Raw genomic sequence first — 72,089 nt, 5'->3', positions numbered from 1 at the left:
ACTTGAGGGAGGAGGGGGGGAGGAATCTGGGGTTTAACTGATAGGAGATTTAAAGGGCGATGCCAACTGTTTGGGGTTGAAACTGGCAAGAGTCCATATTTAGTATTCTGGAATTTGACCATTTATCCCATAAAGTATAAAAAAGATCAGAAAATGAACAGATAATTTAATGTTTTACCTACAATTGAACCTCTATTTTCCTTTTATAAGATTAACTTCAATGTCTCATAAGTAACAATTTTCTTCGTATTGTTTCAGCAGTATACATTTTATGTTCAGTCCAATCTCAGTCCAACAATAGAAGGCCTTTAAGTATAAACTCTACTGTATAGAGGGCTTATATAAACAAACAAGGCTATGTGCAGTTTGTTTTATTTCATTTTTACCCTTTGACACATAGTGCTTAGTCCTATATATATTATTCCCATATATAGGGTGCAACTATAGTGTGCAACGCAACTGTTTTGAGGGTTGTCAAATTATTCAAGAAGTGAGTCACTATCAGGTTATTACAGTCAGTTACAATGATTACCTAAACTGATATGTATATTGATGTAAAAAAAATAATTACAAGACAGCATACAGTATTTGAGAGTGCTTGTTAGAGTCTGGATCAGGTCATCATGTGAAGCAGTAAATGAAAGTGATATCTAAAGCTTTGAAAATGTTTCCACCTACACAAGCCTACACAAAACCTATTTTATGGCTACCTGTCCAAAACACAAGCATTAGAGATTTGTAAATAAGAAAAAATACAATGCTTTGGCCTCCCATAATCCCATAATCCTAAAACTTATCAAACTGAGTATGTTTGGATATGCGGGGTTTGTTAATTGTTGGATACATTCATTTGAAGTTTGAGCATCACTGAGTTCAGAGGTCACAAGGTCAACACGGGTGAGAGTGTTTTATAGAGATGTGAGATTATCACTGTCAGAGCTTCTAGTGCCACTGTTACCACCCAATCACAACGCAACAGCTAGCTAAAGGGATTAGCTGTGCATTTCACTTTTCCACACACACACACACACACACACACACACACACACACACACACACACACACACACACACACACACACACACACACACACACACACACACACACACACACACACACACACACACACACACACACACACACACACACCCCTGGCAGGAGTCTCAGAGCTTCATCGATGTGTCACACAGATTTAGAGATTAATCAAACAGAAAAGCGACAGAAGGAGAGAGGGAGGAAGAAAGGAGGGAGGGAGCAGGGCCAAGTGCAAGGCCCCCGGCAAGGCAGTTTGAGGGGCCCCGGGAGGACCCCGACATCGGCCCTCTGGGGCCCTCGAAGAGCCTGCTGGATCACACACTCTACAAATATTGGGATTGGACTCCAGCGAGGCAATGTGTGTTTTTTTGTTGTGTGTGTGTGTGTGCGTGTGTGTGTGTGTGTAAACCCCTGAAGCAGATGGTCGGGGATGTTCGTTTAAGGCAGACGATTGATTTTAGGAAACAGATATCCAGCCTCGTTAAGCAGAAAGCACCTCTGGGACCTGGTGAGGGAGGGAGGGAGGGATGGAGAGACAGAGTGTGCTTGTCTAACCTCTGCCACTGCCAACTGTAGAGAGATGGAGGGAGAGAGAAAATGAGGAAAGAATAAGCGCATGAGAGAGGAGAGGAAAACTGCACCTATTGAACTTCATTACTGCTGCAGGGAAAGAGAGGGAGGAGGAAAGAGAAGGAGGAGAGCGGGGGGTAAAAGAGGAGAGGATAATGGGGTTAATGCCGGCAGACAAGCAGCAGTGGTGTTGGGGTTAATAACACACACACTCAGTCTCTCTGGGGACGGAAGTAGGTGGGAAGCCTGTATTTGATCTGCCGGTAATACATTAAATGTGTATGAGCACACACTCGTGTAGTCAGTGAGAGTGTGTGTGTGTGTGTGTGTGTGTGTGTGTGTGTGTGTGTGTGTGTGTGTGTGTGTGTGTGTGGAGTGACTGTGTATGTGTGTGTGTGTTTACAGGCCGCAGTTTGAGGCTGTACTTTCTTACATAAGTAAATCACAGAGCAGATGGAAATCAGAAATCATTTAATACACTTTACCTCAATGTAGTTCAGGCTAATCCAATTATGTAACATTGACATAACACCATTATAAAATGACTCTCCTGTTGCCAGAAATAATAAACCATGTCACTTCCTTTACAGGGTAAGGGAAGTGTTATTCTATATTTTTCTTATCACTGACAAAGAAAGGAGCAAAACCAACAATGTGTGTGTCCATTTCTCAACACTTAATCCCTGCGGCACTCAGCCTCGAGCTCATTGGTTTCTACTGAGAATGTAAATCTATAAAAACATGTCACAGATATAGTATCATTTAAAAAAGGCTGGGCACTGTAGTTTTTTATAAAACGTTGCTTAAACACAAGGACACAGTGCATTTGTATGGGGCTATTCATAGCCGTGGAGTAATACACATTTGGTGCTTTATGGTTTTAAAAGGCCGCTGGATTGGAACTATTTGAGGGTTAAAACATTTCTGAGAGGACATCTTTATATAAAAGCCAACATTGAGACGGTATGTGTTCCAACATAATCAGCAAGGAAAGACTGAAAAGAATCACGAGTCGAGCGATAGAAAAAAAATCAGGAATCTCAGGCCTCTCAGGATGGATGGGTTAAGGTTAAAGAAATGTAGAAATGGAATTAAAACACAATGGATTTGAGAGTACTTATTGTCTGATGATGAAGAAAATAAGATACGAGCTCTCTTCATTATTTCTTCCTTGTGTCTCATTCAAACTGTAGTTTTTGGAGAAGCACAATTAAATTAAGTTCTGCAGGAGTTCAGGAAAACTCGAATGCTATGAAATTGCATATAAAGTCCAACAAATAGTCATAATTCAAAAGACTTTGAACATTGATTGTAGCGTATCAAACTCATGTTGGTATGGTTACAATGTAGAAGGTACATTTGACAACTTTCCATGTAGTCTTATTATACATACTGAAACGAATCATATCCAATAGTTTGTTTACTTGGTATAAAAACTGAAAATAAAAATGATACACTGAATTGTTACAATAGCTGTGACAGTGTTTGGATTTGGTCGGAATACTTTTTGGACTTGATGTTAATGAAAAGACCTGTACAAGCTGTCCAAAACATTAGATGCACATTTGACTGTATACATATTATTTTTTTTAAAAGCCAGATTTAGACAAAAAATGGTGACAAGAATTTTTATATTTTGCCGTTGTTCTTTATCTTCACAGTGAGAATACTACTACATGTATATTAATTGCCATATTAATTCCCAGCAGCAGAGGCCGTGCCTTAACCTTTAGGCTGAGCGGCGATGTTGGCAGGATAGCGTTTGACACTGTTCTCCACACTCTCCTCTAAAGGTCTCCATCCTCTCGTCTGGTGTTATACATTATTACAGATTTCCCTCTCTGTATTAATCAGGGATGTTACGAACAGAAGATTTTTTTTCCCTCCATGCACGCAAAGGTGCGACCTGTTAGTGTAAAACATAGCCTCCCCGCCACCCTTTAATTGGCTAAACTAATAGCCTTTCATCAATACTACCTTAAAAATGCTTGTCACCGCTGCTATTTCTCTCTCAGTGTCTATTTTTCAGACTCCCCTCCTCCCCCCTTTCCTCTTTTTTTGTTCCTTTATTCCATCAAATCGTGGTCAGTGCGGAGCTCCACTGAGGCCACACTGCAGCCAAGTCTTTGTGCTTCAGTATTAAGAAATTAGGATGGAGACTTCACAGAGAGGCTGCGAGGAGAGGTCTCATTAGTCCACAGATCACAAAGAGGAAGATTATCAGTCTGCACACAACAGTTAGAGATTTAAATGACATTAAAGGACATTAAATGGAGTGGCTGTCATTTTGAAATGATACCTCTATCTGAGGAGAAAGACAAAATCCAGCGAGGAGCTTTTCACCTCTTCAATACGATACAGTGCTGCTATGTGATACCAACATCACAGAGGCATATTACGGCCATAGAAAATCTGTTTTCATAATTCAAAAGAAAATATGTCTTGATTTTTTTAGTATTCGCTTTGTTGCCATATGAATAGATCATGTTCAAAATAATTGAATTATAATTTCACGTTAATAATGACTAAAATATTTAAAAGAAAACACAAATTGTTTGATCAAACAGGATGCTTTTATACTTGAAAATGAGAATTCCCGTCTCTCAGACATCAGACGGTCTTTTAAGATATGTGTTTCTGTGTGTGTTTGAGTATAAGAAAAAAAAAACAGTTTGTTTTCCTCTCTGTACGTTCCCTTGCATTCTCCCCATTTATGCACCAAACACAAATTCACATTCAGCCGCACTGAAAGGCATCACGGCGCTCCTTGCCATCCACATGTAATTTCTAATGAATACATTTTTTTTTTTCCTCTCTCCGTCTGTGCCTGTTTTAGGCCACAATCATTTGTCATTTCAGGAGCCCTTTTCATACATTTGCTGTAGAGAAACGCTCCATTATCCAAGCTGACTATCTTTTCTCCTGTCTGGAGTGTCTGCACGAAACAGACCAGCAGGGGATTCACACACACAAAAACACATTACGGTCAACCGACACACAAGTCTTCAGTTGAAAGCAGGGGCGATAGATTTAAGGATGGCTGCTCTGAAGCCAAACTGACAGAGACGCTTTTATCATGTCGGCCAAATAATATTATTTTATGTGAGCGGCGAGGTGCTGCCGTTGATTTATTGCACGGGCCAATAAAAACCTGTGTTAATTCCCTATAAAACTGTGCATTGTGGGACAAATGAGGGTGGTATAATGGAGTGTGATTAATCACATTACAGAGACTTGGTGTGGTGACACACAGGTTATAATCCTGAGTCATAACTGTCAGCTGTATAGTGGATCACATTGAGTAACAGGCCACTCCATAATAAAATAATACTGACATTAGCAAGGAAATTAGACATGACAAGGAGTCATATTTGTCGTGTCACATCCAATTAATCTAACAATTTTATTTATGAAAAACTACATTTGCAATACCTAACATTCCCATGAAGGATTTTCCAAAAGTGACATTTATGAAAAAGATTAAATGTAAGGCGAAAGCATTCAGCACTAACAGATTTTATAATCAAAAGTGTCATTTCTGTCCTAAAATTGTCTTTGTACTAAGAAATTGGCAGCCGGGGAAGCAGAGCGTTGTTTTCTGTCGTCATAAATAACTATCTACTATAAATCTAAGTCACAATCAGTGTAGCTATATTTAGTATCTAAAATCTGATCACCCTCAACATTTTTCAAACTCTTTTTATTTTTTTCGGCTTTATTAAAGAAAAAAAGGCAACACAAAAATATTTTTTATGTGATTTAAAAAATGAAACTGATTACTCTTTTAGTTTATTAAAGCAGTCCACATCCAGGCTTTGCTCACGGCATCTCGCCAGAGCAGAGCAGAGCAGAGCAGAGCAGAGCAGAGCTGACAACTGAAGTCTAGTGCTGTGATGCCATCTATTGGAGCCCCGGCTGCCTCTATAACAGGACGAAGACAGAGAGGAGAGCCTCTTCAAAGCGAAAACCACACAGAGACGGAGAGAGACCCAGAAAAAAGCAGCGCAACAGCCCTGGTTTTGTTTAAAATAAAAGGGAATTATTAACGTATTATGGGTAAATTTAAGCCGTACAAATAAATGGTGAGTAAATTAAACTGATGGCATAAATTGACAGATTTGACAGAACAAAGATTTGAAAAATGCGGCAAGCAAATGGAAATTACGAATGTTAACGTTTCTATTGATTTGAGTCTTTGCAACATTTTTTAGAAAATACATTTTCACATGTGGTTGAATAAATATTGCTATTGTGGCAGTGCGTTTGTAGACTTCAAATCACTCACAAATAGCTTGGATAGAAGCAAAAAACTGCACTGGATGTTTTTAGTCTAAATTGAAACGTATGAAAAAAACAACTGACATTTAAATCATGTAAAATCTTTATATATATATATATATATATATATATATATATATATATATATATGTACATCAGTGTAATTTTTTTTAATCTTATATAAATGGCAGTATATACAAATTTATATATTTTTTTCTGAAGCCAGGTCATAAGACGTCGCAGGATTCTGAATTTCATACAGAATAAAAAAAAGATTTTAGTTCTTGGATATAAAAAATGAAAATGAGGCATCGACAGCAGCTTACGACGGGTTTGATAAGTCCGGCTCAAAGCCACTAGAAGGTAAAATTGTTTTACAGATTTTAAACATAAGCACCTCGGTCATTGCACTTTTACACCTAATCTGCCAGAGACGCCGGATGTCCACGTCTTTTCCGGGTAAGACACATAAAACCTGTACCAACAAGAACATTTTACTTAAATGTTTTATTTTCATGTGAGAGATAGTGTGGAAAATTAAGCAAAGGTGATGAGACAGCATCTACACCTTCATGAGACCTTAAATGTCTTCACTGAAACCCAAACTAACAACACTCCATGGTTAGAAAAAGACCTGACTACATTAGGCCTATATACAAAGAATTAATTCACAAATCTATCATTCAGCAATTACATTAACACAATTTAAACAAGAGCTAAAATAATGAAATAACTGCAGACTATACCTAGCATTGTTTAGCTGATATCTATTATTAAAAAGTACATTATTGCCTGGTACTGCATTGTCAAGTTCAATAATGTAAAAAGGGATAAACCATCTTTGTTTTCATTTTATTCTTTCACCAACAATCCACCAATGTGCTGCTGCTCATCTGGACCTTCTACATCAAAGCTGGTCTGTTGGTGAAATGTGCATTCATGCTGCATATGTGTTATACTTGTTTGTATTTTATTGCACATGCGGTACATTTGTAGTTGCAAAAAAAACCATAAAATATATCTCAGGATGGACTCTATTTTCTGTGTGGGCGGTGAACATTTTTCAGAGTGGAGCACGGTTTGTATATTACAGATCCTCGGCACACAGGATCCAGTCTTTGGCTATAAGACCTCTCTGTTGTAGGAGTGTGATTAAGTTCCTCTGTGAGCTGGAGATAATGAAAACGATCCTCTTGTTCTCTCTCTCTCTCTCTCTCTCTCTCTCTCTCACTATCTTTCCTCTGTGGTGTCTCTCTCTCTCTCTCTCTCTAGCTCTCCCTCGTCTCTTTATTCCTTTTGGTTTTACTGCAGGGGGCACTGACAGCACACAGCACACACAACATATGCACACAAACAAACAAATGCTCACACAAAATCAGAGCCAAAGAAGCCAGCCACAGATGTATCAGAACAATACATATCATGCACATATTGGGAAGCTGAAATAGGAATGAAAGCTTGATTTCTTTCGGTTTCCATCTACATGTGTCCTCCACACTAAAGCAATGCTGCTCCACTGCTAAATTACCAGCAAAGATTGTCGCAGAAAATAACAGATCTACAATGTTTTATTTGGACTTGAGCATCAGAAATGTGCAATAAACAGTGTGAATAATGGCTCTGATATTAAAAACAATGGTGCACTTTTACTAAGATGTTTGGACTGTGAAAAGGAGATAAAAAAACCTAAAGATGAAGAGCGACATGTTTCTTACAAGGACAAGAAAAGGGACAGAGAGAACATGATCAATTAAGTCGCGTTAAAGGTTTGATGTATACAAGCGGCTGATTTGTCTTCACATAAACGAAACATTAACCCTGCAAAGCTGCAAGGACAAAAAAGAGGCCGTCTCATTAAGTTTCTGATCTTATTTGGTCTCATTTCTAAATGCCGTTGATTGGATCTCCTTCTCAAAATGAGCTGCGTATAATGTTTTCACCCTGATGATCATCAACGTGAGATGCTTTTCAAATCCTGAGTCAAATCCAAATAATTCATAAGTGAGGCTCTGTATTGGAAATAACGTGTCGGCATTGGAATTTATTTTGTGGATATTACCTACAAAACAGCCACTTGCCATTCATTTCACATCAACATCCTCATATCCTGAGTTAAAAAGATTAATGAGGGACCAAATGCTTGGACTTCTCATTGCACCCCTAAAATGCAGTAAAACCTAGGACTCCTTTGTTATTCAAAGTAGTACAGTCATTTAAATGACATTTTTTGTGTTTCTATCACATTGACATGAGCATCTCTTTCCCTTTTAGCATTGATTAAAATGCGTGTCGAACTATTTTAATATATATACTGTTCTTATACTGCAGCAATATGTGTATTGCAGTCAGGCTTACCTCTTTTGAACAGAGGACTCCACAGAACAATCCATAGCAAGATGAAATGAAACAATAAGAGATAATCAGCTGATAATACAAGCTACATTTGTCAGAAAATGATGTAAATGAGAGTGGAGAGCTGGAGTTCTTTTTAAGTTCTCCAAATTGGCATTACATCAACAATTGCAGTGGAAAGTTACACAATGTAGATACTGACAAGTTTGCATCCATAAATGCCTCCTGTGTCTATTCATTTGTTTTGTTAGTGCAGGTGTTAAATGTTACATGCAGAGATTGTAGTGTTTTGCCTTATTTGTCTGGATAGCTGCCGTGTGTTCAGCACCATGGACAGAGCCTAACAGAGCTGATGGGAATTCAACCACAATTTGTCTTTAAATCACTTCAGGATCTTAGTATGACAAACAGATAAAACAGATAGCATATTTTATGCCAATGCAGTGTGATAAAGGGATTTAAAAAATCAATGTTGCATGGTTCCACACATATCCGCACATTTGAAATACTATATATTTCTGTATGTCAAGGAAATAGACCTGATGTGTACATACAGGTGAAAAATCAAAGGAATAAATAAATGGATGGACCAATCAGTGAGTATTACACTGATGTGATTCCTCTGCTATGTGCTTCACAGTCACCAGATCTCAAACCAACCTGCACAACTATGGGAGATTTTAGGTTGGTGTGTCTTCACCACAAACGTGAACAAAAAAGAGGAAATGTATTTTGGAAGAATAATGTTCCAATCCTCCATTAAAGTTCAGAGATTTGAGTCGAAGTTTAAATGAAAGTGTTGCACAGTATATCTATTCATGTATCTGTTCCTATGGGCGCCTGTGTGTACGTGCGTTTTTTGTTTTTTTTCACAGCACTTGTCTGTGGCATCCCAGCTCAAGGCTAAACACTGAATAGCACACATGAGGCTACATCGTCAAGTGCCACGGCTGGCCAATAGCAACACACCTCCACTGGCCTTGTCTGCAAGGCTGCTGCACTCTTAGGCCCCTTCAGGAACTTCACCATCAGTATCGAGTGTGCCTTAAAATCTGCATCACTAAAAGGACCTGCTACACTGGCAACATAATTTTTTTAAGATAATAAAAAGGGAAATATTGCTTTCTGTGTTAGTGTGGAATTATCAAATGAAGTAAAAAAAATAAAAAAATACTGATTTATTATTTTTTGCAGAACTGCCAAACTGAAATGTGACATTAAACATTCTCCTCTGCTATAAAACTATTTAGCGCAAGCCGTTATATTTGGGGGAAAAGTCATGGCATGCAGATTAATAGCAGATTAAGCAATAAATAAAATCAACATTGAATACAATGAGATGTAAATCATTGACATTTTAAGACAGATTTCCAAGTCCAAACATTCCCTCTGACCTCCGCACCCATACTTTGTACTATGTGACAGTTATATCTTCAGTATATATTGCACTCCTAAACATTATATAGATCCCAAGATAACATTGATATAAAGCTAGTTCACATGTTTCTCTAAAAGATCATTTCAAATGCAATAGTTACATATGAACATAGGTCACCTCCATTGATGTACACTAAGTTAATGGTGCCAGTGGAGTTCATTCTTAGTAACTATTTCAACAAAATGTTAACCAGTATGTTAATGATTGTATTACCATCTGAAGTGCAAGCAACAAAAGGATAATCAAACACAGTTGTTTTTGTGTAGATTTTAGTTCCTGAGGTTATTATTGAAGTGGAGGATGATGTTTTGTTTCCAAAAAGTTGGTTCTGTCAAACAGAGACACTCCAAAAAAACTCAGCTCTATCAACCTTTAAAAAACTGTTTAATGCCAAGCCTTCAGCAGCTACACGATCAAAGTGGTACACTGAATTGTTGAGTCAACTCCCCTTCACAGTTTAATAAAACAATTAATCACAAAACTTGGACAGGCAACTTTCATGACATGAGCTTACTTAGATTTGTTATTAATCACTTATCATCAACATTACTAAAGCCAATCAGCTAAATAGATGGATATTAATAGCAACAAAAGAGTGACAGAGGACTGTATAAAGATCTTCAAAACACATTCACACGGTGTCAGTGTTCATGCTGTAATGCCTGATGTGTTGGCTGCTGACTGACTTTTTTCAAGCCATTAATCAGTTAAATCTCATCACAATGCAGTGTTTTATGTGACCGAGATATAAAAAGCTATGCACTTACTTAAGCCTAAGAAAACTTTAAAGAACGGAGAACCAATGTATTAGACGTGGCGTGTATACTAATGAATAAATAAGCTTTTATTCATCTGCAAATTTTGTTTTTAGCTTATATTTTTGTATTTGTTGTTTATTTTAATATATTTAGCTTGTTTCACTCCTAAATTTTAAACATTTGGCACTCTCAGGTAAAGTCTTTTTTATATTCATGGTTTTGTGTTTTCCAACATGTCGTTATTCATATGAGGGTTTGTCTCGCATCATGAGCGTCTTCTTCTGAGAGGGTATCCTCTTGTTAAATAGTTCCAGCTCATCTACAGTAGTAAGACGACGTATGTACCGCCATCCATTCAGTGGAACATTACAATTTTTATACAATTCTCTCATTACCCTGTCTATACTTTGACAGACGGACGTAAAGAGGCCAGAGAGGCCACAACATGATACAGAGCGTCCAGACAAAAACTTAGTTCACTGATGCTCCTCCAACAATTGAAACCACCATTTTTCTCTCAGGGGCCTCATTTAATCCTCCAGATGTCCACTTCTATGTGCCGAGCCAGTGTTTAAAAACCCACTTACGTACTGTATGAGGGTGACGGCTGTGGACTGCAAGGCCACTGGGTCTATCTGATAATTGACTGTCAAATAAAGGGCTGTTCCTCTCCGGAGTCCTCTCTGACACCCACATCAATCTGTCTTCACTTAGAGAGGGCCTAGCCCCCCCTCATCCCCCTCCCTCCACCCTGCCATTCATCCATCAACCACTTCATTCCTCACACCCCTCCCTCTTTCCTACACACCCAATTATCCATCCATCTATCTATCTATCTATTGGCCCTGACCATTTATCCCTCAGCCTCTCTCCCTTCTTCACTCTATCCCATCAACACCACTTCTCTTGACGTGCTAACAGCTGTTTGACAGTAATGGCTCTAAAAGCAGAGCGGGGTGCCAGTCGATCTGTGTGTGCGCGTGTGTGCTGCTGTGTGTGTCTTTGCGTTTGTGCTTGTAGCCGAGAGGCCTTGAGGCCTCGAGAGGCTTGCACCCACTGCTACCAATGACAACTGTACACACACACATACAAATGCAAATTAATACTTTCCAATCAATATCAGGTGAACGTCTATTTGACCTCACAGATGGCATTGTCATTGCAAACACTATTTTATAGTAGAAATGATAAATATATAAATATATAAAAAAGCTAAATTAAGACTGTTTTGTACATAAGACATATCTTTCAGCAGTTATGAATAAACATTTTTACACACCAAGCTAACACTTAAGTCAGAAACCCTTCATTAGCAGGAAAATTAAAACACTTTCACAAGTTCTTTGTGACATTAAACTGTGTTTACATCACTTTATGTATGCGGGTGTGTGTGTCTACATTATTGCATTTAAGTGTGTGTGTGCATGTTCACCCTGTCATTTGTCCCTCCCCTCCACAGGACTCCGTATTGTGATGCTGTCAGCTTGCTGTTTGATGGATGGCAGACAATTACATGAAGAATCATCCTCTGGCTCATCATCGCACCATTAGTTATAGATCCACGCACACGCACACACACACGTTATCCAGCTGGCATATTTGAGGCAGCACACACACACAGACATACATTGTATTTGTTGACTATGTGTATATCATTTATATACGGTCTTATGGTCAGTCATGCTCTTTTCCTCCTCTTCATTCAAATCCCAAACACTTAGTTATAAGTCTATTACACACATGTCAACCTCTTCCCCTTAAAATGAAAATTGTATTTTATTTTGAGTGTGAAAATGGTTGAGATTTATAAAAAAAGGTTATAACAGCAAACATAGTAGCACAATTAAAAAAGGGACTTCATGTACAAAATTTTAATATAAAACGGTAGAAGAGGTAGCGCAAAAATAGAGAGTATAAAATAAATACACTGTAGAAGTTTAACTCCTTTTCCTTCCTGTCCTCCACCTTCCTCTATTTTCCATCCACTTCACCATCCTCTGAGATTAAATGCGTGCCCATTATGGGTAATCCACTGTCCACATTGTTGTTTGAGTGTAGAGTACTTCAGCACTCAGTTTCCCAGGAGGTGGTTTCAATAACATGCGACAGGAAACCATGAAAGAGAGAGAATATGAGAATGTCTGTGTGTGTTTAAACGTGAGTAAAATGAGAGGTTCGACACCTTCCTTCCTGCTGAGCAAACCGATTTAATTTCAGATACTAAAACTAACACTCCAGATAGTATCTCAGCTATTCCTGTCTCAAAGGTAATACTAACTGTTACTATTAATTTAAGAAACTATAAGATTGTTGCCTCATTGGGGGATGTCTTACATTTACGTAATGTAATACAAGTTTTCTGTCGGTTGCTCAATAAGTAAGTTATCTTCTATAATAAAATAGATGATGCCAGTTATCTTCTATAATAAAATAGATGATGCCATTTTGAGAGTCCATTCTTCAATACTTCATCTATTTCATATCTATATTTTACTATTACTATTTGGAAATTAAGCATTTTCCTATTTTCAATATGCAGATGTGAACAACTTAAAAAGGAGATTTGACGAAAACATTAGATGTTCTTAATTGATTAATCTTTCACTTACAGTTGGATATATTTATTTTGAAAGAGCATGTTCTAAATTGTTTTTTTCAGAGAGGGTTAACAAACAAGGAGATTATCTTTTGTTACATTCAGGATGCATGGTTAACATGCTAACAAGGATGTCATTATTATCTTTACGATTTACAGAAACAGCCACAAAGACATAAACTTTGTGAAATAAAAATGAATGCACTAGCAGGTGGTGTTTTGTTTTGGTAAAAATGTATAAAAAAGAAGCCAACAATGGAATCCAAAATTGCTGTACCACAACTGACCAATAGACCCTTCGCTGAGCCTCGCTCCCCGCTGCTACTCCATAAAGCTGTCTGAACTACCATGGAGCCCATACTGTCACTAACTGCACTCCCTGAAAATTCTTTGAAAAACAAAAAAGCAATTTCAGAGAGAAGCAGATAAAAGGGTCTTCAATATGTGCTTGAATAATACATCCAGTAGGTATGACTGATCCAGCATCTAAAACAGGTAAAAATAAACAACAATAGTAGCTAAGGCCTACAGATCACGGTGTAAAATTAATCACCTCGTCACCTCGCAATCGAGACAGAAGACAATGAAATAAAGGAACAACAAGCAAAGCAAAAAAGCAAAAGCAGCCTGTACATTCAGAAAACTTTTAGTAGCTAGAATAACATAGATGGGCATTAATGCTAATAAATCATGTGTTAACGTTCTCTGCTAATTTAAGGACCACAGGTTTTTACCTAGAAACTTAATGTTTTTAAAACGTATATCTCCTTCCAACTTCTCATGAATATCACTATTACACAACTACCATTTGTTTTCAGTGTGGCCAAGAGTAAGCTGAGTTGTGGCTAGCAAGGTGAGATGAACAGAAGATGGAAATAACTTCATAAAGCCTCTAGATTTCTTTAAAGAAACATTAAGTGTCCAAACAATTCTCGAGGACAAATTCATAATGTAAGTGCAATGATTTCTTGACTCTTCATATTTTTGGTTGAACAGAATGTGATTGCAGTGTCGAGGTAATGTTAAGAGCTTTAAAACAAACTTTATTGAAGCTATCCAGTCTGTGGCTGGATGACGTGTTTGTTTTGCAATGAGCAAGTCAAATTGGTGATGATGGGTGTTGCATCTTTAGTATTGCTCTTTTGTACATGACGATTCAGAGGGGCAACTGGTACAGGATATGGGTCATAGTAACAAAAACAAAATGAAAATGAAAAATGAAAAAATGAAACCGGAAAATCTGAATTTAGCTTAAAACCTGCAATTTTGTCCACATGGTCTCAACAGCTAAACAATGAGTTGAAGTCACTATAAAACTCTATAGAGTGGATGGGAGCTAATTGTCAGAGTGACCCCCTATCCCAGTTGCGATATGTTTTTTTTATTGCTAATGTAAATCAGTGGTAAACATCTACTTGATTTCTAGGAGACAGGGTTGTAAAGTTTGTCTGGCTGAGTTGTCTTCATTTCAAAACAATGGCAAGTTCTGTATAAAAATATTTTAACAAATTGCCTGTCTAGAGAAGATAAGGTTAAGTTATGGCTTAAACAACTGAAATTTCATTTTGTTATTAGCACAATCGAGAGACCTCAGTCAAGACTGATAGATGCTGTTTCAAAATTCAAAGACCTAGCAGATTTGCATGGGATCAAAAACATATTGCAAATATCAAAAAGCCATTAGGAAATAAATCTTCTCCTTTTGTAGCCCCATCTTTAACACTGTCCTCTCCTCTCACCTCGCCTCCTTATCAGCGCAAGACAACTCCTGATTTGTGATCATCACCTGGAGCTGAGAGTTGCCCTACGGTGTCTAACCAGGAGGTTTAACAGCTCGGCTGTCCTCTGTTCCTCTCTGTCCGCTAATGCAGCTCTTAACACTCCCATCAATCCTCGCTATAACCCCCATTAGCTTATCAGGACAAGACAAAAGGGTAATATTAACACCGCCTAGCCCACTCGGGGGGCCAAGCTGTGGTGTCACATCTAGATAGCAGGTATTACTGTGCGAGTCTCCCCTTCCCCGTCCACTGATACAACTCTGTAAGCCTCTCATTGCCTTATCGTCTTAAGACAATACCTCTGTGATTCCTACCTTCCTACCTGAGAGTCGGTGTATTTACTGAGATATTCACTGGTCATCCAATACACGTGGCACCTGAGACTTCAATACCACCAAACTTCACCTTAACCCCACCGGATCCTCATTACCTTATCTTGGGAAGACAAGGAAGAGCAGAGGTAGCCTTAGTTAGCTTAAGGTCTGACTGACTGACTTTGCTAGCTTTTGGATTAGCTGTACAGCTAACGCAGCTCCAGCAGGCCAAGGTGAGGGCTGTCTTAATGCAGCAGCTTTGGGGCAGAAAGCTGCCTAATTTCAGCTTCTTTCGCTTCTCGCAGGGCTTCAGAGGGCTTCCTGAGAGCCACAGTGAGCTGCGGCTAAGAAAAGGTAGCACAAGGTTAATCCCAGCTGTGGAAAAGTCTGACGGTATTAGTGGATATTTAAATGAAGAACTAGTACACACCTGTTCAAAAACCTCCATGTGAGTGAAAATTCAGTATTTCTACAGAAGGTTCTCAAAGACTAACGTGTAAAAAAAAAAGACACAAAATTGTAAATTAACAAAGTATTTGTGCAGTGCAGTGAGAAAATGGCAGTGGAGAAATGTAGCTTGATAGAAAGAGAGGCAACTTTAATATTTAATAATTCAATTAGCCCTGCCACAGTGACAAGGGCATTACATTCCGATGCACATTGCGTTGCAGTTGTGGTTGTAACACAATGAAGGGTATTATGTAATGCATACCTGCCAACTCAACCATTTTCCCTGTTATTCTATCTTGTGTATTTTTATATTTATTTCATCTGGGGTTTTTTTTTCCTCATATAGTTAGACCAACTGTCACAGAAAATGAAATGAAAAAACATCTGATTTTCCTATATTGGATTTTAGCGTTTGATAACACATCACTCTTTTTCTGTCAATGTGACCTGCCAATCCACAATGATCTCACTTTAAGGGGATAAAAAATGTTCAATACTTTGACAAAGACTTTCATCCAAAAAGTTAGAGAAAACAGAGATAGAGAACTAAGAAAAAATATTAAATTAAATAAATATTATCTCTATATTGGACTTGATCATTTGATTAATTGTTTGCTCTACAACATATCAGAATATACAGAAACATTTCCCAGTTTCTCAAAGTCCAAGGAAATGTTTTTAAATGTCCTGATTTGTTAGTCCAAAACCCAGACATGTTAAGTTTAATATGATATAAAACAGAGAAAAGCCCCACATCTCTATTAGTTTAAGTTAAAGTTATATTTGAGAGGCTGAAAAAACATTTTCTGACATTTTTGCATAGAAAACTATTCTAACAATTAATTATCAAATAGCTGGCCATCATTTTTTTGTCGATTGACCTTTCCACAAGTCAACTAATCGTTGCAGTCCTAAAAGACTATACAGGCTACTTTGTTCTGACTGAGCCTCCCTGTGATAACTTATTATGTTGTCAGTATACTGTACCATATTACATACAGGTGTTCTAATTGATAATACATTTTTGTTTATGCTGTCATGTGTGGGAAATAATGGAATTACTGTCAGTCTGGCATTTATGGCCTTTGATCATCTCAGTACAAGAGAAATTAAAAGAAAAGTGTATTTCAGGTTTGGCTGAAGACTGTGTAGAATCCTGTTTAACATTCACTGATTAAAATTGCTTTTAAAATCATCTGCATTAGTAACTAAAAAGACTCTGCGCACACAGCCCTCCACTGCCTCAAAACACACATGAGCACACACACACACACACACACACACACCCTCCTCATGTGTAGTAAGCTGGGGAATCAGAGTTCATAGGTTAAGTACAGAAGCTGTCCAAATCAGTAGGTCAGCTGGCAGATAGAGGAAATGACAGGCTTAATGACTGGCTGCTGCTGCTGCTAATGACTGCCTATGCACAGCTAGCCGGGTGGAAGAGAAGTCTGAATGACAGATGCATGCGCGCACACACAAGCATGCAGGTGCGGCCTGACACACACTTACAGATGAAATCAATCAACGTCCTCTCATGTTCGATGAGCTGTAATTGGTGGTGAGACACGACCATCCAGTGCTGAGAGTCAGAGGCCCCGCTCACTGCTTTAACAGCCCATTAGCCGTTATTAGAGGGTCCTCAGGGAGCTGTACGGGTCACAACAGACCGCTAACCTAGCAGAGATTAATAACCCATGAAATTTAATAGAGAAGATGCTGCTACCAACACATTCAAAATAGGCTAACGTGTGACTCCGAAGAGTGTGAAAGGATGAGAAGGAGCAGCTGGAACGTAATATTAAGTATACATTTTGATACTTCAAGTCATGTCTAATGTTAACTGGTGCCCTCTGTGAATGACAGACATGAATTGTTATTCATGTCATGTTTCACCACTGAAACGATATAAGTGGTGTCTTATAAGTCCATGTGGTGATATGTGTATGATGCAACAAATAACAACTTGATTTCTGCCATGTGTGTCTGCAACGACCAATGCTGTACTGATGAGTCTGTATGATTGAATTTATACAACCCCACGTCAAGACAGCAATAGGCTGTAAGGCATCGTAACACAGACTTCTTTCAAACTCAAAAACATGCTGTGAGGTATGCAGACAATCAGCAAACAACGTCCGAAACCATAAAAGTGAGCCGTGGAGCAGACCGATCACATGATCCTCCTGGCAGAGAAAATAATAGCTATCAGACACTACATTCAACTGATGTTTCTTTCACAGACCTCTGACACAGGTCATTAGGGACCAAAACAGTAGTTTGATCTTCTGACTTGAAAGTTCATCTTTTTGATGTTTGCATTAGTCTTTGATTTACAACTAGACAAGATTTATTGGAGAAATGTAAAATAGTGTTAAAATACTGTGAGGGTTGAAACACAACAACCTGTGACTGTATGTGATTTAAAGAAACAGGAAATAGAAAAGCCAGTGTTTTCCCATCTTCCCCCCTCATTCACTCACTCACACTCGTGCACACTTATAAGCACACACACAGGCACACTCACCTTGGCTTAGGCGAGGGGGTTAAACGGTTTGTTGGTGACAATCAAAGCAGCGATGCATACAGCGTGACTAAGTGACTGTAACCCTCCAGACAGACTGGGACTTTGCCAGTCAGTGTGTGGCAACAACAAGATAGCTTATTACCCATTCTGTTCCAAATTGAATTCAACGGGCACATTTGTTCCAGTGCAAATTCTGACATTTCAATATGCCATCTGAGAAATCAGCTTATTTGAATGTGGCTTGCTTGTTTATTGTTCCCTGAAGAACACAACGGAGGGGGGCGGAAAAGTAATACACTTTACTGATAGGGTGACTGAGTAGTCTCAGGTAAAGCAAGATCAACTTTAACAGGGTTTCTGCAGTGTTTATATGCAATGTGTATATAACCGTAATTCATACTAATATAATGAATCAACTTCTGTAGTAGTCTGGATCCAGATAAGTGGCAGACAATTGATGGATGGATTAACCAATTCAGTTACTTTAAGTAATTGCTGAAATTATAAGTCGATGCAGTAGTGACGGTGCTTGCTTACAGGTCAAATGGCGCAGACTTAAAAAAGATTAAAATGCCTCCTGCATGCACAAGCCAGAGCTGCACCAGTCTCACTTGTAGTTTATGGATGTATAACGTCTTCAGACAAACCTCAACCACATTAAAAAAGGATACCAACTAATGTTACAGTCACCTGAAATGGGATGTTGGTCAACAATTCTAGAATGGTTAACATTCCAAATCATAGGCCCATCAACTGCAGGAAACCTTAGCAACCATAACAATTAATTTAACAGTTGACAGTAACACACAGTTGAAACTAACATAATGAGGTTAAAATTACTACTAATAAGAAATTATACAGTTAGATGTCTTGAAATTAAAAGGGAAAGGTATTTTTTATTCCTGCAATAGACATCTGATTACATCTGAGACATCATCATGTGTATTTCATGGCCAAGAGCAACAGGAAAGCATGGTGGGCTGTGTTCAAACCGTAATCCATCTTTAAAGTGTGTCTGTTCATGTTGGTTTTACTTATAATCAAAGTAAGTTTGGGTAAAGTTATTGGTAGCATCAAGCTGATTTACTGTTGCTATGGTTACCCACAGTTCAATATGCCTTGCACACCAATGTAGAAAGCAGGTATGGGGGTAGCTAACTTTTAACTACTTTATATTCTGCTGGGCAGTGTGTGAAAATATCCCCGGGGATCAATTTAGTTCTCTCTTATCTTAATCCATAATAATAAATCATGATTTTTTTTGTTGATTTTTTTTGTATTATTACTCTGAATCTGCAAAGCAACTTAACTGATCCAACACTGTGATGTAGTGGTGTAACAAGAACAATATTTGCCTTTGAATTGTAGTAGAGTAGATGTAAAAGAAGCTACTTTCCATCACTGAAAGTAACCATGGTGATATTTCTGATGGAAACATTTCCTGATTCACTTATTGAAAACCTACATTTCACAAAAGTAATTTGGATTACTTGGACATTTCACTGTCTGTCAATAGGCCGGTTCACCTGATGAAATCATTACTAACTGGCTTGTGTTGATGGATATGGATTGCAAAGTAAAACCTGCACTGTAATTATATTCAGTTTCATCAAGAAAGAGCCTCAAGAAGTTTGTATTAAAATACCTCAAAAAACGATCCAAGCCAATCTCCACTGCTACGAAAACGCCATGACATATGACATCATTTGACAATATTAATTAAATGTATTGCCTTCGGCTGTATTTGCTCTGGTAAAAATGATTCCCACCTCTAGCTGCAATTCTACAAAGACAAACTCGGATTATGTAGTTCTCCTGTTGCACTAAAGTCTTTAAAAATAAGAAAAGCAAAAAAATGAGGGATGGAATTTTCTTACAATACAGGAAAAGGTTTTAAGTCAATTACTAACAAGCGAAAGAGGCATGAAAAGTATAAACACACACATAGACATATGTAGGCATATAAGAGAACACACTTTGAATAGCTTTCAGGCTTTCAGCTATAATGACAAGAATACAAGGAACAACCCTTATTAAATTCAGGCACTTCATATGGCACATGAGATATAGAATAAGTGTGGAGGAGAGAGGATATGGTTATCTAAGAGATACACAGAAACAACTACCGACAGGTAGAAGGAAAGAGATGGACGATGAAGAAGGAAACAAAAAGAGAAAGAAACAAAACATACTTGTTGTTTAAATTGTCTTAACTCACCAGTCTCTGCAGGAAGACAAACCAGGAAAGAGCCCGTCCACTGTAAACCAGGAACTAATCTGCAGGCCAGACACAGCGGACATTTAAATTAACTTTAATGACATGTAATTATGAATAATTAAAAAATGTTTAACTGCAGGGAGTGATACCAATTTCAAGAATCAGTTTAGGCTGTCAAGCAGATAACTAATCAGCATTGCTTTGACTACATCTCAGGTGAGGTGGGTAAGTGACCTGCGTGTAAAGGCATCAGGCAGCATCTGTTTATCATATTTAGTTACTCTTTTAGTCAACAAGTAAAGTCTAGGTTGAGTTTGCACAGATAGTAATTATCTTATTCCAGATGAACGGACCTGTAATAATCCACGACAGCAGTCTGTCCAGGTGTCACTCAGGTAATAATCCGTGCAGGTAAAGGCTGAGTGTCCTCCAGCAGTCAGGTGCTCCACTCCCAGACGTCCACGCAGAGGAACAGAGGACGAAAACAGTCAGATGAAAACCCTCTTCCTGCTCCTCGTAATCCTTCAACACAATGATCCCTGCAGGATGTTTCATCTCCTCAGCATCCTCATCTCTCCTCCAGACTCCTCTACAGAGGTGTAAACACCTCTTGAAAGTGGGGCCGGCCCAGACACACCTGCAACGGGACAACAGGTAAGAGGAGATGAGCAACCTTCAGTGGCGGTGAAGCCGTTCTTTAATCCCTCTGCTCTCCTCAGCATCGACAACTCTGTCTGTTCCTGCGAATGTCTATGCCAAGAGTAGCCGGGCACAGCCGTCCTGTTTTGCCGCTCTTTGCCAAACACACAAACACACATGCACGCACATACACAGACGAGAGTGTTGTGTTTTTTTTTTTTTTTTTTTTCAGCAGCCGAGCTAACCCTGAGCCGGGGCCCGGTCTGCCTTTGAGATGCTCTCTAGCCCACAAACACAAGACGGCTTTCATTATCTTGCCCGTCGCAGCGCAAGGCCTAGCTTCTAAAAGCTACTGATTTCTTTCTTCCCTTAGCCCCCTGCACAAAGGGAGGGCATTTTGTAAATTACTTGCTCGTTTCAGACCAACAAAAGGTACTTTCATTGAACCCTCCTCCCTCCCTCCCACCCCCACTGCTCTCCCTTCTATCCTCCCACCATTTGATTTTGCTCAAATTTGATTACAAGGCTTGAAAAAAGGAGAGGAAGAAAAGAGAAGAGGAAATAAGAAAGCCCCACAGATGGCGTGTTCATTCAGGGCTGTGAATGGCTTTATACGGGCTGCTTTTATACATGTGGCAATCCAAAGACGCTTCAGCCGCTCTGCTAAAAAAAGAACTTGACAAAATTATTGGTTTGGTGGCTTTCTTACACAACTGACACAAGGAACTCTATGAAAGAAAAAGCCTGCCTTCTCTTTCTTTCTTCCGCTCTCCTTGTCTCTGCACCTCACACTCTCTCACTCTGGGTCGTACACCTTAATCAAAACAAACTAAATGAGGTGTTTGGCTTGAAGAGAAAGAGTGCGTTTGCCTGCATGTGTACGTGTTGTCATATTAATGACCACCTGCCCTGCAGCTCTACGTTAGGCCACATTCTAAGACAATTCTAAGACATATTCAGCAGAAAAGACAGGAAGGGAATTGATGAAATGAGACAAACTCTGACCACTAGATTTGATTATACACACACACACATACATATACACACATAAACACACGCACACAGCTCAAATCAAACAGCTCAGCTCAACTCGAAAACATTAGCCAACACAAAGCGCAGAGCGTTCTGTTCTCTCACAGGCTATAATCCTGTTTCCACAATGGACCACTCACTCTGCACTTGTTTTCCTCAGGAGGATAATTATAGGTCTGTAGTCACACACACACAAACACACACACACACGCACACGCAGCAGTGGGGAAGCCAGTTCAGAGTGAACTATGACTTGTTATCCCATTACCAGATCATCACACACTACAGAACGTAGGATGAAGTGCTGGTCTGATGGTCTGAGACCTGGCATGGTCACTCCAGGTCGGAGAGACTAATAGACAGGAGTTGTTTAATTCCTGGATCCACTGACCAGCCATCAGAGTCCAGGTCACAGGCTGTGTCATTCCATCAGTGCGATGAAACAGTAATCATCGCTGAGGGGAAGCGGCCAAAACAACATCTTTCACAGGCATTCAACCGTTGTCAGTCCTTAAATTGTACTGCAGCCTTCCTTTTTTTTTTTTAAATTCTTTCTAATATAGAATATCTGATTCACACACTGAGCAGCAACTGAACTGTTATTTGAATCAAGAGTGAACAACTGAAGAACAATTCATTTTGAGGGGGCGGTGAATGTGTGTACCAACTTTCATGAGAATCCATCCAATAGCTGTTGAAACATTTCACTTCGGTTTAAAAATGTCAACCTGCTCGCGCTAGCTCTAGATGAAAACTCAGGGATCATGACACAGACGGATTCCTCCTATGTCATAGTAATCCATCCAGTAGTTGTTGAGATATTACAGTCTGAACCAAAGTGGTGGATTGATAAACTGACTGACCTGTGACATTGCTATGTTTCTAGCATGGCTAAAATCCCTAACCAGATCACAGCAGGGTGCTATATCTTGAATGGCATGCTCAGACTCGCACCTCAAGCAACAGAACAAGGGGTCATGGTAGAATAACTAAGTTAGTCTAATAAACGCATCAACAACTGACGGAAGCAGAGAGGAAACTACAGGAAAGTTTAAAGCCATCATTCTTCTTCTTGAGATGTTTTAAAGACAACATTAGCATTTCATGACATATTAAAAGGGTACCTCAGCACTTTCAAAAAGCTTTGGGTCTCATAAAAAAAAAAAGAAAAAAGAATGGTCAAAATCAAAGCAGCAGAGGCCAAGATATCTCGACTTTAAGTCCCTAATAAGGTTCAAGCTGCAAAAACACTGGATCATTCCATTCCTTTGTGCAACTTGATAACGTCTCTCATTAGACTATTCCTGGATGGTAAATGCATACATCCTTTCAAAAGGCATCTAGAGTTTGTAAGGTTTCTGATATAAATTTGTACTATCTCAACACATCCCATTGAACCCCTATGACATTTAAGTTTATTTCAACTTTGAAGTGTTTTCTCCAGAGCAACAGTAGACATTATTCAACTGGCTGAGAAGTACGCCTCATGAAGAGTGAACTTGAAGTGTCAAATCAGTGCACTGGCCCTTTAATTATCAACCCCAATTATCCATCTGAAGAGACTGAAACCAACAATAAACGTATCCCAGTTTGATAAGTAGTGTCAGCAACAGCCTGAGATATCTGTACTCCTTTGTATTCCATTGTGGTCCAAACATCAAAACACATAAAAGAGCCTTTTATTTGCTCGACAATTTTTTTAAATAATATTAACTATATGACATAAGAAAGCACCATTAAATAGATAAGCATTGGTCAGGACATCTCATACTCATTGACTTTTCCCACAAATGCTGATGCAAGAAGAGAAGGTCAGCATACACCTATTTGAGAAGTTTGATCATAAAATCTCTAGAAAGGGCTTATTCAGTCCAAATGAACAGAAATAATGTATTCAGTCAATTTGCTAAAGCATACTGTATATCTTAAAAGCTCTTATTTTACACTCTTACCAAACAAAAAAGCACACATGAAATAGTTTCTGGGTGTTAATATTTCACACAGCTACATGTGCCTATATAAAGTGTGGGTTCAATATGAAACTTTTTGTAAGGGTCTAATTTAAGAGTGCCAGGCTTGTTCTGTTAAAATGTTGTATTATACACGTCATATTCAGCTTTTGGGTACCAAACCCCCACTTTTTTTTATTTAAGAAATCGTATATATGTACACATTGAATGAGGACATCTAACCGTAAGGAAAGCACCCGAAGTTATTGCAGTTATTGAAAGTGAGATACATGAGAAACATAGAATCCCCCTGAACTCCTCTTGAGGAAAAAACAGATGGGAGAATTGAAACATTGTTTTAATACAACAATGACCCTGAGCTGCATACACCAACCTAAACCCTAACACACACACACACACACACACACACACACACACACACACACACACACACACACACACACACACACACACACACACACACACACACACACACACACACACACACACACACACACACACACACTTAAAGAGAGCAGAGATATAAAGCTGTAAAACGCTGACAGGACAGAACAGCAGCTCTCACAGCTTCCATATCTACCACCTTGGAGATATTCGTACTACCAGCCACCATCACCAGCCGACCCACATTACATTTCCCCTCCAACCTGCCTGACGGAGGCTCACCACAGCGCAGTACGAACACGCTTTACCAGAGATGCTGTTTTTTTTTTTTTTTTTTAATAAAAATGAGGACAATTTGATTCAGTTATTACTGATGAGTGCAGAGATTCCCTCAGTGGTCAGAGAACATTCATAATCAGCAGTTAGGTGTCCATCCGCTAACCTGAAGTAATTATTGTTTAAAGATTAAAAAAAATGGAGAGCAGTGGTGATTTTTTTTTTTTTAAAAGGAGAAAATAAACTCGAGATAGAAATGACCTTAATATTATTTCTCTCCCTGGGTATTTCCAATAAGAGTATTCCATCGGATGGTTTGATAAAAGGATTATGCGGCAAGCTTTATGCGGCTGGAGTCAAATCTGGATATGGAAGGAGAGCTGTTTGATTGAATAATTCTTGTTTCCTTTCTGCCAAGCTAGCAGTCCTCTTTGGGAAAAGTAAAAAATCAGCATTATTCCAGATTTATACACATGCTCTGACTGTCTGTAGAAGTCATTCTGCCTCCATCTACTGCATGTCTGTCTACCAGCACGCCTGTCTGTGTGCATGTGTGACTGTCTGTGAAAATGTAAAAACACACTCTAGTGCTTGACAAATAAACGGTTGCCCACAACATTTTAAACAAGCTTCGTTACATAATGTCACACTTGACAAGGCCACAAATGTTGGAATAAGCACAAATTACAAAACAACTGTTGTATCCTTCTCACCAGCATCTAACAAGGTGGGTGCAAGAAAACATGCACAAAAATCATGCATTATTTCTCTTAATTTGAACATACTGAGTGTTCTATTTTATGCGCACAAGATTAGAAACATATCTTTCAGGACATGGAGGACTCTAAGTATTGATTGCCCAAAGCAAGTTTTGAAACTAGAACCAGAGAGAAACCTGCAAAATGACTGATATGAAAAGCAAAGCAAAAATAAACTGGAGTCTTACAAGAATTACAGTGTTTGTTTGAAATGTTTACTTAGCCCAGATGTCATTCTGCAGTCAGTCCAACTTTATGGGAAAAATGTGTGCGCAACTTATATGTGGAGGTTATTTTAAAACATTTTTAGAGTGTCCTTTAATGATAATTAACCTTATTATATATTGAAAATGTTGAAAAGTGAGCTTTCACTTGAAGGTGATCAGTATAGAATTCTGATGAATTCTATTGCTTCACACAGCTCTCAACATGGTGACAGATGAGCCGGCGGCTCGCAGCTAACGGCTGCAAACAGTGCAAACAACAGAGATAGTGCTGACAGAGCTTACAACGTTTACCTGATGGGGAACCGAGGGGTGGGCGTTACACTTCTGTGATGATGCTGCGGGTCGGGACGACATATGAGTGCAATGAAGAGCAGCGGCCATTAGATAGACAGTGTGGCACAACAGAGAGACTCGCTGCACTAAAACAACACATACAGAGGGACGGAGACCTCATTCTCTGCTCACGTAATCATTACATAGCAAAGAGCTGTTTGATGTAATTCTTGCAAATAACATTTTAATATTTTTCTATTCTAACAGTTTTAAAATATTATTGTGTGTATATGTATATCGGCATTTAACTCTGATATATATATCTTAAAGTTTAATGCCCAAACTATGGGGTTTATATTGTATTATTAGGAAAAAAATCTGATTTATTACCAGAGAAGCATGCTGTTGAATCCACATGGATTCACATTTAGGGATACATGGTGGGTTTTTTCTTTGGGGAAATATTTTTGTCATAATTTCAATATATATATGTATTCAAATGTATACTACAAAAATAATCTAAACATTACATATTTTTGGTTGTGACAGTTTGGTTGGAAAACTGATAAAAAAAATCTAATTTTATAAATGGATGAATTTTGATTTAACTTTAAAGTAACAAAGCAATGTTCATCTGCTGTTATCAGTCATCATCAGCAGGCAGAGCATGCTGCAGTTTCGGAGTTTGACCTCACAGTTTAGTTATCATAACAGGGTGGTGACCTCACGACCTGCAGTCATTACTGCTGCCTCCTCCAATCAGCCCTCCACAGCTCTGATAAAGCCCTCTGGGGAAAAAACAGGCTGCTGGAATAGAGGTGACATTAGATTTATGTGTGTGCGCGTGCGTGTGTGTGTGTGTGTGTGTGTGTGTGTGTGTGTGTGTGTGTGTGTGTGTGTGTGTGTGTGTGTGTGTGTGTGTGTGTGTGTTAGTATTTAGGATTAACACTTTGGTTTAGGGTTAAGATTAGAATTAAGATGAAGTACAGGTGTTGAATGGGGTTAAAAATAAGCATAGTTTGGTGTTGGGTTAAACCATTACTACAGCACCTGACAGATGGCAGGTGGAAGGTTTGTGATTGACAATTTAGGGTTAAAGCAATATACATTTTTATAATCTAAGGGATTTAACATCAAATCAGTATTTATTCTTTTCCAATCTAAAAGGCTCAAAATGTCACTGAAATCATTTTGAATGATCTCAAGTCACAACATCAATCAGTTAGGGATTTAAATAAGCTACTTTCTGGGCACTTTTTTGCCTTTAATTGAAAATATCTGTTTGAGAGTAACAGAAAAAGAGGGGAGGTTGCAGGGGGCGTGACATGAAACAAACAGTGTCTGCATTTCAACCGGGGAATTTGACTACATCACATGATTCAACACCCTACAAGAGAAGAGGTGGGCCCAAAATGATCTGCAGGTTATTATATTCTCCCACAGAATTAGATGCACTATAACAGTTTATAGAATAGCTTAAATTGGGTCCAGCTCAACCAAAAGTAAATGCTACTTGCATTAATACCTCTTTAATAATAATAATAATAATTAATAATAATAATAATAATAATAATACAATAATACAATAAATAACAGGGGCCATTTTTCTGCATTTAGTACTTACTCCTGATACATTTAGCTAACAATACTTTAATTTCGTCAATGCAGCACCTCTACTTGTAATGGAGTATTTCACAGTGTGGTATTGCTACTTTTACTTTAGTAAAGGATCTGATACTTCCACCCCTGGGTCAAGCTTCTACTATGGATGCACACAAAACCTTTTGCACTTGAAATTTGGATCCAGTCTGATATGTGTAATTCTACAAAGAGTTTCAAAATAACATTTAGAAAAGTAAATATGAATGTGCAGTGGCACTGAAAACACCATGAAGATCAATTTGTTGGATACGTCAATGGTAAGATTACTTCTCACTGATACTCAGTCCGACAGAATAAGTGCAAAAATGTTTTTGAGTCCCTGACAAGAAAAAGAAAAAAGGTAAGGTAGAGTTTAAAAGTACAAAGCTCCAGCAACCATTTGGTGGATTGAAAGATGGAGAAACAATTTCACTAATTTAAATAGAAATAGAGTTTGTATTTTTGTCCTTTGGTCAAATTAAAAAAGATAATTCATTCATCCCATAGTATCGCTACTGCATTTCTTTCTTTTACCCCACATAGTTGGAATAACTACACTCTATTAATGCTTTCCTGCGTTGCAATTTAATTAGAACTCCTTATCATTGATCCAGAATTTGAGACAGTTGGAGGAAATTAGCAGACTGAACAGGAGCAAGTGAAGTAATGTAGGTTGTTTGAAGGGCCTGTTGCATTCACTGTCAGTACAAAGTCTGCAGGCTCCCACCCTTCCAACATCATTTTGATAGTCATAATGTTGGCTATAAAATCTGCATCCACGTATGGTCTTGTAGGTTGCATAGATATACTTGTAAGATGTATTGTAACCTGCACTTCTTTTGTTTTATTATGTTAAATGTTAATGATTTTAGTAGCAGGGGAGTCCTCTAATGATGTGTTGTTCTTGCCTGCTTGTTCAAATACAAAATCTATCTTAAGTTAAATAATTTGCACATCATTTAGGCAGAAAAACGTTTGATAGAAATTAAGGACGCTGAAGGCTCTGGTAAAAAATAATAATTCAGGAGCCCTTGAGTGGTTTTAGAAATAATTTCAAATAGAGGTTGTCCTTTCTCAATGCCTGTAATATGTAAAAAAAAAAATAATAATAATTGAGTACAAGACGATCATAGTCCTTTTTCACTAACAACAATACATCAAAATACTGCTTTTCATCTTTTACCTTCAGCCTCCCATCTTGCTACATAATCAGAATTTCTGACCAAACAATGTGGGATCATATTTGTAACTTCTTAAAATATGAAAACCCACCAGTCAACACACCATTCGTGTGAGTTGAGTTTTAATACAGAAGCCTCTAATAAATGTTGAATCAAAGGGTAGTGAGTTTTTATTTTTCCTTACTGATGTTTTAAATAATTTTTTCAGAGGGTCAAAACAGTACTTGATGAAACAAACTTTTTAGAACTTGAAAATAATTTGTTTCAATAAAAAAAGAGACCTTTCCTATCCTAAACTTATGCAACCAGGTGAATACAGATCATTTTAAGTAATAAATTATTTTGTTAACTTATCATAATATAAATAAACAGCATAAACAAGCTCCAGAAATCTCAAGTAAACATGTGAAAGTCAGTTAATAAAGAATGAGCATTTGTCAAAAAGCCACGTATATGTATGAACCCATCGTGTCAAAAGTCAAGAGGAGCATCACGTCTATTGGCAGAGATGAGTCGTTTGCATGAAGTCACGCAAGGAAATGATTGGACAGTTGAAAATCATCAACGGACAAGAGGTCACAGCACCATCTATCAAAACCTGACGGAGAAAACTAGCACCCTGTTCATACTAAACCTGCAGGAGAGTTAAAGGGTTTCATTACCTCCTTTAGTGTTTTCTTTAATCGAAGGGTAATTAAAGAGAAAAGGGGTTACATAACAGAGGACGACAGCTTCACCAAACTGCACACTAAACACCACCTGAAAAACTTCTGATCAAGTGATGACAAAACTTTTATCAGCTAAATGTTTCCATAAAGAATAAAGACAACAGTGCAAAGCTCACTGTCATATCAAAGCACACAGGTCAGCTCGGTCCATGTACATTTCAGCCTCCTCAATGCAAATGCAATTGCAACTCACAAAACACAATCAAAAGCAGCCCTGCATGATCAAAACTTCATTATCATCCCTCTTCATCTCCTCCAGGCAGCCACACAGTCTACCTACTGAGTGAAAAAAAAAAAAAAAAAAAAAAAAAAACTCTCTGTCCCTAAAGTATCTTATTGTCATTCCTAATCACTCCTCACAATCATAAACAATCTCATAACTTTTTTTCCCCTTCTTATTCAGCCCTCTCTGTTTATGCAGTTCCCAGAAGGCATTGCCTTACAGACTGTCCCTCTCCGGTGGCAAAGATGTCAGGAAAACAAATAGCGGCGGGAAGCAAAACAAAACAAAGTCTCCTGAAATACCTTGTGGATGCCCAGAGGAAGGCGCTGGACGGACAGATGAGCAGATAGGTTTCCTCTGTCCTCCTCTCTCAGGCTGCCTCCTCTCTCGCCGTGCTGTGGAGAGTGACTGCTCACAGCCCGCCTGGCATATCTAATTAGAGCCAGGCTGTTGCCACTATCGGGCAGAGGATCTACCTCTCCAATCTCTCCTGACTCAATCTTCCCCATCTCTGATTTTCTTTTATATTTATGCTGGAATATTTAATTGTAGACAAAAGGTTACTCTGGGCTCTATTCATCGCACACAGGCAGAATAATCTCCTTTAAAAGGCTTGACATTTCAGGCTTTTCAAAAGGGGCTGAAAAAATTATATCCCCGCTTTTGTTAATCAATGAAGTAGAACTCCCCGAACAAAAGAATTAAATTGCTTGGTTGGGTTACTAAAACACACAGAAATAGCTGCTTCCTGTGGGCTTTTGTGCTTGCCACTGGCTCCCCCCCATATGCAACCAGCACTGTAATTCCATATGATTTGGGGGGCAAAACTCTCATTTCTCCACACAGTTGGCTTTTTAAATCCTATTGAATGAGCAGTCTGTGAGGCTGGCTGATTGGGACCTCTTGCCTGAGCCTGGCTGCCTGGCTAGCAGAACAGGCTCTCTCCATTCAAATATGACTTCCACTAAGGAGAGACAGCGGGTCCACTACAATTTACAATTTCTATACTGCCCCTGCCTCAGAAAAACATTGTAATTATGCAAATGATAGGGGCAATAATTAGGCCCTTCACTGTCCTATTGTGTTCGCTGCTGTCGTGGTTCGGTCCGATGGTATGAGAGACGCAGCAGGGCACGTTCGGGTTTAAATTGCTCCTTACTGACAGCCTGCAGATGTTCGCAGCATCTTCTCTCCTATAACTAGCCATCACCCCATATACGACAGTGGCGGCAAACTCTGGTTTAGCTGTGGGAGAGCTGCCTGAGGGCTGGATGTCACTGCAGCAGACAGCTGTTGTTTATCCAGAGGCCTGCTGGTATGTGTTGCACTACATTGCAATGGTAAAACAGCCAGCCGTGCCATTTGAGAAGCTTGAACCGGATGCTTTTGCTTGACGAATGACATGAAAAGTTAATTCATCACAAATGTTTGCTTCTTTCTTGATTACAATAGAACTACAGTACGAGCAGGCTGTCAGAGCTGCTCATACAGGTATAACATACAGGTAAAATAGTGTAATCTGACTTCCTAAAGACCTCTGGTCTCAGTGGAACAAAATGTCTAGCTGCCAAGATTCCTCATTAGAATTATCATGTTATTGTTGAAACACTTTGAGAGTTTGGTCTGTGGTGGAAAATATTACTATCTATCTATCGATGTCCCGAGATGAGTCCAAAGTGAGCGTTGAAATAACAATCAATGACAAAGAGTGTCTTTGTGGTATTTTATTTCTTGCAAGAAAGAGGCAGGTTTACAGGATCACACAGAGCCTACAGAGTATGCACTGTCGAGCCTGCAAAGTAATGCACTGATAAGAAAGGCTTCACATCCTTAATATAAAGGACAAAACAGGACAGGGTGGTCAAGGCTATATTTCAGTGTCTGCAGACTCTGTTCTGATTTAGTATATCTACTGGCGCCTAGGATAAGGAATAGGTTAGGGAGGGAGGTGTGAAGGTCAAAGGGAAAGAAGAAGACCTTTTGTACAGAGGTGTTTACCTCCCTGCACCTGGCCTGTGGACATAAATCCTTTACACAGTATATCTTCAAACATACACAAATATAAATCACACAGTATAACTAAAACCTAAATTTGCCATTACATCCCCCCCTTTTGATCATTCTATTGATCAAACATAGTATAAACATGAGCTGTAGCTGAACAAGTTCAGATCAAATATAACAATTCGAGAGGATTCAAGTTATACTATCATAATGCTACAGTCAGGAAATGCAGTTTAGCTGTTTTTGTGTATTGTCAGCAATACTGTATTTAGAGCAAGCAACGGGGAAAACAAATTAATTATGCACTGGTTTCTTCATCCAAGTCACTAACATCAGTATCGCTTGGAATTTCAAATAGGATACAAGGTTCAGGGTCATTATTCAGATCCGTATACTGTGTCATCGTTCGTGAGATCATACTGGAGACCATAGATCAATAAGTCAACAATATGAAAAACAGCAACAACAGTATAGCTCCTTTATACATCAGTGAGCGCCATGAGCTAGTTAGCCAAGAGAAAAAGTCCCATCCCTCAGGAATGGACCTGTCTGCGTCATACTCAGCGTTTAACAGAGCATTCAGGTGGGAGACAACGTGTGTGAGATTATCGTTCGCATCTGGGATACAAGTACAACACTCGGTCCCAATGATATGACACACACCTCCCGAGGCGGCTGTGAGAAGGTCCAATCCCATTCTGTTTTGGATCGCATATGTTCGAAGTGCCTGTAGTTCAGGAGTAAGCAACGCAAATCCAATAGTCACATCAGCGGTTAGAGTCTCTACTTCATGGGCTAATCTGTCGATTTCATGCACATTATTTACCGCACCCCAGAATGGAACCAGACCGCTTAAGAATTTCACCTCACCCGTGATTCGTTCGCGGTTCTGTTTTCTTTTTGACCCTCCAGCAGCGCCAGGTGGTTTCTTTTTTTACCTGCAGTCCCGCTGCTGGTGAGGAAAATAATGTGAATACGACTTTTTACTGTGATAAGTTATGTTTTCCGTAATTCTAGCGTTCGGAAGCAACTTGGCCATATGACAAACCCCGCACCATCTCGGTGGGAGAATAAGATACACTCCCGAGCCACATACCCAAACATGTGATGTGAGGCAACTATAGCCAGCTGAATTTGGAATCACTACAGTAGGATTTGTGGCTAAGGTAGTGTTTTCCTTGAGCAGTGAACCAGTCAGATTAGTTCTAGCTATATATGGTGTGTTCTCTCTGTTACGACAAGGAGAAAGGCCATTTTCTCGTCTGGTACTAGAGCAGGTAGACCTAACAGTTTGTTCGCAGGAACCGGTCACACCCAAGTTAAACGAGTCGCTGAAACATACATCTGCAGTATACGAATGTGGTATGGGTGCATTAATCAATGGCGAGCTCAACGTCATTTTGGTGACGTTGGAATACATGGACGTGTTTCTTATGTGATGGTTTTCATAGTCAATCGTTCTCTCGTTTATCAGGTCGCGATATCGTATCATCTTCTTTTCTGTGTAGGGACCTGAGCCAGTCATGGCAACTAAGACAGAGCGTTTCTGTGTTATTTAAGGGAACTGGTACCAAAGGGGCACTATTCGACGAGTGAGGCAAGCGAGAGCAAGCATAACAACTAGTATTGGTAATGTTGCGAACCGTTAAACGGACAGTCTGATACTGCGCTTGCACGTCGCGTTGAGCTTGTATCAGTGTGTGTGATGTGTTTTCAGCGGAGCAGGACCAAGGCGGCTTTTGGCTCACACCTGTCCTGTGTTGAATCAAGTATATCCGGTCACAATTATGACTTTATTATGGTCATATATGTGCCTTTTTATCAGAAGCTGCTTCCTTGGTTGTAGTCGGTGCCTGTGGGGATTCACTCGGCAGAGGAACCCGTTTGCAGTGGCTGGCGTGGATCCACGTGGCTCTTTCAGCTAATTTGACAGCTGTGTGGGTAACTAGGAGCACCTGGAAGGGACCCTGCCAACGTTTTGCTTACCAGCGTTTCCTCCTGAAGTCTTTCACTACCACATAGTCACCTGGTTGGATGCTGTGCAGAGGTGTGTTGGCAGGTGATGGTAGGGCTTTAGCAACCTGTTTCCTGATATCAGAAAGGGCACGAGAAAGGTTAATGCAATAGGTTAGCATAGCATCTTCACAGAGAGCAGTGTCAGGAGGAGGGCCTCCTGGTGGATGGATTCCAACATGGGGAGGAGCTGCAAAAAGACACTCATAGGGGTTTAAGTTAGTTCGAGCCCGTTTTCTCATTCTCATGTACATCAGGACAATAGGCAGAGCTTTAGGCCAGGGAAGACCTGTGTCTAGTAGACACTGTCTACACAACATTTAGCCAGTTTTTGCTTTAGCGTGCCATTTTCACGCTCAACAGCACCTCCACTTGCTGGGTGGTAGGCACAGTGGTATCTCAAATCAATGCCTAGGTACTCACCGACTTGTTTGATTGCGGTGTTGGCAAAATGGGAGCCATTGTCACTAGAAATCTTAGTCGGTATTCTCCACCTGGGAATAATTTCTGTCATCAGGGCTTTTGCCACAACGGTTGCTGTTTGATGTTTTTCAACCCACTTGGACCACATATCAACCATTACCAAACAACATTTCTTACCCTCAGCTGGACTTAGCTCTATGAAGTCCATCAATAGGTGTTCAAATGGTCACGTTGGAGGAGGATGTGCTGCTTGCTGTGTCACAACAACGGGTCGACCTGCACATGTCATGCAGCTCTGACAATACTTTTGAGCAAATGTTGAAAAGCCCTTCGTAAACCAATGTTCAGTTATCATTGACAACATCCCCCCTTTAGACACATGGTCAAACCCTTTGGTCTGATCTTTTTGACAGGAAATATAGGTGTTCTGACGGGTGAGTCATCACATGGGACAATAACACCCGCCTCCAGTAGGGACTTAAATACTGGAGTGATGCCATCAATTGCTTCTTGTTTCAATGGATATTGACTTCTGCGAGGTCCTTAATGTGACTTGGGTGTAATAATCACAGCCTCAGTGTTTTGAATGAGGCCTACGTCATATTTATTCTTTGCCCAGAGCGAGTCAGGGACTTCAGCCAGCAGTGGAGACACTTGTGCTGGAGTCTGAGCTAGGAACGAACTAGTAGAATTTGGGTAACATTCATCAAAAAGGTAAACAGACCTTAAGGTGTACAGATGACAGTGGAACGGCTGTCTGTAAACATCAGCAGAGGGAGAATACATGACCGTGGGATCCGCTGTTTTTAACCATAGAAGGCTAAGCAGGGGGCGTTCTTGTTACTCTGAGTCCATCTGGGGTGGAAATTATATTAATTCCCAGTGAACACATCAAATCACTGCCCATCAGGTTAATGGGACAGCGCGGAGACAAAAGAAAATCTTGACATTGAAGTAATGACACTTTAAAGGAGTGGTAAAATGTTATTTTACAGTGATACCAGACGCACCTTGAGAATAGGTGTATCTGCCACTTATTTTAGCTGTAGGCATGCATTTGGTCATTATTACTGAATGTGTTGCTCCGGAGTCTACAAAAATGTTTTATTTGGTACCATTAACCCCGACCTCGGTCATAGGCATGTCTTTATAAGCATCAGTGTATTAAATATGATGGTCTGTGTTCTGAGACTATTAGGACCCCTCTTGTTCATTATGTACCATTATGATTTGGGAAAAGGCGTGTCATAAGTGCTCATATTTAGCATATGTTTCTACAAGAGGCTTTTTTACTGTTCTCATCTCTAAACATTGAATGGTTTCTTGAATGGCCTGTGCCAAATCAGTAGGCAAAGCATTTTCTTCATTGCGTGTAGCATGTGTGTGTGTGTGTCACTCCCCTGTTCAGTTGCTGTAGGTGGGTGGTTTCCCGTCCCTGCACACTCCATTCTCCCCACCTCCTCAGGAACCTGATGTCAGTTTGGCATTATTTGAGGTTGGCTGATTGTCCCGTCTCCTCCTTGTCCTTGTCGTTTCTCAGGGCAGTCATATGCCCAATGCCCATGACGTCTGCAGATGTAGCACTGGTCTCTTGCAAGGGGAGGGCCATCACCACGTCTGTGTCCTCGTCCCCTTCCTCTTCCCCCACGCCATGGCTGATACGGCTGGAGTTGTTGTCCTTGAGGCAGCGGCAGCCATCTCGTCTGTACAGCAGCCTGTCGTTGTAGCTGTCTCTGAGGCAGCATCTTTATCTCTTCAAAAGCCTTGAGTAGGGAGACTTGAGCGAGGTGAAGCTCGCTTTGTTGCGTCTGATCTTTCTTAGCTTTAGCTGCAGAGAAATGATTTTCAGAGTCACATGCCTCTCGCAAAACCTCAGTCAGTCTGGCATTTTCCCCAATCGACACAGCATTCTTGAACTCTTTTTCCAAGTTCTCCACGCAGACCCCCTATGAAGGCATTCCGCAGGTGGCTCTCCCACGTACTGCATATGTTTCCCGGGTCCTCAGGCTCCTCTTGTCCGCTGTGGAGGGCGTAGACCTGATGGAGCTTGGTGTAGTAATCGTCCACGCTTTCGTTGGTGCTCTGCTTGCATGTGGTGATCTTTGTCAGGTCAGCTTTGACGGGGAAAGCCTTTATGATGTCTGCCGTGAGCTTTTCCAAGAATTTGGAATAGGGGTTGTTGACGTCCTCATCCCAGTCAGCTGCTTTGAGCCGCCTGTCATTTTCAGTTGGCTGCCATTCAGTGCAGAACACAAACAGTTGTTTGGCCAGTCTGTCTCCTCCTGCAGACAGCGGAGGAAGCTCTATACGGGCCTGATCAATGTCTCCTGCTGTCCATGGTCTATGGACAAGGGCAGCGCCTTGTGCACCAGCTACCTGTATCATAGGTGTCTGGAGAATCGCTACAGTTTTATCTCCCTCTTCATCAGCCACGTCAGAAGCGGAGGCGTGAGGTGGAGGCACAGATGCTGCCTCAACCTTGGTCTGTGATCGAGTTTTTGCAACTGTGGGCCCTCCGCCGGCTTCATCCGCTCCTTTAGAGGAGGTTGAGCTCCCTCCTAGGATGGATGAGCTGGAGGGTCCTGCATTAGGGGCTGAGGGTGAGGCTGAGGCTTGTGGTTCGTCTTCTCTTTCATCCTTGGCTTGTGATTTCTCTTTTCTTTCATCCTTGGCTTCGGCTGGTGGTCCTGTCGGTGGAGGGCTGTACGGGGAGGATGGGTGTCCAGATCAGGGTCCACTTTAGACAGCTCCTTAAACAGAGAAGAATAGGGTGATGTACCTAGTTCTGTCTCTGGAGTGACTTTAGCCACTGTCTCTGGAGTAACTTTAGACACTGTCTCTGGAGTGATTTTAGACAATTGTTTGCGTACTTTCCTTCTTTCCCTACGCTCTGCTTCATCCTTCCATATTTTCAAACACTGTATGTTTTTCTATCTCTTCTAAATCCTTAGATTTGAATAACTTCATTCCCCTTATTCTTTTCTCCTTTTCCTTCAATTTTGTTTCTAACTTTTCTATTTGAGTTATGCTAAATGATCCTCCTGGAGGAAACCCATATTCCTTTATCCATACACCAACACAATCTATGCTTCCTGTTCCATATTTGGACGCCATGACATCAATGCATCCCCCCTAAGGAGGAGAAACCTGAATCTTACTCTCACCCGAACCCATAATTCTTTTTCAACACAGGCGTCCCAGTGAGGCCTAGGTTACTATAGCTTAACCAAGATAAAGCTCAAGCAGAAAATGAGTTGCGCTTTCTTGGCGCTGTCACTTCTCCTTTAAACACTGTGTGTGAACAACGGTCACCTTTACACAAATGTTTCTTAGGTCAAGAAACCACAACATTCAGATTTTAATACCTTTCAATACACTATCCTCATAAAAAGGATATCTGGAGGACGAAAGATGCCACAAAAGCCAAAACTCACAATGACCCAGATATTACCAAACAGAGGTGAATAATTACAACCCTTGAAAACCACTCTATTTCATCTTCATTTGTCAATGATCATCTTATAAATCGAAGATCAGAATTTCAACGTCTCACCGGTTATTTGTTGATTCGTGGACTCAATCAGGTCCTTTTGGATCTTAGTGGCGATGACCCAGAGTCGTCGGGGATCGGTCCTCTCGTCTCTCAAGATGTCAAGGTAGAGGCAGGAGTGTTTCTCCTGGATGATCAGTCACCGTTCCTCCGTCTCCTCAGGACGATCTTCTATGGATCCTGTTCGTGACGCCAAATTGTGGTGGAATATATTACTATCTATCTATCTATCTATCGATGTCCCGAGATGAGTCCAAAGTGAGCATTGAAATAACAATCAATGACAAAGAGTGTCTTTGTGGTATTTTATTTTTGCAAGAGGCAGAGGTTTAGAGGATCACACAGAGCCTACAGAGTATGCACTGTCGAGCCTGCAAAGTAATGCACTGATAAGAAAGGCTTCACACTCTATATTTCAGTGTCTGCAGACTCTGTTCTGATTTAGTACATCTACTGGCGCCTAGGATAAGGAATAGGTTAGAGAGGGAGGTGTGAAGGTCAAAGGGAAAGAAGAAGACCTTTTGTACAGAGGTGTTTACCTCCCTGCACCTGGCCTGTGGACATAAATCCTTTACACAGTATATCTTCAAATATACACAAATATAAATCACACAGTATAACTAAAACCTAAATTTGCCATTACAGTTCTCCCACACTTTGTATGCTTCATCACTATCATGAACTCCGTTTCAGTGTCATCCTGTATAGGCCTGGGTCTGCATTCACGTTTACTGTTAAACAAGTGACCACTCCACTAAATATAACCTTCAAATGTGCAAAAACACAGAGTACAAAAGAAGCTTTTCTTTCTGAATTAAGACTGGTTTGATTTGGCTGAAGAGTGAATGACTTTAGAAATCGTGTTTCAATAGAATGTCAACAGTGAAAGTTAACTTAAAAAAAATATATAAAAACTAGCTTTTTAATTGAGACAACATTCGATCTACAAGTCACTTTAATGCACTCAGTTAAGTCAAATTAAGACTTGTAAACTCTTGAGATGTAGCTCAAACCCAGATAACTATACTATATGAATTAACTCTAAATAGTTAGAGAACTCACTTGGTAAATGGCATTATAAATACATTAAATTTAATATAAATATGGGTTTATAGACAGAAACACTGAGATAAAGCCCGTATAGATTATGCAACAAATATCTAACATTTGATGTCAACATTAAATTTAATATAAATATGGGTTTATAGACAGAAACACTGAGATAAAGCCCGTATAGATTATGCAACAAATATCTAACATTTGATGTCAACAGCTCAATTATTTAATGATCAATGACGACACATGTATCAAAATGATAGTTCTAACCCTAATGTGTGAAGTAGAACTTGTCAGAGATCAATTCGCACAATTTAAACTGAGTCAAGGAAACAAAGAAGTTTTACATATACGGTCATCTTTTGTGAGGCCCTGCACACCCACGTTTTAAACTTATTCTGGCCAAGTATCATTCAAACAGTTCAGAGGAGGGCAGATGACGCCAAACAAGCAGCTCATACATGCTGACCCAGTCCTGAGGAGAGCTCTACTCTATCAATCGTTCATCATACATTGAACTCCTAGAATGCAAAAAGTCTGCTTAAATAATTGTACCTACTTTCTCCAAACAATTCAGTGGAGGTGGGTCACAGGGTAAAGGGACAGTATACTCATTTTATAATCATGTAGGCCTAAGTTCTATCATATAACAAAAACTTTGGGCCAGTGAGTCGATCGAAAGCTCTTCTCCTTCCCCGACTGCTTTCTCTTCAACACATACAGACATGTAGCAACAAAGTTATCACATAATGTATACAGGTTTGTTTTGTAATAAACAAATAAAAATAGCACTTTCACTCATACACCAAAATATTTGCAGTTAGTAAAAGTGACGAAATCAAGACCCATTGGTAATTAAAATGTTTTATTGAAAATAAAGACATTGACAAACAGGTAAATTCCCCTTAAGCTAAACACTCACCTGCATAACTCTTTCAACCAAGAAGAAGTTGACTGCGGAGGCCTGGATTGTTCCTGTGGACAAACAAAACAGCAGCATTACACAAAAGTTGATGTAATCTAAATTGACTCATTTTAATTGGGTTGACTTAAAGCTCGACCAACAGTTTCAAATCGACCATGTAGAACCTTACAACTAGAGTAGCTAACACTACCATGTTATTGGAAATAAAAGGACTTAAAACCTGGTTTCAATTACCGCCCAAAACTTCAGACTTCTCCAGCATTCATGAAGAGGACTAGGCAGTCAAAAGTCTGAGGGCAGGTGTGGGGGCTTAAATAGTCTTGTGGGCGGGGCTTAAATAGTATTGTGGGCGGGGCTGGGTGTTCAGTTTTACAGGGGGAGGAGAGAGAGAGAGGAAGACCGGTGGACGCCAACGTTTTACGACAGTTCTCCACCATTTCCGGTACAAACACATGCACGCCCGAGCGACGAAAACATGAGAGGTCAAAAGTTATGATCCTAATCTTTAACAGAAACGGAACGTAACACACAGGCATGGTAGGTCGGACGTTCATTTTACTACCTGGAGCGACAGTCCGTCAAACTGCTGCTGTCCACTACCAGTCAGATGTGAAGTTATATGACGTTAATGCTAAACGGCTAAGCTAACGTTAGCTTTACTCGAACCTGTGTGACCCAGCAGGACGAGACCAAACCCAGACACCGTTTACGGCTTTGTTCAGACAGCTCAACAACACTGGCTTCATCAGTAGTTGATTGAAACACAGGGAGTTTGAATTGCTTAGGCTTTGCAACATGTGACTGCTTGGTGTTGTGGTGTGTGTTTACATTGCTTGTTAGCTGGTGCTGGTGCTGGTCTGTGTCTTCATAATGTGTTTTTCTGACGACCCTCTCTTTCTAATGTCCAGGCCAGTTCCATGGTGGCAGTGGGACTGGCTCTGGCTGCAGCTGGATTTGCAGGTGAGTAACTCGTAACAGCTTACCTTTCCTCAGATAATGTGCAACACTGAGCATTTAGTTCTCCAGCGGTGTGACCGGTCACCTTGAAACGACTGCTAGTGCAAAGTTGACAGACACTGTCTGAATGTAAGTCCTGAGGTCTGAATATGTACGCTTATTAAAAAAAAAAAAAAGTAAAACGATTGCAAACTAAAAGTAAACAATACAAACATTAAATGCAGAAATTAAATAAACAGTACCAGAAATGCATTTTCGCACAACCACCAGAAGTTTATCAGATAACTTGCCTCAGCTTTATGATACCTGCAGCAATTTAGGATAACCTTATAAAAGTAAGGGCAATAATTCAGTATAAGACATTAATATTAAATTGAATTATTATATGTTTTAACATTTGTTATAATTTTTTTTTATATATATATATATCAATATATATATATATATATATATATATATAATTATGTTAAGAAAATTTTAATCAGAAACTAACAAAATTACTTAATATTTGTTTTATATGTTTGAGTTTTCTTGACGTAATGCATAAGAGTGGAATTTGTTTCATTCGTCACTTTATATGGGACTTTCCATACGTTTTACATGTAGTGATATTGCTATGGGGGAAAAAATATATATTTTAAACATATCTCCCAGCCTAAAATTGCACTCAGTATCAGTGCTTACATAAAAATAATGATAGAGAAAATTCCACAAATATCATATGATATAAATATGCTGTTTGCTTCCTATCTTCTCTGTCTTCCAGGTCGCTATGCCATGCAGGCCATGAGGCAGTTGGAGCCTCAGATGAAACAAGCCATTCAGAGTTTCCCCAAGACGGTAATAATAATATGTTTTCTTTCTAAATGGAAGTATACATTATATATACCTCTTAATCTCTGTGTTTACTTGTTTTACTTGTACTTGTTGTTGCAGACTTTTGGAGGAGGGTACTATAGAGGTGGATTTGATCCAAAGATGACAAAGAGAGAAGCTTCTCTGGTTTTAGGTGTCAGGTATGTGGACCCTCTTTCTACCACCGAGTACTGGGCCTCAGTCAAGTCCACCAGTTGCATGTTAGAATTTGCTAATCACTTCTATTCATGCTGTTATTACGACAATAATTCACTGTTGTACCACCGTTCTTTCTCACAGTCCCACAGCCAACAAGATTAAGATCAGAGAGGCACATAGAAAACTGATGATCCTGAATCACCCAGATAGAGGTGAGGCATAAAAAGTTCAACATCGGTTCCTGTAGACCCTGTACGTTACAATAAAGTGCTCCACAGACTGATGGAGTGAATAAACATTGTAGCTACAGTACACGGCATTCATCTGTGTTGTTCTAAGTTATACTTTGCTGGTTAGTGATAATGTTGCAATTATTGTTTTCGTAGTAATTTGCCTCTGCACTATACTTTTGCTCTGGTTTTTATTACATTACATTACATTACAGTCAAAGCAGATGCTTTTATGACTTCTTACAATCAGTAGTATATTACATGTTCATTACACCCATTCACACTTTGATGAAAGGCTACCATGCAATGGTAATGTGATCAGACTCTAACTAACATTCATGCAACATCCAGTCCACACCGATTAGGGAGCAACTTGGGGTTAAGTGTCTTGCCCAAGGACACATCGACTCTAAAGATTCAACCACCGACCCTATGATTGGAGAACTACCTTGCTACCTTGCTCTACTATGCCACAGTGGTTTATGCTTTTAGATGCTTGTTTAAGAAAGGAGATGCACTTATGACTTCTGGTGACTAGTAGTTCTTGAATACCTATGTTGAATACACTTCCTGTGAGTCGCTTTGGATAAAAGCGTCTGCTAAATGACTGTAATGTAATGTAATGTATTGTCACTAAAATTACTTTATTTATAATGGCTGCACTCAGAACAGGTTTCATGCAGTATGATTGCCAAAAGTAAGATTCAGTTTTGACTTTTGTGAAACGTACCCATGGACACTGTGTTCTGGGCCACAGGTGGATCTCCCTACTTAGCAGCGAAGATAAATGAAGCAAAGGATTTCTTGGACGCCCAGACAAAGAAGTGAAGATGCCAGCAATGACAGAAAATGGGATTCCACACTGCTCTTATCCAAGCTGTTTGCACTGACTGATTTGAGCAATTACCAGAGTTTTCTAACTCATTGTTCTCAAATAAAATCACGCTGTACAAATTGTTACTGGAATTCTGCCTCATTATGTAGCATTTTAGATTTTCTTTTTGTACTTATCAGGGAAAGTTTCCAGGGTGGTTTTCCACAAGATGGGAACTTTAAATAATAGATTCCCATTTTTTTTCCAAGTCAGTCTTAAAACACAATTATCTTTTGTACATTTTTGGTTGCTTTGAATTTTTATAAATTAAAAACTGCAACTTTGTAAAACACCGGCTGATTAAGAGGTGCTGAAGTATGGACAAGAGGAGCACTTACAGCAAACAAAAGCTTTTTCCCCCCACACAGCACATTGTGTGTCAGTGCCATGATAAAGGGTGCGAGTTAGGCGAAGTTACACACACATTTACTAGAGAGCTCAACAGTTATCTAGCATTGAAGCACTAGCAGTTGGATGTGCCATTTGCATTAGCAATAACTCAATACAGCTCTGACGCTGTGTCAAAGAGCAAACTGTAAGAGTGAGGGTGATATTAAATTTCATGCATGTATTGTTTCCCTGGGATTCCCTTGTGCTTAGGTTGGCCTGCCACCACCAATAAAACGACTTTATAGAAAGATAAAAATGCATTATATTTACATTTACTGGTTATTACAGCCAACCATAAACAGTACCAAAATTCGTTGTTTGATGTTATGAATGTTCAACATTTATATTTATGAATACCTGATCGTTGGAAAACCATTAAAAACTGCACCAACTTGCATTGTATTTTTACAACTCAAGTCACAACAATTTTCAAAAGAGAGCCTGACACAGTTGAGTTTTAGATCTACATGGAAGATCAAGTTTATTTAAGAACTACCTGCATACAAAACATATTGCACATCAACCAACCAGAATGATCCTTTTAAAAAAACAAAACGTACTGTAGTTGACCCAACAAAAACACTTGGGGATGTCACAACTCTCAGTAGTCCAAATTGTCATTTGTCTCAAAAGAAAACCCTAGGTAACGCATATTTTAGTGTCAAGAAAAAAGAATAGCTTCTCCTGTTTTTGCTTTTTTTTTTTTTTTTTTTTTTTTTTTTTTAAATACTGTACATTTTTAAATAAATAAACCAAATAAATCTCCTTCCTTAGTGGAACAGTCAAGACCAGTTTCCAGCCAGCCAGTCTGTGGAAGAACCATGAAAATGACATCATCGTCACCTGGGCTTGGTTTTCCAGAAACATCTCAACTGAGCATTGACTTTCTTTTGATTTAGCTGAAAGTCTGGAAGAAAAAAAACAAAACACTCTTTATCTCTCTTATCATGTATTTGATGAAAGTGCCCTGCTGTTTAGCAATGAGATGTTTCCAGGAAACCCAGCACTTGATGGCTACATCTCTTTCCAGCACTTAACAGTAAAAGCCAGTTTCCAGACTCAACTACAATCAACTTTTTTAACAGAACAAGGTTATGTTTCAGTGCAAAGAAAACAACTCTTCTATCGTTTGTTTCTTTTTCCAGACACGCTGTAATAACATTTCTTGTATGACCAAAGTGGTTGCATATTGAAAAACAGAAAGCAGCTAATGTCAAACTCCTCAACAGAGATAGATATATAGATATATAAAGGACAACTGGACTCATTCTCCCCACAAACATTAAGAATAGACACACCTGATTTTAAAAAGATATGCCTCTGAAATCCTTTCAGGGTCTTTCAGTGTTTGTCTTCACCTGCCTGCAGTGCCATGAGGGTACATGAAGCACAAGGAGACATCTCATCTGGTTCAACTGTGGCAGGCGAGGGTGACCGCGTAACACAGAAATAAGTGAAACAATTTCAGACGGTGTGCAGAGCCAGGCAACAAAATGTTGAATCTACTCTCAAGGCACAACAGATGATCACGTGTATGTCAAACATACTTGGGTTTCCCAACAAACCTATCTGCACTGTGGTACTGCTCATGCAGAATATTTATTTTACAAACTACTTCGGATGCACAAAACATCCCGAAAAAGGTTGTGGAAGCATCTTTTTCCGAGTCCACCTGGTAAAAGGCAGACATGTTTCTGATCTAAAATCCTGCAATGATATTGTTTTTTACTGATAAAAAAGGAATCGCTGCATTCATACCATAGTATGGGTTTGAGTTGATTCCCTGTCTGCATTTTATAAATACTGCATTCAGTCCAACCTCTCCCTGAGCTCTTAACGAAGAGCGGACCATAAAGTACAGTTAAGATCATGTCTGTAAGTCTGCGTGTGTTTGACTATCTTTGGCAAGCTCATACAGGAAGAACTATTGTTAAAAAAACAAACAAAAAAAAACTGTAGTAAAATGAATAGCTGGACAGAACACGTGTGTAAAGGGGAGGTTAAGGTTCCGATGTCTCAAAATTAAGCAGTGGAACAGGTTTCAAATACTTGTTAAGTAAAAAGAAGAACAGTGCTTGTTGTGTTTAAATGTTTCAGTTTTAAGGCTGCTCCAGGGACAGGGAGATTAAATCAAGTGCAGCCAAAGAATTTCAAATATTTGAAACCATTTCCTTTGCTCAGGTCTGACTAGGAGAGTCCGTTAACAACAGGTTGTGGGTTAGAGTCCCCCTGGTAGGAGACTTTGGCGGGAGCTCCGGTGGCATTGCTGCTCTCAGTGTCGGCGGCATTGGTAGAACCATTGGTGGTTGCCGGCACAGATGGTGGGCTGTCCTCAGCAATGGCATCCACATGACCCTGAACAAAAATGTGGGACGATCAAATAATGCACTTTTGATGTATTCCAACAAATTCCCCATTAAGTCGCCAGTAAACAAAAACATGCCATGAAACAGCGTCTACATTCAAAAGTGTTTTTTTTAAAAGATCCAGACTTCATTAAATGTTTGCAGTTGTTCTGCTAACAATTTATGAACACATGACATTTAGGAACTAACCACATCTTTGTTTTTCTTGGCGTCCTTAATGGTCGTCATCTGTCTGCTCTGAGATTCAGCCCGCGATATGTAGTCAGCCACTGTCACTGTAAAGGCAAGACAGCAGAGAAAAGAAAACCACGAGTCATGAAAAGCGTTTACTTAAAATAAACGAAGCCAAACAGTTCTATCAGCGCAGTGAAACTCAGCACATCTGTCTCAAACTTTCAGAACTAATTCACAATACTGATCTCACAATTTACACCTCATGTGGTTTAATAGTTAACATGGACAGAATCACAAAGCATGCATGTTTGACAGTTTTGAGAAGTTCATGGCCATAATCCTGACTGGCAGCCTGAAAGGAGCTTTTCAGTACCTCTCGTAGAATAAACTAGGTTAACTGGAGGCCACACGTATACTTGACGACCAACACAACATCACAGAAAAGTAAGTTAGAGGTCAAGCTCACTATGACACACCACACAAACCAAGAGGGCACTTGGTGTAAATGACAGCCTGATAACGTGAAAACAAACAAGCTGTAGCCTAGTTGTTAGTGAGCAAGTATTACACAAATAAAATAAAGGAAGATGCATACTTTACATTTGCACGGCCTTACAGTATGGACAGTTGGTTAACCAATCACATCCAATCAATGAGCAAACGCAAGCAACACTCAATTACCGTGTAGTTATAGAGATCTCAGTGATTCAAACAACTTTTTGGTTTAGTTTTTTGTTTGTGTCACAGGAAGAAAAAAAAAAAAAAAAAAAAAACTGGTGCGGCCTGGTGTGCAACCTTTAAGCCAAGCCATTAGGAGATCTGTTTAGGAAGGGGACACTGGCAGTTGCCATGGTTACCTGGCTGCCTCTCCTCAGGCAGGCGAATGTGGCGACGTCGACTACGGTTACGACGCTGAGGTTTAGCTTCTGAGTCATCTAAGGACGTTAAGGTAATCACAAAGAAGGGATTTGGAGTTTAAATTGCCTTTAAAGCAGAGACCTGTCTTTGAACAGCACAGGCTCCTTTAACACTTAAAATGGGAAATTATGCACTGCTGATAAAAACAGCACTGTAGGCTTTAAGAAATGTATGACAAACCTTCTTACTAAGATATCTGCTTAAGCACTGACTGTTTGTGACTGATGTTTTACAATTATGAACTCTAGAGTTTGTGAAGAAGTCCTGAAAAAGATAATGTGACTTCCCTACCTATTCCATTTTCACTCATTGAGGCGTTATCCGACTCGCTCATGCCATCCATCAGTGTGGTGTCCTCGTCCGTTCTGCGCCGTCGAGATCTTCTGCGTCGGTTTGCAGGCAAGTTGGACTCGCTAGCATCCGTGTCAGCTGTCTGGTCTGTCTCGGTGTTCGTCTCCGTGGCGCCGTAGGCATGGTTGTCCTCATGGTCACGAGGCCCGGCTGCAGAGTCAGATTTACAGAAGATAGGTTATATCTAAAGTCAAACTACCATATGACAATATTTTCACAAGAGAAAGATATTTTTGTTTCACTCTCTTTATAATCTCTAAAACAGTGTTTCTCAAACTTTTTCTCAGTGGACCCACTTTTTAAAAATGAAAAACAACTGTTCCTGACCAGTCTTACTGCCATTTCAGCATCAACTATATTATCTTGAAAAACTAAAGCTAATGAGATTAATAATTCCAACTTGTTTTTTTTGTTTTTCTACCAATTTGTTTTTACGCATGTGTTATTGAAAACTTTTACTCATTTACTTTTTATAAATGAGACCAAATAAATGCATTTAGGCAGAGTTAACAGGTTCTTGTTTTTTTTTCCTTTCATGATTCAAACAAACAGAATGGAAGTTAGCATATCATATTAGATTCAGTGGAATAAGTAGATTACAATTATCAGAACAAGAGGAACATTCAGGCTGCCTCATGTGGCTCAAAGGTGAACTGCAGATGTAAATATAAACTGAAGGACTCTGGAAGAAATTTATTTTTTATTTATTTGGCGACCCAAATAAATTCTCCTTCGTCCCACCTGAGGGTCTCGACCCGATCTTTGTGAATGGATGCTGTAAGATTGTATTTTACCAGAGCTGTTGTTGTATCCTCCTCTTCCTCCTCTGCCCCGTCCCCCTGGCCCTCCTCGGCCTCTGCCGGGTCCAGGCCTCCTGCGGGCATCTCGTTGTGGTCTTGAGCCTCTCTCTTTCTCCCTGCAAGTCAGTCAGTCAATATATCAGTCAATCCATAAAATGTGCATGTGCAAGTTGTAGTGACAACACAGCTACATCATTTGTACATATTTGGGTTTAATAATAAAAAAATTAAAAAAACGAAAAAATAAAAAACCTCACCTGTCCTGGTCTTCTCCAGCAAGGGACCAGTCACTGAGCTCATCCTTGCGCTCTGAATCTGTCTCAGACGCGTTGGACTGCTCCGAGTTGGTGCCTGGAAGAAACAAGCAAACACACAGAAAGGTTACGGTTACTTGCACAAATGGCACATTTGTATACAATTCTTAACACCAAAGTATCTGGCAGCGAGAAAGTTGATTATTTTTTTTGTGAATTTTTGATTTTAAAGGGCCCTACCATATCCAGTGCTGTAGCCGTGGCCTCTGCGCCCACGCCCTCGACTGTTGTAGGAGCGGCTGCCATGTAGAGAGGAGGAGGTGGCATTGGCACTGCCGTCTGTATTATACCCTCCTCCTCCTCCTCCTCCTCCTCCTCCTCCTCTTTCCACTCTCTCTCCTCTCTCTCTGTCACCTGGGCGATTAGCCTGGGTGATCTGACGTAGCTGTTCATCGATCTGCATTCTCTCCAGACGAAGCTGCTCAACTTCCTGGAGGGGAAAAAGAAACAGGGGCAATGTTAAGAATGAAGTGAAAGACAACGAGACAAAAGGAAAAGCAAGAAAAAGAAAATGTGTGGAATTGTATTTCTTTTGTTTCTTCTTATGTAGGCTCATCACTGGATACAAATGCATAATCATCATACACACATCTACATCACATCCAGTGTGCCTTGTGTTGCATATTCTGAATCTTGCTAGGCTGCTTCCCTGTGTATAATCCACAATCTGCCTTAGCTCTTCCTCTAGCTGCTGGCCTTCTGCAAGAAGCTCCGCCATGTCCTACACACACACACACACACACACACCGTGCAAAACACACACACAGCACCAACACAGCACAAAACACAGGACAAACACATACGTGCAAAACGTACACACAGTGAAATTCACTCCTCAGACTAGCAAAGTGATTACACATGAAGATTACAAAGCATTTGTATGGTATGTGTAATTAAAACTGTAGACTGAAAATATAGAAGTAATGATAATAATCAAAAATCCTGTCAGAAAATTGTTTACTAGAGATGGTAATAAACTTTATGTCCAGCTGTTCAATATTTAAAACTTCAAATCAATGCGGAGCTTAAACTTAAACGTTATTGTCACAGTCACATGTCTCGCTGGAGAACACTTTGACATTGAGGACAAGAGGAGTCGAGGAAGGAGCTTGCGATCTACTTATTAAAGGAAATCAGCTCTTCCTCCACAAAATTTGGCTTGTGTGTAAAATCTTTCTGATGTTAGCAGAGGCGATCTTAACACGATAAAATTATACTGTGAAGTGTACCTTGATAATCCTTGTATTTACTGCATACCAACATATAGTATAGTATTTTTATATTATGTCAGACATTCTTATGTGTTTTATTCATATTAAATAATTTATAATTACTGATTGGTTTTTACAAATTTCCAGGTTTCAGGTATCACTTTATTTGAGTACCTGCCAAGCACAAAATCAAAGCAGTGTTACTGTTAAGACTTATGAAGTGTATGCTGGTGGCCAGTTAGTCCTTAAGTATAGGCTGCCAGTGTCAACTGCTTAAAACACTGGTTTGCCAGAAAATGCAATAAGAGGTTGTTGAAGCTTCGGCTTTGAGCACAAGCAAATCATTTGCAAAACAAATACACAAACATGCAAAAAAAACAAAAACAAGCCCTTAAACCTATTTAGCGAACACACACATACACACAGGAAGGTATCCTTACATTAAGGTAAGAGATGTGGTACTCCAGCAGGACCTGAACATTGCCAATACTCTCCTTAGTACCGACAAAGGTGAATGGGACCATTCCCTGTGTCAACAGCACACAAAAACATAACACGTTAGTATGGGACTGACTGACCCAAGTGGAAACAATGTGTCTAGATTATTTGCATACAAATAACAGAAGACAAAAACTGGTGCCACTTATTAGCTTTATCAGAAGCAGAAAGGAAGTAGCAGTAGCAGGCTTACTTCCTGTCGGGGCTGCTTGTTGTCGTTGTCTCCTTCAATCCTGACCCTCACTACACCGGACTTGTCCACAATCTCCTGGATGACCTTACCGTTCTTACCAATCACTTTGCCTAGGGACACGGATCAGGGAAAACATGCAAGTGAAAGAGATGATGAACTAACAAAACCGAAAACACATCATAATGGAGTAAATTACTATGGTAAATGAAGGACTTGCACAGATATTATTTACGATATGAATATTAGATGACTGTTGTGCAATTGTCTGTAATGTGGATCTGTAATCATGACCAATGTATGGAGCATCTCATTTTCAGTTGCCCGTGACTGCCCCCAAATAAAAAAAAGTTTGGGAGATTTCCAGCTCAGGGATTAATTTGAGTCTACGTACCAACAAGGGCCCTGGGCACCTCGACAGAGTCCTCCAAAAACTCCAGGTAGTTCCTGGCCTTCTTCACTGCCTCCGCTGTCTGAAAGACAACACATGGTTATTTTATCTGTTATACTTCCAACAGACATGCATAGTCAAAAGTAAACCTCTGTTCTACAAACCCAATACAGTCACTTAATTGTAATAAAATCTAAATGAGGTCAGATCTACTGAAAATATCAACAAATGCAACCATGATGAAAATGATAAGAATGCTTCCACATACTTGTTTCAGTATGTGTAAATACACAAAGTTCAAATATGTCCACACTGTTTCTCTCTACATTTGTTGATGCAAAGGCTTTTATTTATTCATTCCTTTTACCCATCATTGATCCACTCACGCGTCCCCCAACATTAAAGCACAAAACATCCTACCTCTCCATAAATTCTGAAAGTGCCAGTCTCTTCATCAAGGTCAATGGCAGAGACACCTGGAACTTTCCGTGCTTGCTGGATGTTGCTGCCGTGGCTGCCGATGGCCAGGCCCATCAGATCCGTTCTCACCATAAACTCCTCCTGGAAGGACGACACCAGCTGCCTGGAGCTCTGCACAAACACAAAAGCATAGTTTGGTTTTAATTAATTCCGAAAACTTGACCCTTACTTTTATATCCAAAACTGACAGATATAAAGTTATCAAAAATTCCCTAAATAATTTAAGGTGTTAAAAATATAATTAAGCTTAAAAAAAAGCTGAAGTCAAGTGTACATATTGCATTTATGTCCTTTTACCCCCATTGTCTGGAGCAATAGCTGTATTTCTGTAAAACCATCCACAACAAAGTCAATTTATCAGAATATTCTTTAAAAGGCTGATCCAAATGCTTTGAAGCCTTGACTGTTGCCATGGTAATCGTCGTCCAAATAGTATTCAAATGCAGCTTTTTTTCGCATCACCCCATAAAAAAGCCCATGAAACCAATAATAGTAATAACACATTATGCATCCACATTCATTTATTATTTGCTATTCTCTGACAGATAGCGCTGTTGTAATGTATAGAGGGTGTGTGTGTTTTGCTCTGTGTCGTATATATAAGTTTTACTTTATAACTTCATATGGTGTTTACATATTGTCATCAACTGCCCGCCATGGTGACCATCCGACTTTTAAGTTACCAGGTTTAAGGTTACTAATTGTCCCACCTCCAAGTGTATTAAGCTCCTTATGTGACCTCCAGGTTACCATAGTGACCTAGCCACAGAGTTCTCATTACAAACTAACCTCCAAGTGTTTTGTGGCCTCGTGGTTGCGTGACATTAGCAGCAGCTTGGTCCTGATGCTGCGCAGGTGCATGTCACTCAGCAAAGACACACGCTTCACGGTCGACTCATTGGTGGACTTAAAACAAACACACACACACACACACACACACACACACACACACACACACACACACACACACACACACACACACACACACACACACACACACACACACACACACACACACACACACACACACACACACACACAGGAATAAAAGAAAAATGAACATATGTTGAGCTGCTTCCTTTTTGATGACGACTAGAAAGAAAGGAATAGCGTCATCAACTTTACAAACATGAGCCGGACAAAGTTGCGACATATCACATAGTAGTTTAGATGCTATTATGATTATCCAAATGCCACCACAGGAATACAGCGAGACAGTTACCACAATCAGAAGCTGGTTTGTCTCAGGGCAGTACGAGATGCGACAGGCTCCCACGGCTTTCTTAAACTCTTTATGGGCATTCTCACCCTGGCACCTGCAAAATTAGGAAACCGTATTACCTTAAATTGACCAATTCCTAATGTAAACAAATGGTCCCTACGGTGGTTAGTGAGAGGTTGCTGTACATACGCTTCTTGTAGATCTTGAGGAACAGGGACAGTGCACTTGTGAAAGAAGTTCTTGGTGATGGCCTTGTTAGGGTTGACTGGACGCAGACGCTCAAAGGTCACTATCTCATTGTAGGTGGCGTCGCAGGCTGCATACTCGATCACATAGAACTGTAAAGACAGGCAGGCATATATATCTCAATAAGGGGTGTCACATTATACAGCTAATGATGATAAACAGGATATTTAAAAATGTAATATTGATATGTCAATAATACATATATGAAAATATCACTGAAATAATCCAACACCTCTTTAATCATTTTATATAAACAGTTATTGTTAAATAATCTCTTCAGCAAACAAAGTTACGGGGACAGTTCACCCCAAAATCACAAACACATATTTTTCCTCTCAACTGTGGTGCTATTTATGAATCGTTTTCTTTTATTGTTTTGGTGTTAGTTGCCTAGGTTTGAAGAGTTTCAAAGTTAATAGACAGACCTTGTTGTGAGCAGCTTCATGTGGGAGCTATGGTTGAAAAAACATATAAATCCCACATGAAACTGCTCACAACGAGGTCTGTGTATTATCTTGAGTTACTAGGTCATTATTTCTTGAGAGAGACATTGTTGTTGAGTTTTCCAAATCTATATATTTTACACTTTGAACACCACAAGCTGAGTACCATATAGTCCAATTACATTGATGAGCAGGCAGACATCTCTATGGCCAATATCTAAAAAAATTCATGATCATCATGATAATATGGTTATTATGATTTATTTTTTTTGGCAAACCATAATCATGCAGAAATTTGATATCATGACAGTCCTGACAACAATAGCGAAATCAGTTTTGCAAAAAGTATTTTAATAAAACAACAAAAACTGTATTTTAGCTTCATTCTTCACTCAACGCTCTGCTATTTACAAAGTATTATAGGTTGATAGCTGCAATATTGGTCAATTTAAAGAATAATATTATATTACCGCTACAATAGAGCATGTAAATATTAAGTGCGAGTATAGAAATGTGTCTTCATAAAGAACAATACTCACAGCTCCCTTCATCATGCGGACTTTAGCAAGCCACCAACCACAAGGCTCCTGATCATTGGCTCTGGAGAGGATCTGACAGGAAATGAAGACAGAGACCGAGTGAGACACCAACATAATGGTATAAGTAAGGAAACAAGGAATGTAAAAAAGTAGACTATATGCGTGTCCTCCTCACCTCCACCTCCTCGCCCTCTCCAATCTCCTTCTTGCCGTCAGTGGGCGGTGGCATCCTGACATCATTGAAGGGCACCTGGCGCTCTGGCTGCCAACTGAAAACAAGATGGTTATTTCCTACCTTGTTAAAACACGGTGCTACATTTGTCTTAAAATGTTGAACTTGATATGTTTTATGAAGACAGGTTGAATACAGGAGAAATAGAGACTCACTTGTTCTCAAAGGCGATGGTGAGAGAATCATCGTGGATATCTTTGACAACGCCCTAGAGGACGGACAGAGACACAGACAGGATAAACACATAAGAACATGACAGACAACTGATAAAGAACTGCCATATATTCAAGGCACTGATTGTACAAGACAGAAGTAGTTGACTTTGATTCTTCAAGCAATTGAGCTCCTGTAAAGAGCATTGTAAATTTGGCGAGAAAACTGTCTCTTTATCGCAATAATCAGCAGAACCTTCCGTGAATAGTCTTAGTTATGAGCTCATGTAAATTAAAACCTGAAATTCATGTGTTTTAATATGTTTTATTCTCATCACAAAGGAGAGATCTCCTTTGTGCCGTCTTAATAGAGTATCTTAAAATAAGGGCAAAAAACACCTATAGCATCTGCATGAGAAGAGGCCACAAGGAGGAAGTGGGATTTGTTTATGTTTTTTTAAATGGATACTGAGTGTAGAGCTGAAATGATTAGTTTCTATTTTGCTTATCAATTACTAGTAATCTTTCAAAAAAATATGTCAACTATCCTCTGGTTCCAGCTTCTCAAATGTGAGGATTTGTCTATTGATTGTCATGTACGATAGTTAACTGAATACCTTTGGGTTTTTGACATACTGGGACAGACTAAACATACAATGTGAGAGAAATTGTAATAAACATGTTGAAAAAATGATTAATCAAAAGAAATAATATGCAAATTGATACATAACAGAATAAAAAAACATTAGATGTCAACCTAACTAAGTGTAAGAATTGACTGAACATTAACATACACTAGACTTGAAGACATTTCAGGTGTTCAGGAGCTAAAGACGTGTACGATGTAACCTAAGCCACCTTCTTATCTCTTTTGAAGGTGGGATACGAATTGCATTTTAATAGAAACACAGAATCACACAGATATAAAACTCAAGATTCAGCCTGGCCAAAGGACCAGCAGGGAAGTGGACACAATGAGTCATGAAACCAGGGTTGGGTACACGGAGAAAAGCAGTGGGGAGTGGGACAGTCTCAAACAGTAGAGCAGGACTCGAGTCATGAGGAACAGAGGTGAGGCCAGAAAGGGAAGGAGTAGGCTTAGCAGAGGAGACGAGAGAAGGAGAGATGAAACACAGAAGAAGGAGAGATGGTAGGAGAGGAGACTGTTGCACACACCAGGTCCAGAAATAGCTTTTAAGTCTGCGGTATCAGTGACCCTCTCCTGGCATGCCAGCTGCTCAGGATTGACAAGGAACAGCTGGCTCACACACACACACACACACACACACACACACACACACACACACACACACACACACACACACACACACACACAACATAACATAACTTGGGCGTGATGAAGTATCAAATAATAGACAGCCGTCCAACTACAGCTCTACATGTGTGTCCTAAGCAGCCACGGTGCCTCCTAAACACGAGACAGTCTAATAACACGTGTGATCAACAGCGTTAGGGACCAAACACAGTACAAGGCAGATACTTATAATCAGCAGCAGACAGCCAACCACGACCTAAGGCTACTCGAGCAGCACATCTTCTGATCTGTTGACGTCAACAGTTAGGCAGCTAGCAGGTTAGCTAACTTTTAGCTAGGGGGCGGGGGGAGGGGGGCTGCAACCGGACGTCAGGCACAGTTAATGAAAGCTTGTATCGGATTTACATTGAAGTAATCGAAGAGGTGAACTTGTTTCGTCTCCTCCGAGTACAAAAACAAAGGGAGGGGGGTCGCTATGAAGTGACAATTGACGAAGACTGGAGAGAGAGATGCTAGCTTAGCCGGCTAACGTTGGCTAGCATTGCTAGTAGGAGCTAAAGGCAGCTAACTAGTGGGTTCACAGCGAGTCCGGAGCTGCCTCCGTGGGCCGTGAGACGTCAGCTGAAACACGCCATGCTATAACGTGGCTATCGCGTCGGACGTGGCATTGATAAGCCGTAGTTACCTTGTAATAAGCCCCGTTGGAGCCACGGACCTCCACCACCAGTTCCTCCATATTGGACACGCAAAGCATGCCGGGACGACAGGTGCTGCTTGAGGCGTCAGGGCAGAAGTTTGAGGGCTGGAGAGGGAGCTGCTCCATGACAGCAGATATGCTTGTCGCTTACCTCGATGCAAACATGAAACCCTAAAGAAGCCTGGCTGTGATTATTTAGACCATAATCAACAAACTGAAGCCTCGTCTGACTTTGTCATCTTTCTGCTGTGTTGTGGTTGTACTGGCCCTTTAAGAGAGTCTGGAGAAGTATTGAAGTGCAATTACTGAAGTAGTCCACTGGACAACATTGGTACAAGTACAAGTGCGTATTTAAGGTTTTTGTACTTTACTTGAGTATTTTCATTGAATGCTACTTTATACTTCTATCTAACTACATATTAGAAGCCAATATTGTACTCTTCTACTCCACTACATTCATTTGACAACATTAGCTGTCATTAGTTTACACAATCAGATTATTTATACAACATATACATCGACTAATAGATTATGACATATTATTATGGAATAAGCTACCCAGCAGTATATACATTTGTCTAAAATAAGCTCCAACTTTTACCAGCTGGAGTATTAAAGTGATGTACATTTATTAATAATCAGTAATTATAATCAAGTTATAGTATATGGAATAATTCATATTTGGTCCTTCTCAACCAGCTGCAACATTAAAACTCAGTTTACACGTACATGCATCATTAATGATATGCAAATACTATAATATAGCAGTTAAATCACATATTTTCCATAAGTGTCCTACAAAGTGTCCATGAGAAAATGTATCAATAAGCATACATTTATTTCTAAAAATGTCATTCCCAACATTACATTTTTTTGTTTTAAAACCCATTTTGTGTCAATTAAACATGGTTTCTCCACCTGAGTATTACCTTTTTGATATTTATGATCTTTGGATTAGTATGCAGGGTTTGGTCGATTTCAGACTTAAAACAAGGATACATTCTGTGGTTTATCTCAAGTCTTCATATAACCTGCAAGGCTTCATTTTAGGATGTAATGGGGTCCCATTACATCCTAAAATGAAGCCTTGCGGGTTATATTGTACAAAAAATACAGTGAACAGCGGAGAAAAATCAAAGAAATGAATCATCCTTCATCCTGTTCTGACAAAGCAAACTTCATGTTGTGCTTACATCATTAGGGGAAAAGAAGCTTGAGACAGCAACTAGAGACCATACCTTTCTTAAGTGAATAGTTGTGGTTGCTCTGCTGTATTTTACAGGTGTGGGTTTGTTCCAGTTCATCCCAGTTCAGTTCTTACTTAAAGTTTCACATTTGTGGACATGTGACATTTTCCTCCTGCTGATGGCTTGTGATTCCAACATCCTTCGAGCCTTCATTCATCCACAGATGCAGCTCATAAATAGTTAGATATAGTTTGAGGTTTATTTTTCACAGGGCAGCTTTATACAAACACACATTAGTAGTCAATCAAACAGAGAGCAGGCGCCAGCTTGTCTTTTAGAAACGACCACTGTGACACCTAGTGGCCAACAGATAACCTCCTGGGAACAGTTACTCCAGTACATCAGATATTTATCCTGATTTGGCACCACCATGACTCTGCACCGGAGATACACTGCAAGGCATAACAGTAAAACACACTTCATTGGGTCATATCAGTGTCAAATCAACTAAATGTACAATATAATTGTATGACCATAATAACAGGAAGTCATTTGGTTTGGTCAATTTTGGGTCAACCTGTCATGTTCGGTCAGGTGATATATTTTATGTTGTCACCAGTTTGGGAAAGCTGAAAAAAAAGGATGACTTGCCTGAGAGAAATTTTCAACTCCAAAATTCAAAACAAATTACTTGAAGCAGCTCCCAGATTAGACCTAAATACACAGATTAATGCAGGACTAATCTATAATAATTCATGTTTACTGATGCTGTTAAAGGTTTAGCCATAAATGTCTTTATTTTTAATAATGATCAATTGAAACATACATATTTTTCATCTGTTGTCAAACTCTCTACAGTAATGTTAATGAAAATATCAGTACTTTATACACTGGTGACTGGGTCTTTCAGGAAGTCTACCCAATTCCCTGAAGGTGTTCCATTCAACAGGTGTAATAGTAGATACGTGTTGTTTTGTCATACATTTTTTTTGCCCTTTTTGTTATGAGGACAAAATTATTAATTATCTACAAAAGAGGCATATTATGTCCCCAACAAATTAGCTTTTCATCATTGTAATGCTATAATTTACAACATGAGAGCCAAACATTTACAAAAAAGTATCCATCATTAAATTAATATTAGACTTTTCTTTATTCCACAACGACCCCTTGAGGAGCTACATGGTCATACAGTTGTTACACGTGTAGGAAGACAAAATAAAGTGAACTAAAGTGAGTGCAAATCCACAACTTCTTGCCTCGTAACTGAAATAGAATTCTGGGCATATACAAAAAAAAAAGAAAAAGATATGTAAATGAACAATAAAAAAAAACATATGCAAATGACCAAACAAGCAGCTTCCTATAAGCAGCCATTAATACAGAATGCAATATGAGTATTAAGTCATACTAAAATAAATTTACAAGTGATACTGTATAGCATTAATCCAATAGATTCCGATTCGATAAATTGTGATTCCCATCTGAAAATAAATTGTTTATATGTAATGATGTCTGCAGATCAGCTGCCTTTATCATTTAAGAACAAGGGATAGTGATTACACTGTACTACTCAATTTAGTGTCAGGTCAATGCATGTAAAAAGCTTTAAAGAGGCAGATACAACTCTAACAACGAAATAAAGATAAATAATAATACAAAAAAAATATATATATATATATTTTTTTGTATTATTATTTATCTTTATTTTGTCTTTAGGGATGTTTTAATGTGTCTTTTGATGTATTATGACAGTGTGATGGGGCAGAGAGGAAGACAGCGTGTTCCTGTAGTGTTTGTGTGATCCAGTGTGTATGTGCCGCTCTGTGGTGAAAATATTCTGCTTGGTCTGAAGACATTACCACAAGACCCTCACAGTCTGCCTGATAGTCTGTTCTCACGTTCTGATTTAAACCAGTTTACCAATTCCATTATGCTAAGCCCGAACACTGGTTGGGAAATGATGAACGATTATGTGAAACACATAATCTCCCTGCTGCACCATCATTGCAATATGACAGCCAAATTTCATTCATCCTATCCAATTTCTTCCTTATTTAAGGAAAGAAAATTACTGGTCCCAGTAATCAGATATGTAGCGAGGCTGTGTGCAAGAGTTAAGCCCACTCCCATTAGGCTTTCTGCCTTGCTCCTGCTGTAGTTAAATACATGCACACACACACATGCACACACAGGAAGAAGGATACACATGTTCCACATGTCTGACCCTCCTCAGTTCTCACATCCCCTTTCACCCGTTTCAAGGACTATTATTTGGCCTTGATATATTCTCCACAACATCATCCGTTAGCGATGCCAGTTTGAAACACAGTGTCTCTTAAGTGGTTTAGAGAGCTGCAGACAGGCGGTTCGCCCACACACACACACACACACACACACACACACACACACACACACACACACACACACACACACACACACACACACACACACACACACACACACACACACACACACACACACAGACACACACACAGACACTTCAAACTCTCTCCTCCTCTTCTCTCTCCTCTGAAAAAAAAGGCCGTACAAATGTTCTTTTTCCAAACAAAAACATAATTTTGTGAAATTAGGCTAAATTAGATAAGAATGCAATTTTGTCTTTTTGGCTGCGATTATCCTTAAATGTAATGAGGAGACATCATTTGGCACAAATATTCATCCCCCTTCTCTCTCTCTCTCTCTCTCTCTCTCTCTTTCTATCTCTGTGGAGTAAAATCACCAGCAAACTGCTATATTAAACACCATGTAATTTATTGCTAATACACTCTGGATGGAGGTGTTTTGAGCCTATGACTGTTTGTTCTCCTCCACACGTGTCCAATTTCTCTCTCCAATTGGGAATGCATTATAGGTGTAATTGAAAATTAATAGAACATCTTTTCTCGTTTTTTTTGTATTAATTCGGGGGGGGGAGGGGTAATTTTTCAGGCTACATTGTTCATGTGTGACACCTCCAGGGCCTGTTTCTAACAAGGATCCTGGAGCACCGAGAGGCTTTCTGCTTGCCCAGGCCCCGCAGCGCTTTCTCTGCTTTGTCACTAATTGTGGCCTCCTCTCCACTGAATTGTGATTCAGGGTAAAAGAGCTTGTTGGCTCGATGCAATGAAGCTGCCGGTGACGCTCTCACCATTATCAAAGATACTCTTGATCTTTTCAAAAGCAGGAAATAGATTTATTTTTTTTCAAGCCCCTGTGTTCAATCACACAGGGGGTTGGGGGTGGGGGGGAGTAATTTGCAATGCGTCCATTAGTTCTTCATTAAAGCAAGATTAAATTGCACCTCAAATCACATCTGCCTTTTCTAGAGTAAAGGGTGACAGTTTTAGGGCCAAAACTAATTACTAGTGCCAATGAATGAGAGAGCAAAACAGGGCTGCTTTTACATGAGATAGTGTGGCCTGTCATTATATTCAGACTAATTCCACTCTGCCTGCTCTCTTAATGAGACCAGAACGTCCTCACATCTCCCTCTCTCTGTATCTGTATATGCGCTCGCTCCAAATGTATAATTTTGATAGCACTTGGAGTTTGCATTAATTAATTTTTCTGCGAGACCTGCTACAAGTGCCAAATCTGTGATGTTCTGAATTATCATTTAGAGAGAAAGAAAAGACAGACAGACAGACAGACAGACAGACAGACAGACAGACAGACAGACAGACAGACAGACAGACAGACAGACAGACAGACAGACAGACAGTTGCTGAAACAGTAACAGAAGAGAATAAAATGAAGGCAAACTGCAAATACCAACTTTAACTCTGCTTCTACTCCTCTTCATCTTCTTCTTTGTCTGTTATGAGATGTTTGTGCTGTCATGTCACTGTGAATCCCTTTACTCTAAATCAATGAATTATTTCATGTTTGGTGTCTGGAATAATAACAAACTTTGAGACAGAAACATAAAACAAAAAGTAAATGGAGTCAATTAAGTACAGTCCCATATTATACTTAAAGAATACAATGAAGAAAAAATATATATATCAGATAAAATGAATAAACATTAATAGGTCCATAACTCGTCTCTATTTAGGATTGAGGACTTTTGAGCCCGGATTTCTATTTGGGGGGTCTGCGGTTCCTCCCTTAACATTTGATAAACCTTACGTTTATTAAACAAACTCTATTAGTCTATTGTAATGCTTTTTTATGTATTCTGGCACATTATTTACATTTAAAGTATAACAAAAACCCCATTGTGAATTTATTTTCCTTGGGAATAAGAAGATGGTCGGTGGGCTCTATCGCTGGGCACATTTGGCCTGTGGGCCGTGTCTGGACTATCGCTGTCCCATAATATTTCAGATGCTGTTTAAGGTCTGCTTAATTGTTTGATTGAGAAAATGAACACGCATACTCAGAGTTTCTTATTGTTTTACTGCATGATTTAATAATCTTATGTGCAACAATAAAATTCGATGTGTTAGATGTAGACTTGCTCCAAAAAAAAAAGCTTGATGCATGATGATTTACCTTTTCTCAATAGAGTGTTATTTCTTCTGCCTGCTATGTGAGATGTTAAAATCAGAATTGGGAGCAGCATATTGCGTTCAAAGTTTGCACATTGAAACCCTGTTTCCAAAAATTTGCCAAAGCTCATAAATGAATTAAAGTAATTTTAATAGAGCTTAAACAAATGGTTGATTGACCGATTGTCAATCGACATAAAATATATTTAACAATGATGTCGACTACTGATCATTTGCTTTATTTTATAAAAAATGGCAAACTTTCTGCTGTCCTTATGCAATTAAGCATTGCAGCTGCCATTAATGCTTGTAAGTAAACAATCACCTTTACGGTTTCAGTAAATTCTTTAGTTACTTTTTTGCTGTTTTCGTCAGTGTAAAAACTTTTGTCTATTAAGTCAATTTTCTGCAAGACCTGAGTTGCCAAACTCTTATAAATATACTAAAGGTCGGTGAAAATTAAAAAAAAATCCTGTTCATAGTTGCAGTTTACCAATTCAAGTATGTTGCCTTCCTTTGCACTTTTCATTCGCAAACCACCCTGTTTATTAACCGAAACGGGAATAATCTGAATTTACAGTAATGTATATGGCCCCGCGCCCTCCTTCCTCTCCTCTCTCCTCTCTGCTTGGATTGACAGACGCTCCTCTCCTGTGCTCGAGGTTGAGGGTGGTTAGATTAGAGCTAAGAGCTGAGAGCAGCCGAGTCTCACAAACAGGATTTATCATGTTGTCTCACAGTGGCAGCCCTGCCTGGGATCACATGGTGCTGATGAGCCCTGGGGCATAACATGCTTATGGCAGATACACTGCGATTTACAGAGACAGGAGAAGTGCAGAGTACACCAACTTAACATGTGTGCATTTGTTAACAGTGCACAAAGTTGAGATGTTGGCATCTTCAAATGAGTCAACAATGTTGCAAGGCTTTACTTCTGCGCTGTGTATAAATCTCTTAATGCATATTACAGGCTTTTCAGAGTTGCCAGCTGATTAGCCTTCTCAAGACCATTTTTTGCCATCCTTAAAATATATTTATATATTTTTTTTACATACAGTGCATTTTTCTCCTCGCAAGGTACCAAACCTCCTCTCCTTGCAGAAAAATATATATGCACTAGCACTAATTTTTTAAGCAGAGGAATCACCCCACTGGTTTCTGCTGAAGTGAGATTTGGCTGCAGAGACCGCGCTGGTTCCAGAAATTCAAACCTCATACCATTCCAGGCTGGGCTTATCCTAAGCTTGTTAGTATGTGTGATGCCGGGACCGATAGGGACCTCTACATTACCATAACGCTGCTGAATTAACTATGATCTTCCCCTGCACCGGGAGAAAAACTGGCCCACAGAAGTTTTGCAATATGCTGTGCAGGATATTATGATAACATGCTATAATAAATGTTTATAATCTACTTAGTGGAGGACCAGGGTTCAAATATGTTTCTATATTAGGCTTATTAATGCTCCTGCAGATTTTCTGTTCCACCCGTCGCAGTGGGCGAGTGAAATATGCACACTTAACCAGAAATGGGAAAATAAAAGGTCTCAGAGTGATGATTAATTAAAGTGGAGATTGTGCAGTGATACATCACCCGACAGAGAGAAGTGCTGCAGTTAAAATGCAGTCGATGCTGCATCAAACACAACCAGTGAGGACACTGAGGACATATCCTCTGTAGTGTCTCTGACAATAGGGGGGGGCTTTATCTACCTGGGGAGGTTACATTCCTCTATTTTACATAAATTAGACAAGATGTGTTTTTTAAAGCTTGTATTTCAAGTCAATATTATTCATACTTTTGGCGGCTTTTAGATAAAAAGTATAAATAAAGAGATTTTCTGCACGACGATTATAACCTCTCACTGTTTGGACCATCATGCAGAGTTCAACATTCAAATTAATATAAAATGTTCTAAGCGGCTAGTCAACAATTTCTCAGAATGAGGTGGAGTTGTGATGGGTTATTCATACATGATCACTTCTTAAATCACAGCTACAGACGTGATCAAACAGGAAACAAACAGGTTTTTATTGTTTTGATCATGGTTAATTTCTTAACATACAGTTTCCCACTTTTATTTATTTAAGTAGCGTTACAGTTAGAATAACATCTGACAGTATCATGTGCAATATGTGTTTGGGTATTCCAACTCTTTATTGAATCTTTATGATGATTCCTTTGAGTGAAATATTCAAACTAAGTGTTCATAATTTTTGGCTGCACCATTACATCAAGTGGAAACACTCTAGCTGTCTTGGGATTCATTTAATACACATTTCCACATTTTCGTGACATTTCAAGATTTCAAGTTTCAGATCTCGCCAAGAATATAAAGAATATAATTCTGTTGGTTTGAACAATGTTTGGCTGCAAGTTAGATGAGAAGAGTGATGCACCCTCATGACAAAAACTTGCTAGTAGGACAATTTCTTGGCCATGCTCTCTAGAGATGCTGGATGGCGTATTTCTTTAGAAAGAGCCAGGCTGTTCCCCTGTCATTATGTTAAGCTACACTAACCGGCTTCTAGCTGTAGCTCCTTATTTACCGTACAAACATGAGAGTGGCATCAATTTTCTCATCTAAGTCTCAACATGAAAGAGAGTTAGATGAGAAAATGTCCCAAAATGTCAAACTATAGTTTGCCTAATTCTAAATATGCAATAAACATTATAATGCAAAATAATCTGACTTTACCTCAAGATCACTGTTCTGACTGTATTTAAATGAATAATCAATCACTGCAGGAGCTAAAAAGTCCTCCTCTGACCTGCTCCGTTAATCTGACTGCCGGCTGAATGTTTCTACCATAAGGCCCGCACACATTCAAGACGCATTAGATGACACACTCATAAAGTATCCTTATTATACTGCTCGTCTTATTTTGATAAACAGTAATTTGGTGTCATGGAGGACAGTACGGAGTGAAAGGGACTTGTCTGTCTATCTTCCTCTCAGCCATTCACACCGTTTGTCTGTTGGGTTAAGACTCCCCTCTCTCCCTCTCTCTTTCTCCATGTTGACACATATACATATCACACACCAGGATTAGCATGACGGTGACTGTAACAAACCTCTCTTTGAAGAAAAAAAAAAAAGATGGAAAGAAAGAAAAGGGGGAAAAAAGCACCCTATTCTATAGTGGAGGTGCCCAGCCAGAAAATAGCATACTTAGACAACAATGGCGTGGTAAGTACCTTAGCAAGGATCAGCGCTGGCAGAGTGAAACACATTACAAAACAATGGCTGACTGCCTGCCTGCTTGGCTGCTTGGATGGCTGTCAGGAGCTGTGGGGCTGCCATGAGCTGCCATGCTGTTATTTGTCAGGGGAGAGAAAGGGAGACAGAGACACACATCATCATCTCGCTCCTCATCGCCTATAACGGCGAGTCTAATCCTGCCCGCAGACGGATCTCCCATGATCCCCCTCTGAAAAGTGTGGTGTGTGATGTTGTTCCACTACATGACAACAACATGGATGGGGATGAAGTGATGGCATGAAGGATATCAAAGTGTCATTTAGAAGTGGTTTTATCTCTGTATTTAAAGTTTAAAAGGTGATTTACAAATATAAAAAGGATGACAAATACCGTAATAGAGCTACAGCAATTAGTCAGCTATTTTGCAACTATTTTGATCATTGATTAACTGTTTAGGTCATTTCAAGCAATTAAGCCAGCTTTTGTGGTTCCTGCTTCTGCTCAAGTGAAGATTTGACATTTTTATTTGTTTTATATTACTGTCAACTGAATATCTTTTGGTTTTAGACTGTTGGCCTGACGAAACAAGACATTTGTAAACGTCAACTTGGACTCTGGAAACATGTGGTGGACGTTTTTCACTGTTTTCTGACATTTTTAGATCAAACAACCAGCCAGTAAATTGTGATATCAAATTAATTGTTAGTTGCAGCCCTAATGTAAGAATAGTATATTTATAATAAAAAAAATGACAGCAATAGTAAGATTAATTATATATTTTAGTGGGTTTTGAGGACAGAATTGGATAAACTGGAAGCGGCTCCCATCATGCAGTAAGAAAAAAAGATTAACAATCCAAAACAAATTAAAAAGCATAATCCTAATTTTAAAAAATGAAAAATAATACGACTGTTGAATATTGCTAAAATAACAGAAGGAATATCCAGCAATTATTAACATCCATATCATGCGTTCAAAATTACACATTTACACTCCAATATTTTGATAGGATCTAAATCAGGAAGTCAAATATATTCCGGTTTTATTATTGGGCCAATAATGAGCAAAGATTGTTTAATGCCAGTTAAAAGAGGAAAGGGGCTGCTGTAAGTAGCGGGGGGAGAGGGGCGTTACTAATGATATAAGAGCGAATGTTGGAGCATCTCCTGGAAATCTGGCAGAAATCCTAATGTCGCTCCTGTCCCTCTTTTAATGCAAACCAAATGAGCCTGCACTGTAATAAGAAGCTTCCCTGAATTAGTTTCCGTTTGCAGAAAATTGCGAGAAAAAAACCCTGGTACTTTTATCTATGAATTTCACTCCAGCATAAGCAAAAAAAAAAAAGGCAGACCCTCCTCCAACATTATTTGGATGACGTTCCATCAGTAGCAGCAGCAAGAAATAACATTGTGCAAATTCTATGCATGTTAATGATAAATAGGAATCCACCTGCTCACAGATAAAATGAGTTTAATTTCCCCCCCACCGACGCCCATGTGCCTGCCTGGCCTTTTAGAAATTACTTATGCACAGCTATTATTAAAATAGGGCCAGAGCAAATGAGAAAGAAGCGCTATCTCTGGAAAGAGTGGCTGGGTTTAGACTGCTGCTGCTGCCAGGCCTCTCTGCTTCACACAGTCAGCGTTTCTTCCACACACACACACACACACACGTGCACATATGCAAACACGCGCACAGACTGAAGCTTGTGCACACACACCTCACCTCCTCTCAGCTTTTATGGCAGCTCTGACCCTGTGTTTACTAAATTAACCCAAATCCCTTTTTTCTGGGGGGGGTAATTTTTGAAGTGTAATGGAATTTGCAAGCTTTTTGTGAAAACATCTATTTGTATGTGTGTCTGTCTTGTGTGTATGCGTATGCTAATATGCACTTGTGTACCGGTGAGTGTGCATGTGTGTGTGTGTGTGTGTGTGTGTGTGTGTGTGTGTGTGTGTGTGTGTGTGTGTGTGTGTGTGTGTGTGTGTGTGTGTGTGTGTGTGTGTGTGTGTGTGTGTTCCAGCGTACACTTGTGCATGCATGCTTGCTTTGTATCGGAGTGTAATTTTGTTGTTGGAAGGAAATTTCCTTTGCTGTACAATGTGCTTGTCCCTGCATCTTCAGAGTAGCTGAGGATGTAACAATTGAATGCTGAAGGCTCGGAAAATATCAGTCATAAGTGGTGACTAGAGTATTTATCTATGCATGGACAGAAAGGGGGGAGGGGTATTTGGAAAGGTGGGGGGAGAACGTAGGCCAGGTGTAGAAAGGGTAAATAAATAAAAAAGGAGGTCAGAGCAGGAGTGTTCTTGTACACAGGGTGCTGTATATTCTCCACCACCTCTGCTCCATTAGCAAATCAACAGATTCCTCTCATCTCTTGCTTTGGCCTTGAATACTTCCAGAACATTCATCCTTTTTATTCAAGCAAGCTGAAGGATGTTCTGATGGCTGGCTGCACAGCCTCCCTCCTCAACCTGAACTCCAGCCTCTTCATCACTGCGATTCAACAATGAGTGGAGGGAAAAAAAGAAAAAAATACAACAACATCCAAACTGAAACTCATTAGGCGAAAAAATCTGAACTGAAACTGAATTGAACACTCGAATGTGACATCCTGACATTGTGTGAAATTAAAAACGCCCTGGCAGCTAGGCGTTCACCTGCTGACAATAACGCTGTCAAAACCGCACGGCAAAAACAATGTTTACAGCTTTGTGCATTTTATATTTGAAAAAGGTATGGTAGTACACATAGTAAGGCAGGTCAAACACTGAATGACCCTGAATGAAAGAAATAAAAGAAACATTATGCCATTAGGCTGTGAGAAATAATTCAGGGGATACACTGAACAATGATGTGTGGACTTGTTTGCATATTGTCTTGGGGCTTCCCGCTGTGTGTGTGCTTTCTAATGACTGCTTGCTGGGGGAAAAACGACCTCTGGGGGGTGTTAAGACTCTAATAAATGAGGTTCACTCTCCACTTCATGCACTCTCAGAGCAGCAATTATGTCAAAACAGTGTTTATAGATGGAACGGTAAAGAATCCTTCTCTCCTGTGCTTGACAGATTTTCTTTACGCCCATGAGCTGAAAGATGAAATTACTATGGCGCTTTGTGATGATGTCACTACATAATGTTTCTAAATGATATACTACAGTTTACAAATACTATGGTTATTATTATTACGGAGACTGATGACTGAATAAAAACCCTATGCAATTGTGTTGGCACACTTCACCATTTGATGCCTGCAGCATATAGTTTAAGAAGGAATAATAAATGTTTATACACATACAGCAGCCTATTTTATCTATGTAAACTGGTATGTCAGGATTAGTATTTTACTCTCTAGTTTATTTAACATTAGTGATGTATTTCAAGACCAGATTTAAGGATCTAAATCCACAAAGGGAAGATGAAACATGTATGGACATAAATACATATTTTGGGTGTAGTTACACGGCAGTAGCCGGGATTTTAGAAATACCGTGGCTGAGAGTCCAGAGACCCATGTAGTGCAAACCCCCACCTCACTATGAGAACTTTGACTGGCCAGCAGAAAAGGACTGATTTTTCATCTTTTGTATATGAATTCAAAAATATTTATTCTGCAAACTTTCTTTTCCTTACAAGATGAAAAAAAGGCTACTTTATGCCTTCCCCACAATGTCAAGAACACAGTGTTAGTGAAGAAATATGAACAATCACCTTTGTTGTAATTCATGTTTTGGCCTTAAACTGACAAATTTAATCGACTATGAAAAGTCTATGAATCTGCCTTAAAGTCAAACCAAGTGTATTTGTGTGGTAAGTGTAGATTGTAAACGGCTCCTCAGGCTGTTAACAATCCCCAAAATGTCCTTAATAAGTACAGAGGACCGTAGTATTTTCTCTCGTAGCTACGGCCATGTGTAGCCTAATTATAAACCACATAGGGGTCATTTCAATATATGTTAAACTATAGAGAAATATATATATATATATATTTCCAGCTATACACTTGCTTACAAATACTGAGTGATCAGATTATTGCAATAGCTTTATATAACTGAATTTGATCAGATTTTCTGAGAAATTTGAGTTAGTATGTGGTTGTTATTATCAATTAAGATGAATTGTGTATCAGGATATCTCGGTTTGTGATTTCATCAGAATATGATTTCATTGAAAGACAATAAATAATCGTTTTGAATTATCACCCATCCCTAAAAACACATAAATTCTCCTAAAAAAACTCGTAGTTAATGTAATGACATGACTGACTAACATTATGGCAATTATAAGGTACTTTGAGCATATTATAGATGTGAAGGTAAGTGGAAACGTGTACTCAACTAAAGTGAATCCATCACACAGACTACAAAGGAGCAATAAGAATGATCAAACAAATCAAATCAAAGAAAAAGATTAAAATTCATTAAGCAGATTCGGTACTGGAATTGATAAACTGCTATTTAACTCCAACCTTGATCCAGTATCCGTTGGCGGAATGATGGCTGGTTATCTTGTTTCTCTTACTGGTGTTTTACCTGTTTTAATAATGTCTGTAAAGCATTTGGGCTACACTGTTGAAGAAACTGTGCTATAGGAAGACATGTTGCTCGGATTTAGACATAGATAAATGCACTTAAACCAAACCTTTTAAAGCTTGGCAACATTAAGGCTGAAAACATTTTTCCAGAAACAATATTGTATGACATTACGGCCAATATGCTGATCAATATGTGAACTTTGGATGTCCTTGATGGTCAACCTGTGCCTGGTTGCTAATCGTGCCCTTTTAATCGTGCTGTAAAATTCAAAGCTGTCTGAATAAAGACTGCGGTCGAGTGGGTTAGCAGGATATTGAAAGGGTTCATTTTGCTTGATTGGGTAATGCCCAAAACTGCTTTAGGACCAGTTCTGGATGACGACAGAAAAATAAGAAGTTTGAGTCTCTGAGCAGTATTGTGACAGCGCTGAGACGAGGGCCAGTGACATCGACGGGGAAAGAGTCTGATTGAATGGCAGCAGAGGACCGTACATGTTTAAATTCCTCATTATCCACTAACACACAGACACCACGTCTGCTCCTATTCCATTACTTACTCCTCCGTATTGTCATGCTCCGAGAATTCAATGTAGTACCTTTTATTGTAGAAAATGAAAAATGTCATTTTCCCCCTTCTCCCCCTCTCTCCCCCTCTCCTAACACTAATTTAAAATGTCTCATCTCCTTCTGCGTGTTCAACAGTCTGATTGCCTCAGTGCTGAAGAAAGAGGCCTAAGAGGAGGAATCCCCTCTCTTTGTGAAAAGGAGTCCAGGTGGGAGCAGAGGAGGAGAATGGAGTGGGATGATTCATGAAGGCGAGAATCTGCAGCTTCATCAGAGTCGGTCAAGCAGGACAGCTGCTGCCGCTGACCAGAGGAGAGACCCACACCTTCAAGGACTAAAGGTCTTCTTATTCTTTTCCCTCCACCGGTCACACTGCTCTCCCTCTTATTTTTCTTTCTATACCACTTTTTTCACTCTCAGCTTATTGCAACAGAGCAGGATCAGGACTTAACCCCCCAAAGAAATGAAGTCCTTCAGGTCTGCAGAAAAGGACATTGATGAGATGTCTCTGTGCCTGAAAAACAGTAGACATGAACATGCAACACATTCTCACTCCCAACTCGTCAAATACTGACGCTCAGTGGCCCTAAGATTCAAACCATGACTCTCTGGTTTACCGTTCGGCATCGGTTACCCATCTGCAAAGGACGGCCTGTCAGTTTCCACTAGTTACATGTATGCTGACATTTTAAAATCAACTTTAATCCTCACAGGAAGTAAGGTTTAGGCTCACTAACGACTCACGTGACCAACTACACCAACCATTTGCGCAACTACAGAGTGATTTACGACTTACGCGACTAACTACACCAACGATTTTCGTAACTACGGAGTGATTTACGATTTACGTGATTAACTACACTTACTATTTGCATAACTACCAAGTGATTTACAACTCACGTTAATACAGAGTGACAAAGGGGGTCACCTGACTAGCAACTCCCGTGACTAACGACACTAACGACTAGCATAACTACTGAGTGATTTACGACTCAGTTGAATATAGAGTGACCAACAGGTCACCTGGCTAGCAACTCATGTGACTAATGACACTAACGACTGACGTAAGAAAATGTCAACCTTTACTTTAAGTTTTGTACAGGACACCAACAGCGGTCTGCTGGGTCGCAGTCCTGTGTTTGTTTCACCCACCCACCCTGTGTGGACTGTCTCAATCTTTATACTAAGCAGTTGCTCTGAATGTTTTATGATGATGCTGGTGGGTTTAAATTGGAGTTAGTTAAAAGCACGATGCATCAGTATCAGACACAGAGGGGTATTGACTAAACATCGTTTTTTAACTGGTTGCGGGAGAGACCAGGTTGGAAGATGTGTTATTCAAAGGATTAGTGATAGAGTGGTTAACACAATGGTGTCCTCACTCATGAGGCAAAAAAAAAGGACACTTCACATTAAAAATAGTTAAGTTGGTCTTCACTAGATCTTCATAATTTACTTTATAGTAATATCATATATAAGAAACACATTCGTCATTACTCATAGCTTTCTACCTATCACTGTTCGGTTTTGTGTATTTTCACCATTGGTTCTAGCCTCTCAAATGGGATTATTTTATGGTTTCCTTTCTCTGATATGATAAATATGATAAACAAAACTGGGCATTGGTAGTATTTTACTGAAAAACAATTAATTTATTCAGCAAGACAAAAGTAAATTGTTTAAGCCTTAGTGGATTTTCTTCTTATTTCTTTCTACCTCTCATTTGGTTCTTTCCTTGTCTTCCTTGGTACATTTGCCGTACACAAAATTTGAACAATTTCATTTTTTTTGGTTTTGTTTTAAAATTCCTAATTTTATTTTCATTATTATGTTTAATTTGTAATAGATTGACAGTTTATTTCAGTTTTCCTGTTATTGTTTAGGTAATACAATCAAAATCAAAAACACTTAATCCCTAGAATTTGCAGTTTTTGTTGCAACCAAGAGTTACCCAAACAAATATTATGAGGTATGATGTTTTTGACCGGAGATGAAATTTAACATGAATAAGGGGGCCGGGCAATATAACAAAGACTAAAAAAATCGTATTAATATATTTCTGATTAAGGGTCACAAGTGACATATGTTTCAGGGTCCCAGCCTGTCTAGCAGCACCACTGCTATTAAAAACCACAAAGGCCGCATCTTTTTTTAAACAGCTATAATGAACCAGAATGTCTGTTTGAGATTCACTCAAAGATGGATTGAAAAATAAATCCATTTTAAATGCACTTTCTTACTAAAACAAAGGCAGACAGCTCCATCAGTATGGATGTGGAGATGACTAATGTGATCTGTTCCATTTCCCAAAATCCAGTTGTTGCCCACAGACACAGTGTACCACTGCCATCCAGTGGAGAACTGAGGAACTGCAGATCTTATCCATCTGAATTTGTTTCTTATATTATGCCAGTTGGAATTTTAAAGTGCTCACCCATGGGTAAAAAGAGGCTGATTTGTCTAGGAGCAGGTGAGTCAGTGTGTCTCTAAAGGACATGTTTGCTGTGGAAAGCTCAGATTCT

The 72,089-nt window shown here is 39.4% G+C and overlaps 2 protein-coding genes across 3 annotated transcripts; one reads left to right on the top strand and one right to left on the bottom strand.

Annotated features, from left to right (window-relative positions):
- Nucleotides 1-40,030: 40,030 nt before the first annotated feature.
- On the top strand, nt 40,031-42,779 carry dnajc19 (DnaJ (Hsp40) homolog, subfamily C, member 19). Its single transcript, XM_054603135.1, has 6 exons — nt 40,031-40,157; nt 40,529-40,580; nt 41,344-41,417; nt 41,514-41,593; nt 41,733-41,803; nt 42,579-42,779. The coding sequence occupies exons 1-6, from the start codon at nt 40,155-40,157 to the stop codon at nt 42,647-42,649; spliced, it is 351 nt and encodes a 116-aa protein (XP_054459110.1). The 5' UTR covers nt 40,031-40,154; the 3' UTR covers nt 42,650-42,779.
- A 756-nt stretch (nt 42,780-43,535) lies between these two features.
- On the bottom strand, nt 43,536-55,873 carry fxr1 (FMR1 autosomal homolog 1). 2 transcript variants are annotated; one of them, XM_054602454.1, is made up of 17 exons: nt 55,574-55,873; nt 53,616-53,668; nt 53,404-53,497; nt 53,229-53,300; nt 52,190-52,338; nt 52,001-52,094; nt 51,568-51,684; nt 50,719-50,889; nt 50,302-50,380; nt 49,911-50,020; nt 49,660-49,755; nt 48,189-48,438; nt 47,952-48,045; nt 47,689-47,810; nt 46,835-47,044; nt 45,641-45,726; nt 43,536-45,440 (listed from the first exon to the last, which is right to left on the bottom strand). In XM_054602454.1, the coding sequence occupies exons 1-17, from the start codon at nt 55,709-55,711 to the stop codon at nt 45,273-45,275; spliced, it is 2,103 nt and encodes a 700-aa protein (XP_054458429.1). In that variant the 5' UTR covers nt 55,712-55,873; the 3' UTR covers nt 43,536-45,272. The 2 variants fall into 2 exon arrangements, with proteins under 2 accessions (XP_054458429.1, XP_054458430.1); XM_054602455.1 differs by having other exon boundaries at nt 49,660-49,746.
- Between the last annotated feature and the right edge of the window lie 16,216 nt (nt 55,874-72,089).

The sequence above is a fragment of the Anoplopoma fimbria genome, chromosome 8 (genome assembly GCF_027596085.1).
Source record: "Anoplopoma fimbria isolate UVic2021 breed Golden Eagle Sablefish chromosome 8, Afim_UVic_2022, whole genome shotgun sequence".
In the NCBI taxonomy this organism is placed as follows: domain Eukaryota; kingdom Metazoa; phylum Chordata; class Actinopteri; order Perciformes; family Anoplopomatidae; genus Anoplopoma; species Anoplopoma fimbria.
This window is presented reverse-complemented; position numbering and strand designations above follow the sequence as displayed.

Coding starts and splice junctions, on each gene's coding strand:
- dnajc19 (XM_054603135.1), top strand. Junction 40,581..41,343: donor GGCTGCAGCTGGATTTGCAG/GTGAGTAACTCG, acceptor TCTGTCTTCCAG/GTCGCTATGCCATGCAGGCC. Junction 41,418..41,513: donor TTCAGAGTTTCCCCAAGACG/GTAATAATAATA, acceptor TTGTTGTTGCAG/ACTTTTGGAGGAGGGTACTA.
- fxr1 (XM_054602454.1), bottom strand. CDS start 55,711: ATGGAGCAGCTCCCTCTCCAGCCCTCAAACTTCTGCCCTGACGCCTCA. Junction 50,890..51,567: donor AGGCCACAAAACACTTGGAG/GTTAGTTTGTAA, acceptor GTGTTTGTGCAG/AGCTCCAGGCAGCTGGTGTC. Junction 50,381..50,718: donor CTTTCAGAATTTATGGAGAG/GTAGGATGTTTT, acceptor GTTGTCTTTCAG/ACAGCGGAGGCAGTGAAGAA.